The sequence below is a fragment of the Arachis hypogaea genome, chromosome 9 (assembly GCF_003086295.3).
Source record: "Arachis hypogaea cultivar Tifrunner chromosome 9, arahy.Tifrunner.gnm2.J5K5, whole genome shotgun sequence".
NCBI lineage: Eukaryota > Viridiplantae > Streptophyta > Magnoliopsida > Fabales > Fabaceae > Arachis > Arachis hypogaea.
In genome coordinates this window covers 26,862,781-26,934,869 of record NC_092044.1, presented here as the reverse complement: position 1 = coordinate 26,934,869, position 72,089 = coordinate 26,862,781, and the positions used below count along the sequence as shown (strand labels likewise).

General features: G+C 31.2%; 2 protein-coding genes and 1 non-coding gene across 3 annotated transcripts; 1 reads left to right on the top strand and 2 right to left on the bottom strand.

The window, feature by feature from the left end:
• Positions 1–12,577: 12,577 nt before the first annotated feature.
• Positions 12,578–18,608, bottom strand: LOC112710753 (tlg2p-like protein a). The gene is made up of 8 exons (XM_025763151.3): positions 18,147–18,608; positions 17,249–17,531; positions 15,060–15,149; positions 13,917–13,994; positions 13,648–13,725; positions 13,499–13,564; positions 13,335–13,415; positions 12,578–13,209 (listed from the first exon to the last, which is right to left on the bottom strand). The coding sequence occupies exons 1-8, from the start codon at positions 18,356–18,358 to the stop codon at positions 13,102–13,104; spliced, it is 996 nt and encodes a 331-aa protein (XP_025618936.1). The 5' UTR covers positions 18,359–18,608; the 3' UTR covers positions 12,578–13,101.
• Positions 18,609–30,845: 12,237 nt separating this feature from the next.
• LOC112713665 (small nucleolar RNA R71) lies at positions 30,846–30,949 on the bottom strand. Its single transcript, XR_003158636.1, has one exon. It is a non-coding gene; the product is annotated as a small nucleolar RNA R71 (small nucleolar RNA).
• A 24,585-nt stretch (positions 30,950–55,534) lies between these two features.
• LOC112709043 (uncharacterized) lies at positions 55,535–64,545 on the top strand. The gene is made up of 6 exons (XM_029289000.1): positions 55,535–56,132; positions 56,437–57,537; positions 57,671–58,150; positions 61,329–61,428; positions 61,927–62,048; positions 64,430–64,545. The coding sequence occupies exons 1-6, from the start codon at positions 55,535–55,537 to the stop codon at positions 64,543–64,545; spliced, it is 2,517 nt and encodes an 838-aa protein (XP_029144833.1).
• Positions 64,546–72,089: the final 7,544 nt, after the last annotated feature.

Below are 72,089 nucleotides of genomic sequence, written 5' to 3'. Positions count from 1 at the left end.
AAAACTACTGAAAATGTGATGAATGTATAAAAGAGCCTTGACTTGGGAATGAGAATTAAGGAATCCTATCATTGTCATAACCACAACTATGGCATTTATGATGAGTTAATCTCACTTCGTCAACCCTAACATCGAGGAGTAAGTCAAACAACCATAATTGACCTTAATCCAAAAGTCCTAGCTAACTTACTAATTAACTTAGTGAAAAGCTAGCGTTAGTGGAAACAAGAGTCAACTAACAACCCAAGAACTACCACTAAATGTCGGACATTATGACTCTAGTATACTAGGGGACTCATTTCCCAAGCTAAGGAATAAAAATCTACCCAAAATTCTCAAGTGGCATTTTCACAAACACTTGATGGGCAAAATAACAAAACATGACAAATTACAAAAGATAATAAAAACTATAACCAAACTATGCGCAATATCAACAATAGAAACTCAATCAAGCATATAGAAATCATAAAACATCAAATTCATCCACCAAAAACTCAAGAAATAAAAATTGCATATATTAACAAAGTAACTTAAACTAGAAGAAGATGTAGCAAAAGTAGTGTAATTAAAGAGGAAATTGAAGAGTACTTACAATAAGACAAGTAAATATCCAAGATCAAAATTAGGAATGGAAATTTCTACTATAAATCCTAATAAAAACCCTAAGAGAGAAATGGAAGAAAACTACCCTAAACTACTCCTACTCCTAACAATGTTGTAATATGTGTGATGCATGGAAACTTGTCTCTCAACAAATTTCCCTTCGGCAAGTATACCGAATTGTCGTCAAGTAAAAACTCACAATAGAGTGAGGTCGAATTCCACAGGGATTAATGGATTAAGCAATCAATGGTTAATTGATTATCCTAGTTAGACGAATCATATTGGAGCGATAAGCAACAAGGAAATATAAATTGTATGATTGTAAAGGAAAATTATAAAGTGCAGAAAAGTAAATTGACAAGAATGTAAATGTAAGAACTAAAAATAAAATGAACATTGGGATCAAGAGATATTGAATTATCCGGATCAAGTTCATTCTCATCTCTTCCTCAATCAATGCATTCATTGATCTCCTTGGCAATCTTAAGTGATTGGATCCCAATTCCTTGACAACCCAATCTCTCTAAGCTTGAACAATTGTCCAATTTCTTGATTTAATTGCTAATGGGAAGAGATGAAGTTTGGTCACTGATTATACCACACACATTCATAGATCAACAAAGTATTGGTAGGATTACATGTCACAATATCCATCCAACCCCCAACCTAATCCAATGTGAGAAAGAATTTCTAGCATGGTGTCTGTGATTTCTCTTCCAAGCCTATCACAAAAACCCAAGTACATTCAATTTCTCTTCCAAGATAATTGAATGCTTGAATGAAGACCGAAAGCTTTCTAATAAGATTAAGAGAAAAGAAAGAAGAAGAAGAATGAAAACTAGTGTTGATCCATCAAATTACAACAAAGCTCCCTAACACAATGAAAAGAGTTAGTCATTCATTGCTCTACTCAAACAGAAAAGGAAGAAAGTGCAGAAAAATAAAGATGAAGATTAAAACTGAAATTGAAACTTCAAAGTTTATAAATGAAAAGTACAAACTGGAATTAAACTACTACTAAGAAAGGAAAAAGAAGAAAAAAGGAAGAAGAGTGTAGGAGGGGAGGGGTCCGAAGACCCACTCCCCTTGGAGTGTGCCAATTCACAGAAGTTCGAATTGATCTTCACTCTCTCCCACTTCCTTCAATTTCCCGTTATTCCTTTTTTCCTTGAATGTAGAAACTAAGGCCTTTATATAGGCTCTCCTAAATTACAACCCAAATGAAATTGAAAGTAAATTACAATGAAATGAAAATTAACTATTCTAGATGCTTCTTGTGGACTTGATTGATTGACAATTGTGGGCTTGCTTGCTTGAACTTTGAAGTGGGCTTGAGAGAGAAGTGAATCAAATTGAGATCTAGGATGACTTGGTGTTGTTGCTGCCATTAGCCACACTAACGCTACAAGTGTGGCGTTAGTGCTGAAGTTAGTGTGGCTAACGTCACACTTGCTACCCAGTTGGTGTTTTGGCTTAAAAGATGCCTATTGTTTGTGCTCCAAATTCATGCTCACTATAGAGTATTATATATCATTGGAAAGCTCTGAATGTTAGCTTTCTAATGCAACTAGAATCACCTCAATTAGACCTCTGTAACTCAAGTTATGCTCTTTTGAAGGGGATAGGGTCGCTGGCATAGTCGCTGGCATTATTGGCAACGTTAGCCACACTAACGTCAGCGTTCAGGGGATTAATATTGCAAGGTTCTGAAGGTTAAACTTAATGTCCATCCCATACTATTATATATTGTTGGAAATCCTGGATGTCTACTTTCCAACACTTTTAAAAACGCATCATTTGGTGTTTTACAGCTCGAGTTACACTTCTTGGAAGGGGCAAAGGTCAGCTGGCCTTACTACAGATTGATACCATGTTCATTTTTACACTTTTGAGACAGGTTTTCTCCCTCAAATTTAGTGTCCACCATGTAGTACCATATATGCTTGGAAAGCTCTGGATTTCTATTTTCCAATGCCACTGGAATCACTTCATTTGGAGCTTTGTGGCTCACATTATTCTTGTTTGAAGAAGGCATGGTCAGACTGCCAGGTGAGATTTTGCCCACGTTAGTGGCACTAACGTGGCCACTAATGTAGGCCTTCTTTGCTTCGCTAAAGTTAGTGGCGTTAACGTTGCCACTAACTTCACAAATGCCTCCTTCTTCCACTTAATGTCCATGTTAGTGGCACTAACGGGGCCACTAACGTGGGTGTTCTTGACCTTTTCCAACGTTAGTGACAAAGTTAGTGTCACTAACGTTGGCTCCCTTTTTGCTCCACGTTAATGCCCACGTTAGTGGTACTAACGGGGCTGCTAACGTAGGTCTCATTGCCCTTCGCTAAAGTTAGTGGCATTAACATTGCCACTAATTTTCCAAGCTTTCCTTCCTTCTTCGTTAATGGCCACGTTAATGGTACTAACGTAGCCACTAACGTGGCTCTTCTCTGCTTCTTTTGACTTGAAATCAAACAAACAAAGTGCATCAAAGTAACATACAAGATGATCTTTATATACTAAGTGTGCTAATAATACTCAAAATCAAAACTTTACTAAGTGTGATCTATTTTATCATATTTACCCTGTATATTAGCTAAAATTCACCTATGTTTGAGATTTTTCTTAATGCAGAGATATTTCATGCTATTAATCATTTATTAACAAAATTTGTATGAAAACTAACTAAAAACCTACTGAAATAACTACCAAAAACAGGCAATGATGCACCCGCTTGGATCTCCTTCCTTGGTCCTTGGTTTCCAATATCCATGTTGTTCCATGGTTTTTCTCACCCTCTCTTCATTGCGCTCTACTTTTTCAATTTGAGGTTTCTCTATGGTGCTCATCACTCGCTCCATTGGCAGTATTTGTGGATTTAGTTATGGCATTGCTGCACACAAGCAGGTGAGTTGGCTTGAGTGTTGACATCATATTCAACTCTACTTCTGTGCCGAGCCTCCCTAAATGCCATGTACTCCACGAAGTCTCTTTGTTGTCGTGCTTGTTGCTTTGAAATCTTGTTGACAGCCTCTTAGAGTTGTACTTGTTGCTCCCTTTATTGATCTACCATTATCTGTTGAAATTTCCTTAGTTATTGAGCTTGTTGTTCTTGGAATTGCATGCATTGTCTAGAAATGTCTTCCAAGGCACCTTGAAATTGGCTCAAGTCAAAAGGATGAGATGTTGCTTGCTCTGCTTCTTTTTCTTTTCTCCTTGGTCGCCTTCTTTGTCCCAGTTTGTACACAACTCTTTCCATTCTTCTTTCAGTTATGGGTTTGGCCACTGACACCCAAGTTGTGTCTTCATCTTCAAATAGCACTCTAGCTCTTTCACATAGGCGATATATAGTGCTTGGATAGCCTAGCAAAGAGTTAGGGAAGTTATCTTTTTGCCAACTTTTAGATGAGTTGTCTTTGTACCATTATTGCTCTGTCAGCTGTGACTTCAGAGTTGTTGGATGTAAGGAGGATTGACTTCCTTACAATCTCAAACCACCCTCTTGCCTCGAGTATGAAGTCGGTTCTTTTTAATTGGTTTGGATTTTCATATGAGTCCTTCATCCATTCAGTACCCAACACGAATGTCATTAATCACTTCTTCATACCTTGGGTTTTCATTTGTTCTTTCTTCATAGCTAGGCTTGAATAATGATCGTGGCCTTATTTTGAGCACCCTTCTGATTGCATTCGGGCTAAAATTCACTTTTGTTCCTCTTACATAGCTCTTGTAAAGAGGATTCTCCTTATTCTCTCTCACACCATTAGCATAAAACTCTTGTACAAGTGTGAGAATTACAAAAGGAGGTTGATCCTAGAGGAGCTCTCATCTTCTTCTTTGAATCTCCTTCCTTATGGAAGGATATGTGTTTTTCTCAAGTTTAAAAGCTATTTCAGGGATTGCATTTTTGTGGACCATCCAGCCACTAAATTGAAGCTCATGAAAATAAAATTTGAATTTCTTGCTATCAAATTAATGTTGTTCCATTGGCTACTTTCCTTTTCTTTCTCTTGAAGAGGATTTCAAAGCCATTTGGAAGTAGACTATTATATATCATTGGAAAGCCCTAGATGTTAGCTTTCTATTGCCACTAGAACCGCATCATTTAGACCTTTATAGCTCAAGTTATCCTTGCTGGAGTATAAAGAGGTCAGGATTGAAATTTCTCTTTGAACTTCCCTGGCTTGTTTCCAACTTTTGCTTCCTTGGAAGATTGCTTCCTCTTACTTGCCACCTTCCTTGCTTCTCCCAAAGGCTTCTTTGATTGGACATCTCTTCCTTTGTTCTTATCTAAAATCTTTCAACAACTCTCTAAATAAATCAAATACAAGGCAACTTCACAAAATTTTGATTAAAGCACAAAAATCTCAATTAAAATAAGAAAGTCATTAACTTTGTTTAAAGAAAGAAATTCCAAAAAACATTGATTGAAAGCATAAAAATCTTAATAAAAACAAAAAATCACTAACTTTATTTAAAGAAATAATAACTAAAAATAACTAAGATACTCATGCTTCAATTGATTCAAAATAAAATAGGATGCCTCATGATAATAATGATATTAAAAAGATGGTGATAACAAAGAATGCCTGGTCTATCATCACATAGAATATTCTATTTTTTTCTTCCTCTTTATCTATATAATATGTCTATATATATTTTATCATGTAAACATGCATGTGACATGAGTCCAACTGGGGATTGTTTAAAGGAAAAGAAAAATCAAGATCCACAATAAGATATACATCCTATTGACTTAATTCTGGATAACAAGAGTCTTCCCCTATAATTTCTCTTCTCTTAGGTACATATGGATGCTGACATTAATGCTGTAAACATTAATTGTAGCATAGATTATCAAATTCACACTATCAACTTTTGTGTTAGGTGTCATATTGGATCACACCTCTGTAATTAATAGTGAGATATGACCGAATCATGTGAAAAAATCATATAATAGAATTTGTTCCTGTTAGATATAGAAGTAATGAAGGACATAAAAGTTGAAGCAAATCTATTTCTGCCAAATATGAGTTGGGGTATCTCCATGAACAACCTTAACTGCTCATATTTCTACCAAATCCATTCTCAGAAAAAAAAAGTGTGAATTGTGCCCTGGTGCGGTATTTTACAACTCACAAACTAATTGGTAAGTGCATCGGGTCGTACCAAGTAATATCTTACGTAAGTAAGGGTCGATCCCACGAGGATTGATGGATCAAGCAATAATAGCGTTTGATATGATTAATTAGGCAAGCAGAAAATGGTTTTGAGATATTCTAAGAGCATTAAACAGTACTTTAAAAATTTCAGAAAGTAAGCAGCAATGAGTTGGGAATAAAATATTTGAGAAAGCAGTTAACGTTTCAGAATTATCTAATTTTTGGATTAACTTTTATTACTAATTAATTTAATCATGCAAGATTTAATTTCATGGCAAATTATATGTGACTAGACCCTAATTCCTTAGACCTTTTTAGTCTCCTCTAAAATTCATTAATTGCCAATTCCTTGGTCAATTAATTCCAATTAGAAGGTGATGATCAATTTCTAGTTTATATGCCAAAAGCATCCTAATTATCCACAAATAAGGGGATTATATGTCACGTATCCCGTTAAATACAAACAATTAGAAATTCAGTATAATGTTTTCAAGCTGTTTTTCAAGTAAAAAGTTTTTCCAAGATTTATAAGAACTCAATTAGAACATGGGTCATACTTCCGTTCCACCCATATTCATAAAATAAAGAACGAAAACAATTATTGAAATATAAATCAAGACATGAATTAAATTAAAAAGATCAAACGAATCAATCCATGAAAATAGACAGAGCTCCTAACCTTAACAATGAAGGATTAGTTGCTCATGATTCAGAGAAGAAAAATAAGGGTTCTGGTAACAATGTGTTGTCCTGTCTAAATGTACAGAGTTCCTATTTATAACTAATCCTAATAAATTTAAAATCTAATTATCTAAAACTAAAAATAATATCTTTTCCTAAAAGATAAGATTTGAATTTAAATTCGAATTAATTAACCAATCTTCAGCTGATGGGTGGGGATCACTTGATTTGTCCATTCTGCAGCTTCTAATCTGTGTTTTATGGGCTGAAAACGGAGTCAAAACGCGGCCCAAAATCCACGCCAGCGATTTCTGTAAATTCTGCAGATCGCGCACGTCACGCGTACGCGTCGCTGGTCTTCTTCGCAAGTCACGCGGACGCGTCGCTAAGCAAATCTTCAATTCATGCGTACGCGTCAGTCACACGTACGCGTCGCCATGGATGCTTCCAGATCACGCGCACACGTCAGGCACGCGTGCGCGTCGCTCCTCGCATCTATCTCCTTTGATTCTTGTACTGCAGAAACTCCGTCAAATTCTGCCGAATGCTACCTGAAATAAATAAAATTGTCCAAAACTCAAAATAGCATCCATAGTGGCTAAAATATAATTAATTCTTAATTAAACTCAACAATTTAAGTACAAATTCACTAGAAAAAGATAGACAAGATGCTCACGTATCATCCAAAAAAAAAAAAAAAAAAAACCTCCCTAGACTCATAAGATAGTGTATGTTCAAACACCAACCAAACCGTTTTTTCCAATAGATGAGGCGTACTACGTAAATTACATAACACCATTTTGTCCCTTTTTTTTATCTTTTTCTTCTTAAACTACTCACATTCGTTAGACATAAACCCTCCCCATAAAGTGTTTACCTTTAGATCAATAAAGTATTTTAATTGAAAGGTACGAACCTCCTAGCTTACCACTTCAGCGGGATCCTCAACTTTAGAGGGTACGAACTCCGAATTCAAACTATTTAGAAGCCATCACCAAAGTATATCAATACAAACATTTGTCCTCAAGTTATGTAGCCATCAATTCACTTCAAAAAAGATTCTACACCTATTTTGCAGTGAAAATGGATTTAAGCTATGTGCAATAATCCAATACCCACCCCAATATCTCCCAATCTTCAGCTATTTTCAAATTTATGATGTTCATTATTTTTTGAGGAATGCTAGGAGGCTAACAAGTTTTGTAATTTGTAGTAATCAATTAATCATTATTTATATTTTTAATGGTGTAAGATTTTAGCCAATAATGTGAGATTACTCACTTTTCTTTTGTTGATTAAGTGCTAGTCTAATTTCAATAAAAGTGTTGACCCTAAACTTTCTCTTATTTTTTTCCTAGCCACTTTTGTTGATATAATCAACTATTTGATAAGGCATATGAAGACATTGTCATGCAGAGCTAAGCACAATTAAATAAAGGTTTAATTATTCTATTGTTCCATATAGTTTTGTAAAATTTTTAATTAGGCCCCTATACTTTTTTTTTTAAATTGAGTCCTTGCACCAATTTTTTTTAATTGAGTTTGTACACTTTTTTGTCTTTTTATTTGAGTCCCTGCACCAATTTTTTTATTTTTAGTTGGGTCCCTATAGAATTAAGCCAATATCAAGATGGACCTAATTGAAAAAAAAAATTGGTGTAAGAACTCAATTAAAAAAAAAAGTATAGAGACCTAATTAAAAATTTTGCAAAACTATAGGGCCAACACACAGTAATTAAATGTGAAATAAAACTCAAATAACACAAAAGCCAAAATGTTTTTCTATGAACACGTGAATTAGGAACATGGCGTTCAGGATTCACAAGATTCCGGAAAGTGTTGATCTTGCCTCCCCGAAGATCTCGAAGTGCAATCTCCATAATCCGATCATTTACTCTACTAAACCCAGTAGTCTCAAGATCAAAAACAATGACCGTGACCAAGTCAGAGAAGTCTTTACTCTCCACAATTTCTTGTTTCTTGTTTCTTGTCAGGAAACTAAATTTTCTGATGTAGATCCGGCTGAGTTTTCATTACATCTATAGCAATTGTTAAATGATTGTCACTCAACACTTCACGGTTATTGCTTTTTACATTACCAATCACATTGGCTTGCTTGATTCCTCTTGTTTTTGTAGTTACAAGTCTTTGATTCCAATTGACTCTTCCCTCTAGTAGCCTGAGACTAGAATTGATAACAGGAAAAATGGGAAATGCTCCACAACAATTAGCTAAGATGTGTACTCTGCATCTGTGCACTTGCACCAATAAAAACATCATGATTCTTGTACTCATCTCAATTCATCGAGTACAACAAAATAATACTAAGCAGCAAGCAAGCAACCCTTAATCCTCATCCCACGAGCCAGAGGCTAGCCTTAAAACAAATATAAAACAGCTAAAATAAAAAGAGCATAAACCCCATTTAGGAAGGGAAAATAAACTTGTATCTGTTTTATCTACTTCAAATCATGTACACATATGAAGTTTAAATTATTTACGTTTTAAAAAAGCCCAGGAACACTTCTTAAACTAGACACAAACGCTTTAAATAGCAGGTCTGGCATTGTATCATGTCCTTTATATGAAAAATCGCGTAATTCTATCAAATTTTCACTCCAGTATATAATTGGTGAAAAGGGCGCATTTGATTTTCCTAACAGACAAATAGCAGGTTCATTTATAAAAATTGCGACTTGAGACGTAGCTTAAAAACATAAAACAGAAAATGGCACAAAGAAAGTAAGCCCTTTTATATCTTTTTCTGTTTTAATATTATCAATCAATTTGAAATAAGTTAAACTCTTGTCCAAGCAATAACTATAATTAGAATCTTAGCATGGTAAGTAAATAAGTAAAGTCCTCATTCCATTTTCACATTGCAGTTGATTATATGGCTATATGTAACTAACCCTTAAGTCAGTAACCACTAGTGGGGAATTTCATGGTTTCTTATTTTTTTTTTTGGAAATTGGAATAATCGAACAATTAGAAAACCGAAACGCTTCTTGTTGATCAACACAACATTGATCATTGAAATCAATGCTGCATTATGAGTCATGAAATTGCCTTAGAAAACAAGAAAACAATTAAGATTTTATTCATTTTTTAAAATTTTGCGGGCTACTAGGCCAAGTATATATGAGTTGCGGGCATGTTTGAAACGATGAAGATAAAAAAAATAGTAAAAATATCTAAAAAAATTATTATATAGTGCAACCTGAATATTATCATGCTGTCACTCCACAAATTTTTAACACGACATTCAATGTAATGTATAAGATCAAAACTCAGAATGACATTATTGGAAGTAGTCATTTAGACAGCTCATGCAAATATCAACTATCTCTAATTGGTAAATCAAGAACCAAAATTATAAGTTTTTAATATAGCCTTCACGCTATTAAATTGCCATGCTAAACTAAGCAGTCAGCAGGGATCCAAAAATGATTTATGATGCAATTAGCATTTAGAAATGTGTCTGTGTAGATTTACAATTATTTAATGTACACTTAACTACTTAAGTGTCATTTGTTGAGCTTAAATGAAAATAACAATTAACATTTAATTCGTGGCCTTTTTATAAACTTTACTTAAAATAATTCTACAATATTTAAGAAGATAAAAGAAAATCAAACTAAATGATACAAAAATAAATTAGAGGAATTGAACGTGTTCTTAAAGGCCATATATTTACACTCAAAACATCATACATTTCTTAGAGCTACAATTTCTACTTCTTACTTCTTATTTACACAAAGCAATTTGGCATGGAAACGTATAAAGAGAAGCACAGGCTTTTTTAACTCGATGCCCTTTTGATCATTGTGATGAAGCATGTCTTTTATTTGTTATTTGAAAACTTTCCACCTACATAACTATGCATAAATTAAAACATCAAATTATGAGAATGAAAGTTATTGATATTGAAATAAAAGATAAGTAACTTAAGGATGGTTGGCAGCCTGGAAGAACAGTAACATCAACATTTATAGAAATAAGTGATAAATAATATCGAATTCGTTTTGAGACAAGCATCCAAACCATAAAAAGGGTGAAATATTATCTTCTAAACGGTGCCATTAGTCATAATAAGTTAATAGCCACTGGCTAAGCATTAGTTTGTCTTGAAAAAGGAGTTCTAATCTACCTAAAAAGAGAGACCGGGAAGTGTGGTGTGGCGGCAGTAGAAGGAGTAGTGGTGGTGCTGAGTGCAGGCAGCAACAGCAACGGTGGTAGCTACAGAAATGTGACAAGAACATGAATATTATTGAAAAAGTCCTAGCAGAGACATTTCTTTCATCTCTGAAATTATGATTAAAATGAAACCTGAGTAGTTCGCAGGGGCAGAGACGAAGCACAACAACGCAGAGTGACCAGAAAGTGTGGGATGACGCTAGTAGGAGTGGTGGCAGTGCTGAGCACATGCAGCGACAACGACAGTGGTAGCTATAAAGATGTGACAAAAACACGAAGATTAGGAAAAAAGTCCAAAAAGAGACATCTCTTTCATTTTTGAAATTATGATTAAAAGGAAAGAGAAAAACTGTAACAAGCAAAACCAGAGGGGCAAAATTTTAATTATCAGTTTTTTCAAAAATAAAAAACGGGGTTCAATTAGTAAATATTTTTAGTTGGGTTAATGGTACTCCCACAAAAAACGAGGAGTAAGCTATAAAGCACAGACACTTTTTTTATTTGTCGTATCTTCGTGTCAGACACATTTTAAACACGACACACGTCGACACTCGTCTGACACGCGTGTCTTCTCTGTCTAACCGTGTCTTAATAAAAAGTAAAAATTTCTTCTTCAGACACGCTTGAACACACCTAAATACCATTACGTGTCAATGTATCCAGTCTTATTCTGAATATGTATTATTGAAATGAGTTTAAAAATAGTATATATTATTAATTATTAAAACAAAATATATTTTAAATACTTTATATAATTAAAAAAACTATTAAAAATAATTAAAAAATTAATTTATATTTTAATATTAATAAGTACTAAAATATTATTACAATTTATCTAAAAAATATTTTATATTATATATATATACCGTATCTACATATCTTGTAAAAATTTTAAATTTGCGTGTCCACGTATCTCGTGTCGTGTGTCTGTATCAATGTCCATGCATAGGGAATAAAGAATCCATGAGGCGGCAAAATTCTGCATCTCTGATAAAAAAACAAAGGAAAGTTGTATCCATTAAAAGGTAAATATTCAAATGATGACATCTTTACACAAAAATAGCATTGTGAACCATTAGATAAATTGATATATTTCACTAAAATATATTTGATTAATCATCTAAAGATTCACAATATCATCTATGAAGTCATCATGTGAGTATTCCCTCATTAAAATGTACTCCGATTTATGAAAATTTTGAAACTAAGATTATTTAAAATTTCAAATTATTTTTTATGACTTTAACTATTTCAATTCCACTCTCAATTTCCAATCTTTCACCACCGCCATATCTCATCACATAGGAACCGATTTATGAAAATTTTGAAACTAAGATTATTTAAAATTTCAAATTATTTTTTATGACTTTAACTATTTCAATTCCACTCTCAATTTCCAATCTTTCACCACCGCCATATCTCATCACATAGTTTGTCTTTGGGGGTATTTTGCATCTAAACCCTAAAATCTCCACATTCTGCGAGAAGAGCAAAAGAATTGCTTCCCAATTTGCGCTGGAAGCAGCATACCCATGGAGCACACAACACGATGAAAGCAATGGCAAAAGCAGAAGAAATCAACACCTAAAAGGTTGCTGCCGCGGCTAAGAGTTCTGCAAATCTTCGAAGAGAGTTTCATAGATCTTAACCTCCCTGTCCCTTGAAAATGATGATGCCTGCCAAATCGTAAATGCGGCAATTTTGAATGCAGATTTTGTTAACCCGGCTAGGTTAGATCTCTGGCATACTCATTTGTTGGCTACATACAGCACTACAGCAGATCATGTGATAATTATTTTTAATATTTGTTCATCTTATGTTCCAATATGCCAAAAATGCCTGATAAATGAAAAATGTTGTGTTCATACAGATGTAGGACCCTAGATGTCTCTTTCACATCAATATAGGCGCACATGTTGCATTCATACCCGAAATCATCATTTCCAACTAGAACCTCACAGAATTCCCATCCATTTTATTTCTAGAAATATATTCATATAAAAAAAATTATAACCCCTTTCAATGCAAGATGCATGAGAGGAACAAGAAGACAGTTTCCTAGGAAAATTGGCAGAATATGAAAAAAAAAATGCATGAGAAGGAACTCGGCACCCGCTGCCGGAGGCAAAAGAATGTTCAGTAGAAGATCATTTTGCTACACTATACATTTTCTGCTACATATGTATCCTTTTCCTATTGTATCACACAAATATCTAATTACTTAAAAGCCTCTTAACACACCTCCACCGTTGTCTCCAATCTGGCTTAACAAGTTGCAAAAGAATCAATTTCAGATCTCTTCATCCAGAACACGTGCCTTGGCTACTTTGAAACTCCTTGGTCCTCTCTTAAGACAAGCTGCATTACTAACTACATCCAAGCTAGTAATAGGTAGAATCAGTAGAAAGGTCGCACCCATGAAAGGTGACCACAATATTGAAATAATATTAAATACCGCTATCAATCACAAGATAATTTCCTTAAGGATTAATAGAACCAACATAACAAGGCACATGATGAGCAGCACCGTCGCACACATCACCATGCCCCCCTTTTTCTGGTTTCTCTCTGCCTGCAAGTACCATAAACCAAATAGTTATTGTACGGAAACTGAGATGAAAATTGTGGAAAGCACTAAAGAGAGAGCATGAAACACATAGTCTAGCTAAAACAGTAGGAAAGGAAGAGATGTAGGACCTTCTGAAGCTGTTTAAGGCCATCTTCAACTGTAGTGGCTACATTCTGAATGTTGTAGTCTATTCTATCAACAATCGTACCCTATACATACAGAATGTCAATTTCTCAAGGGCTTATGAATAAGAAAGTTTTCAATTCCCAATTAAAGGATGGTATCTGCTGACCTGGTCAATGACTAGGACTGATAAATCCTTCATAATTTGAGCAAGCTCGTTTACAGATTCTACAACCTATCAATACAAGAATATATTACTTAGCTCATGAAGAACCAACACAACATTAGTAAACACCATTAATAGCAAGTTTTGCCTACCTGCTGAATTTCTTTTTCTCTTTCCACTGTGAATGCTTCAGTTTTCTTCAGCTTGGCCATTTGATGTTCATTAAATATCTAAACACACATAACTTGATTGTATCAGCAAAAAAATCGTTAAAATTTATTAAAGCACAGCCAGTACTGGCTATATGGATAACAATTGAGGATCCCCTCCCCCTTTTTTTTCTCCCAGAACAAAAAAAAGAACCCAAAAAAAAAGAGAGGGAAAGAGAAGAAATCCAAAATGAAAAGCAAAAAAGAATTACCATATTATCCAGGTCATCATCTTCATATGTGGATTTACTTCCATTCATGTTGATCTCTAAATCAACCCCGTCTGGACCCTGCAACATCATACAATGACAGTACCAAACTTCAAGACAGAATTTCCACAAGTTATTTAGTACTATTTATGGCATTAGTAATTGAGATATCTTCCGGATATTTACTGCTTACTTCAATATAATATTCCTCCAAAACTAAGGACAATCAAATTGTTGATTGGCATACAGGAAGATAAGAAATCACTTGTCAATAGGCAAAAAATAAAAAATAAAAAAGGGATCAAGGTAGATCTGGTTGTCAGTTGTCACTAGTTTGAATTTGATCATTATTGATTTTCAGGATATAAGCCCTTATTTATTCCTATTGCTGGCTGACATAAAGGATGATTGAGAAACCACTTGCTAATAGCAAAATAAGAAGGGATCAAAGTAGATTTTGGTTCTATCTGTCAATATTTGACTTTAATCCACATTATTTTATTTTATATTTTTTCCAGGACATAAGTATATTTTCCTATCTTTGAGACTGGCTTTCTTCAGGTAAGGACCCAAAATGTTAATAGAATTGAAGTATCAAACTATATGAGTTAATCCTTCATGAAAAATAGAGAATAAAGTGAAACATTTGATTCCTTAAGAAAATAATAAATGGTTTCAAATTATATGATAGTTATGCATGTGCTTATATCTTAATTGTTTAGATGTTCTACAGTGCAAGTGTGCAACCAGCACTTTAGAGGAGCCAAATCCTTACTTTTGATGAATATTGAATAAGAACTAAAATCTAACAAATGAAAAATAAAAAAAAATATAGGTACCAGTACTTAATAGTAAGGATAAAAATTCAAATTAGTCACAGCAGCAAAGATTAAAGCCCAAAAATGATAGAGACTAAACCTATTCAATGAAGAACAATTGAAATGGTAAGACATGAGAGATGCAGATTAAAATAACAAAAAAATATATATTGTTTATGAACAGAATACAATAAAATATAATTTTTGACTATATTAGCTTTCTATTTACTAAATTGATGCTAAATTGTTCAGACATAAACTCTACTGTATTATCTTTCACTTCTTTGTTACCAAAAAGAAAAATATTTAAATAAATAAATTCTCTAACCTCCTTTTGTTGCCTTAGGCGCTTCAAATATGTTGATTGTTTCTTGCGGAGCTCTACAGACAAGTTCTGAAGGTCGGTAGCAAGAGAACGCTGCAATCCATGAACAGAGTATAAAAAAAAAATAATACACAACTACCAATAAGAAGGTTATGGAATAACAGACAGAAACATGTGTAAAACGTGTTGACACATAAAGATTAAACAATAGAATGTCAAGGCACCCATATGAGACTCAATTTCATGGAGAAATGACCAGCTAGCTTTTGGGCTAAGAAAAATAGAAAATGAATAAGTATGAATAATGAACACCTGTCTCTTCCTCCTCATACCAGTACAGAAAATCAAGAAATGTTCGAAAATATTTCACCATCAATAGCAAAAGGGTAAAATAAACATGGATGCTAAAGAATTGGAAACTGTTTTCTGTTTAACGGGAAAATCTTCTAATTTGTAAAGAGAAATAAAATGATGATTAGAACGGAGGTTGAGAAAAGAGACACAAGTAACAGAGAACCAATTTGGATTTATGCCAGGCAGATCTACCACTGAAGCGATATACCTATTAAGAAGGATGATGGAGAGGTATCGTAGTAATAAAAGGGATCTACACATGGTGTTTATTGATTTGGAAAAAGCGTATGATAGGGTACCAAGGGAGGTCTTATGGAAGATTTTAGAAAAGAGGAGAGTAAGGATCGCATATATTCGGGCAATTAAAGACATGTATGATGGGGCCACAACTAGTGTGAAGACTCAAGGTGGTGTGACAGAGGAATTCCCTATTGGTATAGGATTACACCAGGGATCATCCTTAAGTCCATACCTTTTCACATTAGTCTTGGAAGTACTCACAGAGCACATCCAAGAGCCTGTGCCATGGTGCATGCTTTTTGCCGATGATATCGTTCTTATGGGAGAGTCAAGGGAAGACTTAAATAAGAAGTTGGAGTTATGGAGAGAAGCGCTAGAAGTGTATGGTCTGCGCATAAGCCGTAGCAAGACGGAATATATGGAATGTAAGTTCAGTTTGAGAAGGGAAAACTCAAATATAGAGGTGAAAATTGGAGAGAACATCCTACGAAAAGTTACAAGTTTTAAGTATCTTGGGTGCATCATACAGGATAATGGAGAGATTGAACATGATGTAAATCATAGGATCCAAGCAGGTTGGTCAAAATGGCGGAGTGCATCTGGTTTTATATGCGACAAAAAAGTGCCTTTAAAACTTAAAGGTAAATTCTATCGCACCGCTATAAGACCGGCTATGCTGTATGGTACGGAGTGTTGGGCGGCTAAAGGGGAGCACGAACATAAGCTGAGTGTGGCAGAGATGAAGATGTTGAGATGGATGAGTGGTCATACGCGATTGGATAAAATAAGGAATGAAGATATAAGGGAGAAAGTTGGAGTAGCACCCATTGTGGAAAAGATGGTTGAATCGCGTCTCAGGTGGTTTGGACATGTGAGAAGAAGACCGATAGAACATCCAGTCAGGAGGGTGGATGAGATGGAAGATGGACAAAGGGCGAAAGGCAGAGGAAGACCTAAGAAGACCATCCATGAGGTGGTCAAACGAGATCTACATGTAAACGGTCTCTCTGTAGACATGATACATGACAGAGCACAATGGCGTCGCTTGATTCATGTAGCCGACCCCACTTAGTGGGACAAGGCTTTGTTGTTGTTGTTGTTGTTGTTGTGTGTGCTTTCCCCAACAATGTAACTCAAAGACATACCCAGAATTATTTTATGAAGCAGAGGAAATCAGTGCGAAATTTGGTGACATGCACAAAATATTAAGGGCAGGGGGGAATTAGTAGTTAGTTATCATATGCCTTGTCCAGAAACCCTCATTGGCAAGTGCTCTTAATAAGACCTCCTGATTCTAAAATGTAGTATGCACACTCTTAACTTGATTGCAAGAATAATGTCAGCTAAACTGAAATGACTATCAGCTAGCTCATAGTTAACATATAAGATTTATTTGTTTAATAAAATGTCATTAACTAAGCCTCACTCTAGAACCAAAATACCATACAAGTCATGCCAGAGAAGAAATCGTTTAATGTTTCATTTATTGAGAAGCTCAGAGATTTTGAGTTGAATAATACACATTTATTCTTATATACCAAGAAAGAACATCCATCTTTCGAAATGGATATTATATGATAATTATTCAGTCGTGGTACCTGCACATTCTTCCTCACGTTGGAATCCTCAGATGGCCCACCAGCAGAAAGTCTCTGCAGTCTCTTCTCTGATCTCTTTATCAAGTCAGTTATCTCATATGTTAGGGACTCGATAGCACGTTGTTCTTCCTTACCGTCACCAAATGATGGCATTAAAGCCTTTGCATGAGCCTTGGCCAACTCTGCCATTTTTGTTCTGGCGCGCTGCACATTTGCTGATATTTCTTCAGACACATCCACCCATGCTGGCGGTAATCCAACTGTAACCAGATTTAGATCCTTACTGCATTCACAAGAACAATGAACAACCCACCATTTCAAAGTCTTTTTAATAGCTTCAAGCAACGCAAGCATTTGAAACACAAAAGCAAAGAGTTGAACTATGCATAATGTCCTAAACAAGTGCCAAATCTATAAGAAAAACACCCCCTATTTCCACCATGATCCGCATTCCCTACCAAAAACAACTACAACAAAGCCCTTTATCCACTGAGTGAGGTTAACTAGGTAGATCCATAGATGGCATTACATCCAATAATAAGCCAGGTACAATATATAGATATAGATAAGCATTTAAATTCTAAACGACGAAGAAAATGAGTATATTAACTAATATTCAAGAAAATGTACTACAGACAATTCATCTGTTAAAATTCTAGACACACTCATATTCACTGAAATAACATATATTTCCTTCACTTCACTGATATTTGAGTTTTCATCAATTTAGAGCAATTCTTAAAACTCCGGTGTAGAGTGTAAACAGATACACACCTTTTTATCATAATCCGAGATCGAAAATAAAAAGAAAAAGAAAAAAAATAATTCGCAAACGTTTCCACTTTCGTTCAATCCAAATCCAAAAAGCATTAACATAGAAAAATCTGCGCGAAATCACCTTGAGCTACCGGGATCGTCGGTGCTTAGAGGGGCGTAAGAACGATTAGGGTTGAGGAGCGACGAGCTGACCAATTCGATGACGGGTCCGGCGGCACCCCCTCTGCCACCGGCGGAGGAGGTGGAGGGGAGGGAAGAGGAGGAAGGAGCGCGAACGCTCTTCAATGCGTCGCGGTGCTTTCTGAAGAGAAGAGTGCGATTCCTCGTCGCCATTTTTGGGAACAAACAATGAAGGAAGGATCTGAAAGATGAAAATCAATGGAGATTTGGGGATTTTGGAAAATTAAATCGAATGAAATGCTTCGTCGTAACTCGTCACTCGTGAGAGGAGAGGGATCGCCGATCACGTGATCTAGCTTTCACGCTGACTCTCACTGTCACGTGCTCTCCGGATCACTGCTAAACATTTTCTTTTTCTCTCAGTTTTGAGTCTTTAAAAATGACTTTAATTTCCATTAATTAAATTGCCTCATCCTTAAACGCTTCTTTGCTAAGTATAGAGTGCTGCATATTTTATTAATTATTAAATCTAAATTATTTATTTATTTTATTTTATTTAAAAGGTCTGAATTTAAAAAATTAATTTGTTAATTAAGTTAACTATTTTTTTATAAATTTTAGATTTTTTTATAAGTTTTAGACTTTTAGATATTGGACTAAAGTCCAAAATAAAAAAAAATAAGTATATAAATATTAAAAACAACATGTTTATACAACAAAAAAAATTATTGTTCTTTAGAATAAAAATAAATAATACATGAAAAATAAGTTAAAAATTTATGTATTAAATTCAGAAAAAAAATATATTAGAATCTTAAAAAAATAATATTAAATATATATTATGTATATAATATTAAAATTTAAATAAATTTTGTTTTGTGTAAAATAAAATTATAATATTAAATATAAACATAATAATAAAAAATTTTGTGTTATATAAATTTAATATATATATATATATAATTTTATTTTGTGTAAAACAAAATTATAACATTAAATATGAAATAAATGATAAAAGATTTTGTATTATATAAATTTAAATTAAAAAACATATATATAACGTAAGAAGCAAACAAATATATAATAATTTTATTTTGTGCGAAACAAAAATTCATATAAATTAACAATTTTTTATTGAAATATGTTACTTTACTATATTTAAAATATATTGTTTGAAATAATTATATTATTTTAGTTAATATATATTATTTAAAAGAATATTTAAAATTTATTATTTTGTATTAAAAATATATTATTAGTTTTCCTTAAAATAACATTTTTTTTGTTCAAATACTATGACAAAAAAAATTACCTTACTGCGATTATTTAATAAATATTATATCTTTATCTTGATCTTTATCTTTATAGTAATACAAATGGGGAGCTTATATACTTACGTGGCGCTCATACGTTGAGTCTGGGAGTTTATTTGCTTAAGTGTCAATTTTTAGATTTATATTTATATTTATTTATCTTTATAGTAATACAAATGGGGAGCTCATTTGCTGACGTGGCGCACATACGTTGAGTCTGGGAGTTTATTTGCTTACGTGTCGTCACTAGAAATTTTTAGATTTATATTTATAAATTATAAATTATTATTTGCTCAGATTGTTATTTTCAAATTTTAAGTTTGGATTGTTTTACTTAGGTTGTTATTTTTAAAATTTTAAATTGTTTTATTTGTTTGGATTATTTTACTTACGTTGTTATTTTTTAAATTTTAAATTATTTTATTTAAGTTGTTATTTTTTTAATTTTATTTAGATCGTTCTTTTTTATATTTTAACACTATTTTTTAAAAATCTGTTAATTCTTTTTAACATAATTTTTTAAAATTTTGTTGATTTTTTTAAATTGTAGCTACATAAATTCTTTTAAAGAAATTTAGAATTTTAAAAAAATTTACATTAATTATTCTTCGGTTGTTACATACTAATATTACAATAAATAAATATTTATGGTAGTTTAGAATTTTTAAATTATTATTTATTTAAGTTGTTATTTTTAATTTTAAATTTATGTTGTTTTACTTAGTTTGTTATTTTTTAAATTTTAAATTAAAGTCAACCAAATTTTAAAAAATTTAGTTATGATGTAACTATAAAATGATAAGTTATGAGAGATGTAAAGCACTACAATTTAAAGTACATCAATCCCTTTCTTTACATATATCCAAAATCTTCCTACTTATTCCAATGGTTGATATTCACAAAATTGCTGACATCAATCCTACAATCGACAATTTGTGTGTACATATACGAGTGATATGGTTATGGACACTATCAAGTTACGGAAATTCTCCATTGCCATACTCAATTGAGATGGTTTGACTCGATGAAGACGCGAGTTTTCTACTAATATCCTTTTATCCATGACTCTAAGGTGATTTATTTATTTATTTAAATTAAAGTCTATGTACATTGGATTAGATATTAAATAAGTCTATATTTAACTTTTTCTTATGTTATTTTCTTTTTTAAGCATGTATCGAATAAAGCTTGGTGTCATTGATGATTCTGACTGTGCATGTTATGTAGTCTTTGACAAGGAGGTAAAACAAGTTTTGGAAGAGAGCTGTGTAGAGATACTTGATTCACTCCTATTGGTAAAATCTAACCAATATTTATTTCTAAAAGCATTAGTGAAGATATTTTTATTGGTACTTTTTATATTATTTATTATTAATATATTATGTAATATCCTGCAGAAAGGAGATCTATCAGATACACCTACACTTTTACTCAACCTAATTGATAAGATCTTTTTCTTCATCGTTGAAGTTCAAATATATGATATTTCATATTTTTCACCTTCTTATAAAGTTAAGAAGATGATTAATAATGTGGATCTCATAAATAAATTCAAAGAGGCTCACCCTATTCAATATTGTGAGTATATATAAGTGTACTTCTATTAAAAATTAATTTATTTTTTGCTTTCTTGGTCATTAGTAGTATCTAATTTATAAATAATAATTAATTATAATTTTAAGATGTTAACTACACCGGTGGTTTGTTTCCAATTTCAAAGACATCCTCAATCATTAAAGGGGAGAAAGTAGAAGGTTCTAAGGTATTTGTTCAAAAAATATTTTTTTTGTTTGTTCTCTCAAAATTAGATCTTAATTTTATTCAAAAAAATATTAGTGAGATAAAATCAAAGGTTAGAAAGAAGTCTTTAATTTAACGTGGTTTTTTGTACAGAATTTGTTGTTTGAATTCTCCATTGAAGTTGCGGCCAATGATGAATCTGAATTGTTGGAAAGTGCTATTACACCAACTAAGTGACTATCCTCGGAGTCGGAAGATTCGAAGGTGGAAGGAGATACCTCAACTTGCAAGAAGATCAAGATTGAAAAAGAAACTTGAGAATTTGAATGCACATGTTTTGGAATCTCTTTTAGAATCTATCTAATAGAATAATGCCAAGCATATGTTTGTTTTGGTAGAAACATTATCTTTTCTTGAGTTGTTATTTTTCTTTTGGTTCTTTTCGATTTTTATGTTTGGAATTTAAAATTTTTTTAAATATAAATTGAAGTTATTTGGTTATTACTTGTGGTTTTATTTTTAATTTGATTCTCACCGTTGATATTCTGATAATTTTTAATTTAATATTTAATGTCATAAAGTTCTAAATTTTTTTTTGAATTATTATTGATACAATTAAGTTAGTTATTAATTTTTAATGTGTACTTATTTAAAAAAAATCTAATTATAATTTTTAATTAAAGTATTATGTTTATAATTTTAAATTTAAATTCAAATATACTTTTTTTTGAATTTTTACGTAAGCAATTGGGTTTGAGAATATTTTTTAAAAATTTATATAATTTATAAGTTACTATGCTAATTACAAAGGATTATAATAAAATAAATAGAATTATCAGTCTTATTAAGATGTGAAATTATTTATACTATTTAAAAAAATATAATACTGTTTAAATTTTAGAAAAAGTATAATAAAGTTAATACTATTTATGATGAAATTAAAAAAATTATTTTTAAATTAACAAATTTCTATATTCCTAATGGACAACAGACGTTTGATTAGAAAATTTTATTTAAAAATTTAAAATTTATACTAGCTAATTAAAAAATTCTATTTGAAAAATTTTAAATTTGAATTTCTAATACTAATTTCTAATTAAGTAAGTTTTTAACCATTTCAATTTTTAAATTTTAAATTTTTTTACTTGCCACATTTTTAAATTTTTATTATTATCTTTTTAAATTGTCCCTCCACAGTGGAAATACTTTCATCTTTTTTCTCTTTTTAAGTATTTTTTTCTAAATTTACGTAATTTATAAGGTTATTAATTTTTAGATTGTATTTAATTTTATTTATTTTTATCGATAAATAATAGTATTGATACTATTTATGACGAAACTAATAAAAATTATTTTTAAATTAACAACTTCCTATATTCTTAATAAATAACAAACGTTTAATTAAAAAAGTTTATTTACAAATTTTAAATTTGCACTGGCTAATTAGAAAATTCTATTTCAAAATTTGAAATTTAAAACTCTGATACTAATTCCTAATTAAGTGACTTCTTAACCATTTTGATTTTTAAATTTAAATTTTTTTATTTGTCACATTTATAATTTTTTTTCTATTTACTTCGTTTACATTGTTATTTTTTAGATTATAACAATAGAGGTACTTTTATCTTTTTCTCTCTTTTTACTTTTAAGTTGTTCATTTTCAATCTCTTTAACTATAAGTTGAATTTATTGATCGTGAGATTAAACTTATATTTATTTGAAAAAATATACTTTTGTAAGAAAATATATATTATTTTCTGTAAAATATGTTTACGTAATTAAATAAATGAGAATAAAAAAGAAATTAAAGCAGCCATTGAAAATAAAATCTGTGCGATTTTACATAGACATAAGAAGACACTAATTTCATATTCTATTTGGTAAGTTAGACATGAGAAAAAATTGTAAAAAAATTAGTGTCTCAAGTTAAAAATTAGTGTTTCAGCATTTTAGAGAGACACAAAATACATGTTTTTAATGGGTGTTTGTGTACGACTATGTCTTTTATCATTTTTGTCTCAGTAAACAAACACCATACATGTACTCCTGTGTCTATGTTTTGATGAACATGTATACCGAAAATAGACGCTGTCATATGTATACTATTTTATTTTTTTAATAATATAAAAAATTTGATAATAAAAATATATTATGTATAATGTATATATATTTTTAATTGGTTAAAAAATTTATTTATTTGATATTTTTAGGTATATATTGAAAGATGCAAGAAGTCCAAAGAGAACTAAGATTATATTGAAAAGAAAATTGATATTAAAAGACAAAGAAAATACAAAGCAAATCACAATTCAAGGTAGATTTCATATAAAAAAATAAATTAATTATTTTATCATTTTTGTTTTTAGGTTAGAATAATATATTTTTTATTTGGTATTTTTAAGTATGTCAGTTCTATATATTTAGTTTTTATTGGGTATACAAAATAACTAACATGTCATGAGTATTTTGGCCGAATAAAAGTCCATAAAATACAATATTTTCTATATATTATTTAGCTATTGACAAGTAATAAATTATTAATTTACATTATCTTCGTAATATGTTACTATATTTATTTATGACAAAATTACAGGAAACTCGAGTGATAGTTCCAATGGTGTGCATTTTCAATCGGTGTTGTCGAACATTACAAATAGAATTAATACAGATTTATTTTTGAATGATTTTTTTTGGAACTTGCTTATGGGAATGTACATGCACTTTATGTATTTTGATTTTCCTACTATTTATTTAATTATAAACTTTAACAGAAAACATGTTCAAAACTAATATCTCGAGTTATCTTATTAGGTAATAACCCAACACCACATTGATCAAGGTTTCTAACTACTAATCTACACTCTGTAGGAAAAAAAACGATGTTCCAATAGATGTGATATTAGTAATTCGGGTATCACACATGAAGCATATGATAGTCCATGTCATCAGACAAGTCAACAACATCTTCAACAAACATCAAATAATATCTACCAGTTACTATGTTAATATGTTTTTATTACTTAAAGACCAAACATTTAACTTTTTAACTGGTCTATTAAAAACAATCATTGGTATATGCTAAATAATTATTATAGATTCATTGGAGTACACAAATCAAATTAGATTGCAAATGGATGTAAGACTGAATAGGAAGACTATGCTACTTCAAAAGAGACATGGTAAGATAAGAATGACAGATTGTAATTATCACAAAGTTAAAATTTTACTTCTTTTATCTTTAATACTACCTTCATAATATATATTCATAATTCAGCTGATTCAAACATTTAACATATATACATTTTTCTTTTTTTATAATATAAAGTACTTGATGTATTATCTCTAATGATTACAGGAGCAAGTACATTTAATTCAAATTTAGATACTAAAGAATTAGAAGAAGTGTGCATAGCTAAAAAAAAGACACCTGATACAAAGAGAAACATTTTTGAAGGAATTGACTACAAATCTTTCAAAAAATTTTCAAGAAGTTGAGGATATTACTGAAAATATGACTATTTTAGATGATTCTGTGCAAATTTAATACCCAGCCATATTCGATGTTGCTGAGAATACAGGTAATTTAAGAAGTAGCAATATCAGCACTTTATTATTTACTATTGTTACGCTTTTTATAAACAAAAAATTATCGTTTAGTGTTCAAGTTTTAAAATTCAAACTAAGATATGGTTATATATTATAATTTTTGTATTTGAACACTGATTTATTGTAAAACTTAAATCTTGAGGTTGGCACAATGAAATTGTATTATATGATCTCATCTTTTTAATCCATAAATTGCATTCTTCGGTAATCTTTTATAAATATTATTTTTATACTTAACATGGTGAAAGAAAGGTATATTTTTATATAAAGTATTTGTTGCAGACATAACTAAAACAATTTATTATCTTGGTGATTATTAGATGTGATAGATATTGGTGAACCATAATTTTTTGTCGGCATTGCGACGCCATGATGTGGTATGAGGAGAGATCAGAGAAGTCCAAAACAGGATCCAATTTTGAGTTCTCAATATGTTGTATGCGAGGGAAGGTACAACTGCCGTTTTGAAGCACTTGATCGGACGCTCAGGAATCTTATGTCAGTTACCGATCAACATAAGACACATCAACCATTTGGTGGTAAGATTGTTGTTCTAGGAGGTGATTTCAAACAGATACTTCTGGTGATTCCAAAAGAAAGTAGACACGATATATTAGCATCCGCTATTAACTCATCCCATCTGTGGTCATTTTGTAAGGTTCTGAAACTGCATACGAATATGAGGCCTCTAATGTCTTTTTCGGATCAAGATGAAGGTGAAATGAAGATATTTGCTAATTGGATACTTGATGTTGGAAATGGAAATATTGGCTCTGCTGTTGGTGATGAATCAGAAGTTGAAATTCAAGATGATCTATTGATTACAACTACTGATGATCCTCTCTCTCATTTGGTAGACTTTGCATATCCAAATTTGTTGCAAAACATGTCAGATTACAGGTATTTTCAGAGTAGAGCAATTCTTGCACCCACACTTAAGAGTGTCGAGAAGGTAAACGATTTTGTCTTAACAATCTTTCCAGAGATGGAAAAGGAGTATTTGAGCTCTGACACAACATGTCAAGCTGATGAGAATGAAGATGTAAAACAAGAGTGGTTCACACCAGAGTTTCTAAATGACATCAAATGTTCGGGACTACTCAATCACAAGTTGACTTTGAAGCCAGGAGTCGCTGTAATGCTACTACGAAACATAGACCAGACTTCAGGTTTATGCAACGGGACAAGATTAATAGTTAACAAACTTGGCAGCAATGTAATTGGAGCGACGGTAGTGACCAGTAGAAATATTGGAGATAAAGTGTACATTCCAAGAATGAACATGATCCCTTCAGATTCAGGATTGCCATTTAAGTTCCAACGGAGACAATTTTCATTAACAGTATGCTTTGCAATGATCATTAACATGAGTCAGGGTCAATCATTATCACATGTACGACTTTATTTGCCAAATCAATGTTCACCCATGGACAGCTTTATGTTGCTTTGTCAAGTGTTAAGAGTTGCAGTGGCCTCAGGATTTTAATTCTAAATGAAGACGGCAATCCAAAGTCATCAACAACAAATGTCGTGTTCAAAGAGGTTTTTAATAATATTTAGGTAAGAATAATATTATTTTCGTTTTAATAGCATGTTATGATTTACACTTTTGTACAAATCTTTACTATAGATATAACTAATTGATCTATAACTCTTTTTTCAAATTTGAAATGAAATATGTAACAAGGAGCACAACATCCAATGATTTTCTAATGAAGTTAGTAAGATACTAGGTTGTCGATAAATTTTTATTAACTTTTTGATATAAAATTTAGGATAAAATTAACATGCTATTATTACAGTTATATATGTTCTTATTTTTTTATCTCCCTCCTTATGGTTCAAGAATATTATAAACTTCGAACTCTTCTATTCATATTTTACTTTGAATAAAGATAAAACAACATATTTAACACGTTTATTATATAACGATGATGATAGTGTTATACTAAATTTAAAAAATATATGATAAATAAAATATTATTTTTAATTTAACTTATCAAATTTAATTATAAGTCCGTGCATCGCACGGGTTTAACACTAGTCTTTATAGTAATACAAATGGGGAGCTCATTTGCTGACGTGGCGCTCGTACGTTGAGTCTGAGAGTTTATTTACTTACGTGTCGTCACTAGAAATTTTTAGATTTATATTTATAAATTATAAATTATTATTTGCTCAAGTTGTTATTTTCAAATTTTAAGTTTGGGTTGTTTTACTTAGGTTGTTATTTTTTAAATTTTAAATTGTTTTATTTGTTTGGATTATTGATGAGCGGATAATTTATACGCTTTTTGGCATTGTTTTTATATAGTTTTTAGTAAGTTTGAGCTACTTTTAGGGATGTTTTCATTAGTTTTTATGTTAAATTCATAATTCTGGACTTTACTATGAGTTTGTGTGTTTTTCTGTGATTTCAGGTAAATTCTGGCTGAAATTGAGGGACTTGAGCAAAACTCTGAAGAAGGCTGACAAAAGGACTGCTGATGCTGTTGGAATCTGACCTCCCTGCACTCGAAATGGATTTTCTGGAGCTACAGAACTACAATTGGCGCGCTCTCAACGGCGTTGGAAAGTAGACATCCAGAGCTTTCCAGCAATATATAATAGTCCATGCTTTATTCGAAGATTGACGACGTAACTTGGCGTTGAACGCCAAGTACATGCTGCTGTCTGGAGTTAAACGCCAGAAACACGTCATGATCCGGAGTTGAACGCCCAAAACACGTCATAACTTGGAGTTCAACTCCAAGAGAAGCCTTAGCTCGTGGATTGATCAAGCTCAGCCCAAACACACACCAAGTGGGCCCCGGAAGTGAATTTATGCATCAGTTACTTACTCATGTAAACCCTAGGAGCTAGTTTATTATAAATAGAACATTTATCTATTGTATTAGAGAATCTTTTGACAGTTTAAGGTCTTTGATCATTCGATCACTTGATCATGGAGAGGGCTGGCCATTCGGCCATGCCTGAACCTCTTTTACTTATGTATTTTCAACGGTGGAGTTTCTGCACACCATAGATTAAGGGTGTGGAGCTCTGCTGTACCTCAAGTATTAATGCAATCCTATTTTCTTTTATTCAAATCTCTCTTATTCTTATTCCAAGATATTCATTCGTACCCAAGAACATGATGAATGTGATGATAAGTAACCCTCATTATCATTCTCACTTATGAACGCACGTGATTGACAACCACTTCCGTTCTACATGCAACAGAGCTTGAATGTGTATCTCTTAGATTCCCCAACAGAATCTCGTGGTATAAGCTAGATAGATGGCGGCATTTATGAGGATCCGGAAAGTCTAACCTTGTCTGTGGTATTCCGAGTAGGATCCTGGGAATCCGGAAAGTCTAACCTTGTCTGTGGTATTCCGAGTAGGATTCCGATAATGAATGACTGTGACGTACTTCAAACTCGCAAGTGCTGGGCGTTAGTGACAAACGCAAAAGAATCAAGGGATTCTATTCCAGTAGGAGCGGGAACCAACCAGTGATTAGCCGTGCTGTGACAGAGTGCGTGAGCGTAGTTTTCACTGCGAGGATGGGATGTAGCCATCAACCATGGGTGATGCCTCCAAACGATTAGCCATGCGAGTGACAGCCGCAGAGGATCATTTTCCCGAGAGGATTGAAAGTAGCCACCGCTGATGGTGAACCCCTATACACAGCTTGCCATGGAAAGGAGTAAGAAGGATTGAATTGAAGCAGTAGGAAAGCAGGCGTCCTTGGGCCATACAGTATCTCCATATGCTTATCTGAAATTCTCACCAATGAATTTACATAAGTATTCTTATCCCTTTTATTTATTTTATTTATCCAATTTAATTCCATTTGACTCTATGATTCCAATCACTAACTGAGATCTACAAGGTGACCATAGCTTGCTTCATACCAACAATCTCTGTGGGATCGACCCTTACTCACGTAAGGTTTATTACTTGGACGACCCAGTACACTTGCTGGTTAGTTGAACGGAGTTGTGTCCACTCGTGCCAAATACCTAAACTCCACAATTTTGCAATGAATGCAAATCAAAGAATAGTGATCACAATTTCGTCCACCAAGTTTTTGGCGCCGTTGCCGGGGATTGTTCGAGTATGGACAACTGACGGTTCATCTTGTTACTCAGATTAGGTAATTTTCTTTTCAAAAATCTTTTTCAAAAATTTTTCTTTTATTTTTCGTTTTTCCAAAAATATTTTCGAAAACAAAAAATTAATAAAAATACAAAAAATTAGAAAATCATAAAAATCAAAAATATTTTGTGTTTCTTGTTTGAGTCTTGTGTTAATTTTTAAGTTTGGTGTCAATTGCATGCTTTTAAAATTTTTCTTGCATTTTTCGAAAATCCCATGCATTCATAGTGTTCTTCATGATCTTCAAGTTGTTCTTGACAAGTCTTCTTGTTTGATCTTGATGATTTCATGTTTTGTGTCTTTTGTTGTTTTTCATATGCATTTTTACATTCATATTTTTCATGCATTAAAGATTTCTAAGTTTGGTGTCTTGCATGTTTTCTTTGCATCAAAAATTTTTTTCAAAATTATGTTCTTGATGTTCATCATGATCTTCAAAGTGTTCTTGGTGTTCATCTTGACATTCATAGCATTCTTGCATGCATCTTGTGTCTTGATCTAAAATTTTCATGTTTTGGGTCATTTTTGTGTTTTTCTTTAAAAATTCAAAAATAAAAAAAAATATCTTTTCCTTATTTTCCTCCAAAATTTCGAAATTTTGGGTTGACTTGGTCAAAAATTTTTAAAATTAGTTGTTTCTTACAAGTCAAGTCAAAATTTCAATTTTAAAAATCTTATCTTTTCAAAATCTTTTTCAAAAATCACATCTTTTTCATTTTTTTATATAATTTTCGAAAATTTTAAAAATCTTTTTCAAAATATTTTCAAAATCTTTTTCTTATCTTTATATCAAATTTTCGAAAATTAAGCTAACAATTAATGTGATTGGTTCAAAAATTTGAAGTTTGTTAGTTTCTTGTTAAGAAAGGTTCAATCTTTAAGTTCTAGAATCTTATCTAGTAGTTTCTTGTTAGTTAAGTCAATTTTAAAATTAAATCTTTTTATCTTTTATCTTATCTTTTTCAAAATTTTATCTTTTTCAAAATTTGATTTCAAAATATCTTATCTAACTTCTTATCTTCTTATCTTTTTCAAAATTTGATTTCAAATCTTTTTCAATCAACTAACTAACTTTTGTTTGTTTCTTAACTTTTTCAAAACCATCTAACTACTTCTCCCTCTCTAATTTTCAAAAATTACTAACCCCTTTTTCAAAATTATTTTCGAAATTCTCCCTCTCCTTTCTTATTCTATTTAATTATTTAATTACTAACACTTCTCTTCACCTCTCTTCATCCAAAAATCCGAATCCTTCCTTCTTCTTTCTCATACCTCTTTCTTCTTCTACTAACATAAAAGAATCTCTATACTATGACATAGAGGATTCCTCTTTCTTTTCTTGTTTTCTTCTCTTTCATATGAGCAGGAACAGGGAAAAAGGCACTCTTGTTGAAGTTGATCCAGAACCTGAAAGGACTCTGAAGAGAAAATTAAGAGAAGCTAAATTACAACAATCCAGAAACAACCTTTCAGAAATTTTCGAACAAGAGAAGGAGATGGCAGCCAAAAATAATAATAATAATAATGCAAGGAGAATGCTTGGTGACTTCACAAAGCCAACATCCAAGTTTGATGGAAGAAGCATCTCCATTCCTGCCATTGGAGCCAATAACTTTGAGCTTAAGCCTCAACTAGTTGCATTAATGCAACAAAACTGCAAGTTTTATGGACTTCCATCTGAAGATCCTTATCAGTTTTTAACTGAGTTCTTGCAGATCTGTGAGACTGTAAAGACAAATGGAGTTGATCCTGAAGTCTACAGACTCATGCTTTTCCCTTTTGCTATAAGAGACAGAGCTAGAATATGGTTGGATTCACAACCTAAGGATAGCCTGGACTCCTGGGATAAGCTGGTCACTGCTTTCTTAGATAAATTCTTTCCTCCTCAAAAGCTGAGCAAGCTGAGAGTGGATGTTCAAACCTTCAAGCAAAAAGATGGTGAATCCCTCTATGAAGCTTGGGAAAGATACAAGCAGTTGACCAAAAGATGTCCATCTGACATGTTTTCAGAATGGACCCTATTAGATATATTCTATTATGGTCTCTCTGAATTTTCGAAAATGTCATTGGACCATTCTGCAGGTGGATCTATTCACCTGAAGAAAATGCCTGAAGAGGCTCAAGAACTCATTGACATGGTTGCAAACAACCAGTTCATGTACACCTCTGAGAGGAATTCCGTGAATAATGGGATACCTCAGAAGAAAGGAGTTCTTGAAATTGATGCTCTGAATGCCATATTAGCTCAGAACAAAATGTTGACTCAACAGGTTAACATAATCTCTCAAAATCTGAATGGATTGCAACATGCATCCAACAGTACTAGAGAGGTAGCTTCTGAAGAAGCTTATGATCCTGAGAACCCTGCCATGGCAGAGGTTAATTACATGGGTGAACCTTATGGAAACACCTATAACCCATCATGGAGAAATCATCCAAATTTCTCCTGGAAGGATCAACAAAAGCCTCAACAAGGCTTTAACAATGGTGGACGCAATAGGCTGAGTAATAGTAAGCCATATCCATCATCTTCTCAGCAATAGACAGAGAATTCAGAACAAAACACTTCTAATTTAGCCAATATTGTCTCTGATCTGTCAAAGGCCACTTTCAGTTTCATGAATGAAACAAGATCCTCCATTAGAAATTTGGAGGCACAAGTGGGCCAGCTGAGTAAGAAAATTATTGAAACCCCTCCCAGTATTCTCCCAAGCAATACAGAAGAGAATCCAAAAGGAGAGTGCAAGGCCATTGATTTAATCAAAGTGGCCGAATGCACTAGGGAGGAGAAGGACGAAAATCCTAGTGAGGAAGACCTCCTGGGATGTCCTTCAGGCAAGAAGAAGTTTCCTATTAAGGATCCAAAGGAATCTGAGGCTCATCTAGAGACCATAGAGATTCCATTAAATCTCCTTCTGCCATTCATGAGCTCTGAAGACTATTCTTCCTCTGAAGAGGATGAAGATGTGACTAGAGAGCAAGTTGCTCAATATTTAGGAGCTATCATGAAGCTGAATGCCAAGCTGTTTGGTAATGAGACTTGGGAAAGTGAACCTCCCTTGCTCATTAGTGAACTAGATACTTGGATTCAGAAAACTCTACCTCAAAAGAAACAAGATCCTGGCAAGTTCCTAATACCTTGTACCATAGGCACCATGAGCTTTGAAAAAGCTCTATGTGATCTGGGGTCAGGGATAAATCTTATGCCACTCTCTGTAATGGAGAAACTAGGGATCATTGAGGTAAAACCTGCCTTGTTCTCATTACAACTGGCAGACAAGTCTTTGAGACAAGCTTATGGAATAGTAGAGGACGTGTTAGTAAAGGTTGAAGGCCTTTACATCCCTGCTGATTTCATAATCCTAGACACTAGGAAGGAAGAGGATGATTGCATCATCCTTGGAAGACCTTTCCTAGCCACAGCAGAAGCTGTGATAGATGTCAACAGAGGCGAGTTAGTCCTTCAATTGAATGGGGACTACCTTGTGTTTAAGGCACATGGCCATCCCTCTGTGACAAAAGAGAGTAAGCATGAAGAGCTTCTCTCAGTTCAGAGTCAAGAAGAGCCCACACAGTCAAACTCTAAGTTTGGTGTTGTGAGGCCACAACCAAACTCTAAGTTTGGTGTTAAGATCCCATATCCAAACTCTAAGTTTGGTGTGGACAACTATATAACATTGACCTGATCACCTTGTGGCTCCATGAGAGCCACTGTCAAGCTATTGACATTAAAGAAGCGCTTGTTGGGAGGCAACCCAATTTTATTTATCTAATTTTATTTTATTTTGTTTTATTTTTATTTTTGTGTTTAATTAGGTACATGATCATGAGGAGTCACGAAAAAATAAAAAAAAATTAAAAACAGAGTCAAAAACAGAAGAAAAATTTTTTTACCCTGGAGGACGCACAGGCTGGCGTTCAACGCCAGTAAGGTGCATCTGGCCGGCGTTCAGCGCCAGAACAGAGCACCATTCTGGCACTGAACGCCAGAAACAAGCAACATTCTGGCGCTGAATGCCAGGAATGTGCCCAGAGAGGAAAAACTGGCGCTGAACACCAGAAACAAGCATGAAACTGGCGTTCAACGCCAGAAACATGCTTTACATGGGCGTTGAACGCCCAGAACGTGCACTAATGGGCGTTTAAACGCCAAAATGGTGTGCCAAGGCATTTTACATGCCTATTTGGTGCAGGGATGGAATTCCTTGACACCTCAGGATCTGTGGACCTCACAGGATCCCCACCTACCTCGCCCTCTCTCTTTCCACTCATGGTCATCCCTTCTGTTTTCATTCACCACCTACATCTATCCACTCTTCCCCATACACCCCACCTACCTTTACAATTCAACTTCTCTTTCCCACCCAATCCCACCCATATAGCCGAATCCATCTCCCCTCACTCACCTCCATTTTCTTCTTCTTCTTCTTCCTCTCTTCTTTCTTCTCTTGCTCGAGGGCGAGCAATATTTTAAGTTTTGTGTGGTAAAAGCATAGCTTTTTTGCTTTTCCATTACCATTAATGGCACCTAAGGCCAGAGAAACCTCAAAAGGAAGACAAAAAGCTTCCACCTCTGAGTCATGGGAGATGGAAAGACTAATATAAGCCGTCTTAGCTCAGTGGTAGAACATGTGACTGCAAATCAAGAGATCCCTGAGATACCTCAGGGGATAAGTTTTCCTCCACACAATTATTGGAAGCAACTAAGGGTGGAACATCATGAGCACTCCATCATTCTCCAAGAAATAAGAGAAGATCAAAGAGCAATGAGGGAGGAGCAACAAAGGCAAGGAAGGGACATAGAAGAGCTTAAGGACATTGTTGGTCCTTCAAGAAGAAGACGCCACTAAAGGTGGATTCATTCCTTGTTCTTTATATTTTTCTGTTTTCGGTTTTTGATGTTATGTTTATCTATGTTTTGTGTCTCTACTTCATGATCATTAGTATGTAACCATGCCTTAAAGTTATGAATAAAATCCATTAGTCTTTCACCTCTCTTAAATGAAAAATGTTTTAATTCAAAAGAACAAGAAGTACATAGATTTCGAATTTATCATTGAATTTAATTTAATTATATTGATGTGGTGATAATACTTTTTGTTTTCTGAATGAATGATTGAACAGTGCATATGTCTTTTGATATTGTTGTTTATGAGTGTTAAAATTGTTGGCTCTTGAAAGAATGATGAACAAAGAGAAATGTTATTGATGATCTGAAAAAATTCATGAAATTGATTCTTGAAGCAAGAAAAAGCAGTGAAAAAGGAAGCTTGCGAAAAAAAAGTGGCGAAAAAAAAATAGAAAGAAAAAGAAGGAGCAGTAGAAAAAGCCAATAGCCCTTAAAACCAAAAGGCAAGGGTAAAAAGGATCCAAGGCTTTGAGCATCAATGGATAGGAGGGCCCAAGGAAATAAAATCCAGGCCTAAGCGGCTAAATCAAGCTGTCCCTAACCATGTGCTTGTGTCATGAAGGTCCAAGTGAAAAGCTTGAGACTGAGTGGTTAAAGTCGTGATCCAAAGCAAAAGAGTGTGCTTAAGAGCTCTGGACACCACTAATTGGGGACTCTAGCAAAGCTGAGTCACAATCTGAAAAGGTTCACCCAGTCATGTGTCTGTGGCATTTGTGTATCCGGTGGTAATACTGGAAAACAAAGTGCTTAGGGCCACGGCCAAGACTCATAAGTAGCTGTGTTCAAGAATCAACATGCTTAACTAGGAAAGTCAATAACACTATCCGAAATTCTGAGTTCCCAGAGACGCCAATCACTCTGAACTTCAAAGGAAAAAGTGAGATGCCAAAACTATTCAGAAGCAAAAAGCTACAAGTCCCGCTCATCTAATTAAATTAATATTCATTGATATTCTGGAATTTATAGTATATTCTCTTCTTTTATCCTATTTGATTTTCAGTTGCTTGGGGACAAGCAACAATTTAAGTTTGGTGTTGTGATGAGCGGATAATTTATACGCTTTTTGGCATTGTTTTTATATAGTTTTTAGTAAGTTTGAGCTACTTTTAGGGATGTTTTCATTAGTTTTTATGTTAAATTCACAATTCTGGACTTTACTATGAGTTTGTGTGTTTTTCTGTGATTTCAGGTAAATTCTGGCTGAAATTGAGGGACTTGAGCAAAACTCTGAAGAAGGCTGACAAAAGGACTGCTGATGCTGTTGGAATCTGACCTCCCTGCACTCGAAATGGATTTTCTGGAGCTACAGAACTACAATTGGCGCGCTCTCAACGGCGTTGGAAAGTAGACATCCAGAACTTTCCAGCAATATATAATAGTCCATGCTTTATTCGAAGATTGACGACGTAACTTGGCGTTGAACGCCAAGTACATGCTGCTGTCTGGAGTTAAACGCCAGAAACACGTCATGATCCGGAGTTGAACGCCCAAAACACGTCATAACTTGGAGTTCAACTCCAAGAGAAGCCTTAGCTCGTGGATTGATCAAGCTCAGCCCAAACATACACCAAGTGGGCCCCGGAAGTGAATTTATGCATCAGTTACTTACTCATGTAAACCCTAGGAGCTAGTTTATTATAAATAGAACATTTATCTATTGTATTAGAGAATCTTTTGACAGTTTAAGGTCTTTGATCATTCGGTCACTTGATCATGGAGAGGGCTGGCCATTCGGCCATGCCTGAACCTCTTTTACTTATGTATTTTCAACGGTGGAGTTTCTGCACACCATAGATTAAGGGTGTGGAGCTTTGCTGTACCTCAAGTATTAATGCAATTCTATTTTCTTTTATTCAAATCTCTCTTATTCTTATTCCAAGATATTCATTCGTACCCAAGAACATGATGAATGTGATGATAAGTAACCCTCATTATCATTCTCACTTATGAACGCACGTGATTGACAACCACTTCCGTTCTACATGCAACAGAGCTTGAATGTGTATCTCTTAGATTCCCCAACAGAATCTCGTGGTATAAGCTAGATAGATGGCGGCATTTATGAGGATCCGGAAAGTCTAACCTTGTCTGTGGTATTCCGAGTAGGATCCTGGGAATTCGGAAAGTCTAACCTTGTCTGTGGTATTCCGAGTAGGATTCCGGTAATGAATGACTGTGACGTACTTCAAACTCGCAAGTGCTGGGCGTTAGTGACAAACGCAAAAGAATCAAGGGATTCTATTCCAGTAGGAGCGGGAACCAACCAGTGATTAGCCGTGCTGTGACAGAGTGCGTGAGCGTAGTTTTCACTGCGAGGATGGGATGTAGCCATCAACCATGGGTGATGCCTCCAGACGATTAGCCATGCGAGTGACAGCCGCAGAGGATCATTTTCCCGAGAGGATTGAAAGTAGCCACCGCTGATGGTGAACCCCTATACACAGCTTGCCATGGAAAGGAGTAAGAAGGATTGAATTGAAGCAGTAGGAAAGCAGGCGTCCTTGGGCCATACAGTATCTCCATATGCTTATCTGAAATTATCACCAATGAATTTACATAAGTATTCTTATCCCTTTTATTTATTTTATTTATCCAATTTAATTCCATTTGACTCTATGATTCCAATCACTAACTGAGATCTACAAGGTGACCATAGCTTGCTTCATACCAACAATCTCTGTGGGATCGACCTTTACTCACGTAAGGTTTATTACTTGGACGACCCAGTACACTTGCTGGTTAGTTGAACGGAGTTGTGTCCACTCGTGCCAAATACCTAAACTCCACAATTTTGCAATGAATGCAAATCAAAGAATAGTGATCACAATTTCGTCCACCAATTATTTTACTTAGATTTGTTATTTTTTAAATTTTAAATTATTTTATTTAAGTTGTTATTTTTTAAATTTTATTTAGATTGTTCTTTTTTATATTTTAACACTATTTTTTAAAAATTTGTTAATTCTTTTTAGCATAATTTTTTAAAATTTTGTTGATTTTTTAAAAATTGCAGCTACATAAATTCTTTTAAAGAAATTTAGAGTTTTAAAAAAATTTACGTTAATTATTCTTCGGTTGTTAAATACTAATATTACAATAAATAAATATTTATGTTAGTTTAGAATTTTTAAATTATTATTTATTTAAGTTGTTATTTTTAAATTTTAAATTTGGGTTGTTTTACTTAGTTTGTTATTTTTTAAATTTTAAATTAAAGTCAACCAAATTTTAAAAAATTTAGTTATGATGCAACTATAAAATTATAAGTTATGAGAGATGTAAAGCACCACAATTTAAAGTGCATCAATCCCTTTCTTTACATATATCCAAAATCTCCCTACTTATTCCAATGGCTGATATTCACAAAATTGTTGACAACAATCCTACAATCAACAATTTGTGTGTACGTATACGAGCGATATGGTTATGGACACTATCAAGTTACGGAAATTCTCCATTCTCATACTCAATTGAGATTGTTTGACTCGATGAAGACGCGAGTTTTCTACTAATATCCTTTTATCCATGACTCCAAGGTTATTTATTTATTTATTTAAATTAAAGTCTATGTATATTGGATTAGATATTAAATGAGTCTATATTTAATTTTTTCTTATGTTATTTTCTTTTTTAAGCAATATCGAATAAAGTTTCGTGTCATTGATGATTCTGACTGTGCATGTTATGCAGTCTTTGACAAGGAGCCAAATTGTGAGTATATATAAGTGTACTTCTATTAAAAGTTAATTTATTTTTTGCTTTCTTGGTCATTAGTAGTATCTAATTTATAAATAATAATTAATTATAATTTTAGGATGTTGACTACACCGGTGGTTTGTTTCCAATTTCAAAGACATCCTCAATCATTGAAGGGGAGAAAGTAGAAGGTACTAAGGTATTTGTTCAAAAAATATTTTTTTTTGTTTGTTCTCTCAAAATTATATCTTAATTTTATTCAAAAAATATTAGTGAGATAAAATCAAAGGTTAGAAAGAAGTCTTTAATTTAACGTGATTTTTTGTTAAGAATTTGATGCTTGAATTCTCCATTGAAGTTGTGGCCAATGATGAATCTGAATTGTTGGAAAGTGCTATTACACCAACTAAGTGACTATCCTCGGAGTCGAAAGATTCGAAGGTGGAAGGAGATACCTCAACTTGCAAGAAGATCAATATTAAGAAAGAAACTTGAGAATTTGGATGCACATGTTTTGGAATCTCTTTTAGAGTCTATCTAATAGAATAATGCCAATCATATGTTTGTTTTGGTGGAAACATTGTCTTTTCTTGAGTTGTTATTTTTTTTTGGTTCTTTTCGATTTTTATGTTTGGAATTTAGAATTTTTTTTTAAATATAAATTGAAGTTATTTGGTTATTACTTGTGGTTTTATTTTTAATTTGATTCTCACCGTTGATATTCTGATAATTTTGAATTTAATATTTAATATCATAAAATTATTGTTGATATAATTAAGTTAATTATTAATTTTTAATGTGTACTTATTTAAAAAAATCTAATTATAATTTTTAATTAAAGTATTATGTTTATAATTTTAAATTTAAATTCAAATATACTTTTTTTTAAATTTTACGTAAGCAATTGGGTTTGAGAATATTTTTTAAAAATTTATATAATTTATAAGTTACTATGCTAATTACAAAAGATTATAATAAAATAAATAAAATTATCAGTCTTATTAAGATGTGAAATTATTTATACTATTTAAAAAAATGTAATACTGTTTAAATTTTAGAAAAAGTATAATAAAGTTAATACTGTTTATGATGAAACTAAAAAATTATTTTTAAATTAACAAATTTCTATATTTTTAATGGACAACGGATGTTTCATTAGAAAATTTTATTTAAAAATTTAAAATTTATACTAGCTAATTAAAAAATTCTATTTTAAAAATTTTAAATTTGAATTTCTAATACTAATTTCTAATTAAGTAAGTTTTTAACCATTTCAATTTTTAAATTTAAATTTTTTTACTTGCCACATTTATAAATTTTTATTATTATCTTTTTAGATTGTCTCTCCACAGTAGAAATACTTTCATCTTTTTTTCTTTTTTTTAAGTATTTTTTTCTAAATTTACGTAATTTATAAGGTTATTAATTTTTAGATTGTATTTAATTTTATTTATTTTTATCGATAAATAATAAAATTGATACTATTTATGACGAAACTAATAAAAATTATTTTTAAATTAACAAATTTCTATATTCTTAATGAATAACAAACGTTTAAGTAAAAAAGTTTATTTAAAAATTTTAAATTTGCACTAGCTAATTAGAAAATTCTATTTAAAAATTTGAAATTTAAAACTCTAATACTAATTCCTAATTAAGTGGCTTCTTAACCGTTTTGATTTTTAAATTTAAATTTTTTTATTTGTCACATTTATAATTTTGTTTCTATTTACTTCGTTTTCATTGTTATTTTTTAGATTATAATAATAGAGGTACTTTTATCTTTTTCTCTCTTTTTACTTATAAGTTGTTCATTTTCAATCTCTTTAACTATAAGTTGAATTTATTGATCGTGAGATTAAACTTATATTTATTTGAAAAAAGATATTTTTAAAAAAAATATATTATTTTCTGTAAAATATGTTTACGTAACTAAATAAATGAGAATAAAAAAGAAATTAAAGCAGCCATTGAAAATAAAATCTGTACGATTTTACATAGATATAAGAAGACACTAATTTTATATTCTATTTGGTAAGTTAGACATAAGAAAAAATTGTAAAAAAATTAGTGTCTCAAGTTAAAAATTAGTGTTTCAGCATTTTAGAGAGACACAAAATACATGTTTTTAATGGGTGTTTGTGTACGACTATGTCTTTCATCATTTTTGTCTCAGTAAACAAACACCATACATGTACTCCTGTGTACTCCTGTGTCTATGTTTTGATGGACATGTATACCAAAATCAGACACTATCATATGTGTACTACTTTATTTTTTTTAATAATATAAAAAATTTGATAATAAAAATGTATTATGTATAATGTATATATATTTTTAATTGGTTAAAAAATTTATTTATTTGATATTTTTAGGTATATATTAAAAGATGCAAGAAGTCCAAAGAGAAGTAAGATTATATTGAAGAGAAAATTGATATTAAAAGATAAAGAAAATACAAAGTAAAGCACAATTCAAGGTAGATTTCATATAAAAAAATAAATTAATTATTTTATTATTTTTGTTTTTAGGTTAGAATAATATATTTTTTATTTGGTATCTTTAAGTATGTCAGTTCTATATATTTAGTTTTTATTGGGTATACAAAATAACAACATGTCATGAGTATTTTGGCCGAATGAAAGCCCATAAAATACAATATTTTCTATGTATTATTTAGCTATTGACAAGTAATAAATTATTAATTTACATTGTCTTCGTAATATGTTACTATATTTGTTTATGAAAAAATTACAGGAAATTCGAGTGATAGTTCCAATGGTGTGCATTTTCAATCGGTGTTGTCGAACATTACAAATAGCATTAATACAGATTTATTTTTGGATGATTTTTTTTGGAACTTGCTTATGGGAATGTACATGCACTTTATGTATTTTGATTTTCCTACTATTTATTCAATTATAAACTTTAACAGAAAATATGTTCAAAACTAATATCTCGAGTTATCTTATTAGGTAATAATCCAACACCACATTGATCAAGGTCTCCAACTACTAATCTACACACTCACCCATGGACAACTTTATGTTGCTTTGTCAAGAGTTAAGAGTCGCAGTGGCCTCAGGGTTTTAATTCTAAATGAAGACGGCAATCCAAAGTCATCAACAACAAATGTCGTGTTCAAAGAGGTTTTTAATAATATTTAGGTAAGAATAATATTATTTTCATTTTAATAGCATGTTATGATTTACACTTTTGTACAAATCTTTACTATAGATATAACTAATTTATCTATAACTCTTTTTTCAAATTTGAAATGAAATGTGTAACAAGAAGCACAACATCCAATTATTTTCTAATGAAGTTAGTAAGATACTAGGTCGTCAATAAATTTTTATTAGTTTTTTGATATAAAATTTAGGGTAAAATTAACATGCTATTATTACAGTTATATATGTTCTTATTTTTTTATCTCCTTCCTTATGGTTCAAGAATATTATAAACTTCGAACTCTTCTATTCATATTTTATTTTGAATAAAGATAAAATAACATATTTAACACGTTTATTATATAACGATAATGATAGTGTTATACTAAATTTAAAAAATATATGATTATAAAATATTATTTTTAATTTAACTTATCAAATTTAAATATAAGTCCGGGCATTGCACGGGTTTAACACTAGTAGTAATACAAATGGAGAGCTCATATGCTGACGTGGCGCTCATACATTGAGTTTGGGAATTTATTTGCTTAGGTGTCGTCACTAAAAATTTTTAGATTTATATATATAAATTATAAATTATTATTTGCTTAGGTTGTTATTTTCAAATTTTAAATTATTTGTTTGGGTTGTTATACTTAGGTTGTTATTTTTTAAATTTTAAATTATTTTATTTAGGTTGTTATTTTTTAATTTTTAACACTATTTTTTTTTAAATTTGTTGATTCTTTTTAGCATTATTTTTAAAATTTTTGTAGTTTCTTTCAAAATTGCACCAACATACGGTAAATTTAAATATATTTACGTTAATTTAGAATTTTTAAAATTATTAATATATTTATTTATTTTATCTACAAATTTAATTTAAATTTAAATTAAAGTCAATTAAATTTAAAAAATCTTTATCTTTATAGTAATACAAATGGAGAGCTCATTTGCTGACGTGGCGCTCATACGTTGAGTCTGGGAGTTTATTTGCTTATGTGTCGTTACTAGAAATTTTTAGATTTATATTTATAAATTATAAATTATTATTTGCTCAGGTTATTATTTTCAAATTTTAAGTTTGGGTTGTTTTACTTAGGTTGTTATTTTTAAAATTTTAAATTGTTTTATTTGTTTGGATTATTTTACTTATGTTGTTATTTTTTAAATTTTAAATTATTTTATTTAAGTTGTTATTTTTAAACTTTATTTAGATTGTTCTTTTTTATATTTTAACACTATTTTTTAAAAATCTGTTAATTCTTTTTAGCATAATTTTTAAAAATTTTGTTGATTTTTTTTAAATTGTAGCTACATAAATTCTTTTAAAGAAATTTAGAGTTTTAAAAAAATTTACGTTAATTATTCTTCGGTTGTTACATACTAATATTACAATAAATAAATATTTATGTTAGTTTAGAATTTTTAAATTGTTATTTATTTAAGTTGTTATTTTTAAATTTTAAATTTGGGTTGTTTTACTTAGTTTGTTATTTTTTAAATTTTAAATTAAAGTCAACCAAATTTTAAAAAGCTTAGTTATGATGCAACTATAAAAGGATAAGTTATGAGAGATGTAAAGCACCACAATTTAAAGTACATCAATCCCTTTCTTTACATATATCCAAAATCTCCCTACTTATTTCAATGGCTGATATTCACAAAATTGCTGACATTAATCCTACAATCGACAATTTGTGTGTACGTATACGAGTGATATGGTTATGGACACTATCAAGTTACAGAAATTCTCCATTGCCATACTCAATTGAGATGGTTTGACTCGATAAAGACGCGAGTTTTCTACTAATATCCTTTTATCCATGACTCCAAGGTTATTTATTTATTTATTTAAATTAAAGTCTATGTACATTAGATTAGATATTAAATAAGTCTATATTTAACTTTTTCTTATGTTATTTTCTTTTTTAAGCAGGTATCAAATAAAGCTTGGTGTTATTGATGATTCGACTGTGCATATTATGTAGTCTTTGACAAGGAGGCAAAACAAGTTTTGGAAGAGAGCTATGTAGAGATACTTGATTCACTCCTATTGGTAAGATCTAACCAATATTTATTTCTAAAAGCATTAGTGAAGATATTTGTATTGGTACTTTTTATATTATTTATTATTAATATATTATGTAATATCCTGCAGAAAGGAGATCTATCAGATACACCTACACTTTTACTCAACCTAATTGATAAGATCTTTCTCTTCATCTTGAAGTTCAAATATCTGATATTTCATATTTTTCACCTTCTTATAAAGTTAAGAAGATGACTAATAATGTAGATCTCATAAATAAATTCAAAGAGGCTCACCCTATCAAATGGTGAGTATATATAAGTGTACTTCTATTAAAAATTATTTTATTTTTTGTTTTCTTGGTCATTAGTAGTATCTAATTTATAAATAATAATTAATTATAATTTTAGGATGTTGACTACACCGGTGGTTTGTTTCCAATTTCAAAGACATCCACAATCATTGAAGGGGAGAAAGTAAAAGGTACTAAGGTATTTGTTCAAAAAAAAAATTTTTGTTTGTTCTCTCAAAATTAGATCTTAATTTTATTCAAAAAATATTAGTGAGATAAAATCAAAGGTTAGAAAGAAGTTTTTAATTTAACATGATTTTTTATACAGAATTTGTTGCTTGAATTCTCCAATGAAGTTACGGCCAATGATGAATCTGAATTGTTGAAAAGTGGTATTACACCAACTAAGTGACTATCCTCGGAGTCGGAAGATTCAAAGGTGGAAGGAGATACCTCAACTTGCAAGAATCAAGATTGAGAAAGAAACTTGAGAATTTGGATGCACATGTTTTGGAATCTCTTTTAGAATCTATCTAATAGAATAATGCCAAGCATATGTTTGTTTTGGTGGAAACATTGTCTTTTCTTGAGTTGTTATTTTTCTTTTGGTTCTTTTCAATTTTTATGTTTGGAATTTAGAATTTTTTTAAATATAAATTGAAATTATTTGGTTATTACTTGTGGTTTTATTTTTAATTTGATTCTTACCGTTGATATTCTGATAATTTTTAATTTAATATTTAATGTCATAAAGTTATACATTTCTTCTCTGAATTATTATTGATACAATTAAGTTAGTTATTAATTTTTAATGTGTACTTATTTAAAAAAAATCTAATTATAATTTTTAATTAAAGTATTATGTTTATAATTTTAAATTTAAATTCAAATATAGTTTTTTTTTTGAATTTTTACGTAAGCAATTGGGTTTGAAAATATTTTTTAAAAATTTATATAATTTATAAGTTACTATACTAATTACAAAGGATTATAATAAAATAAATAGAATTATCAGTCTTATTTAGATGTGAAATTATTTATACTATTTAAAAAAATGTAATACTGTTTAAATTTTAGAAAAAATATAATAAAGTTAATACTGTTTATGATAAAACTAAAAAAATTATTTTTAAATTAACAAATTTCTATATTGCTAATGGACAACGGACGTTTGATTAAAAAATTTATTTAAAAATTTAAAATTTATACTAGCTAATTAGAAAATTCTATTTTAAAAATTTTAAATTTGAATTTCTAATACTAATTTCTAATTAAGTAAGTTTTTAAACATTTCAATTTTTAAATTTAAATTTTTTTACTTGCCACATTTATAAATTTTTATTATTATCTTTTAGATTGTCTCTCCACAGTAGTACTTTCATCTTTTTCTCTGTTTTCAAGTATTTTTTCTAAATTTATGTAATTTATAAGGTTAATAATTTTTAGATTGTATTTAATTTTATTTATTTTTATCGATAAATAATAAAATTGATACTATTTATGACGAAACTAATAAAAATTATTTTTAAATTAACAAATTCCTATATTCTTAATGAATAACAAACGTTTAATTAAAAAGTTTATTTAAAAATTTTAAATTTGCACTAGCTAATTAGGAAATTCTATTTAAAAATTTGAAATTTAAAACTCTAATACTAATTCCTAATTAAGTGGCTTCTTAACCGTTTTGATTTTTAAATTTAAATTTTTTTATTTGTCACATTTATAATTTTTTTTCTATTTACTTTGTTTACATTGTTATTTTTTAGATTATAACAATAGAGGTACTTTTATCTTTTTCTCTCTTTTTACTTATAAGTTGTTTATTTTCAATTTCTTTAACTATAAGTTGAATTTATTGATCGTGAGATTAAACTTATATTTATTTGAAAAAAGATACTTTTGTAAAAAAATATATATTATTTTCTGTAAAATATGTTTACGTAACTAAATAAATGAGAATAAAAAAGAAATTAAAGCAGCCATTGAAAATAAAATCTGTGCGATTTTACATAGATATAAGAAGACACTAATTTCATATTCTATTTGGTAAGTTAGACATGAGAAAAAATTGTAAAACAATTAGTGTCTCAAGTTAAAAATTAGTGTTTAAGCATTTTAGAGAGACACAAAATACATGTTTTTAATGGGTGTTTGTGTACGACTATGTCTTACATTATTTTTGTCTCAGTAAACAAATACCATACATGTACTCCTGTGTATTCCTGTGTCTATATTTTGATGGACATGTATACCAAAAACAGACACTGTCATATGTGTACTACTTTATTTTTTTTAATAAACATAGTAAGATAAGCATGATAGATTGTAATTATCACAAAGCTAAAATTTTACTTCTTTTATCTTCAATACTACCTTTATAATATATATTCATAATTCAGCTGATTTAAACATTTAACATATATTCATTTTTCTTTTTTATAATATAAGGTACTTGATGTATTATCTCTAATGATTATAGGAGCAAGTACATTTAATTCAAATTTAGATACTAAAGAATTAGAAGAAGTGTGCATAGCTGAAAAAAAAAAGACACCTGATACAAAGAGAAATATTTTTGAAGGAATTGACTACAAATCTTTCAAAAAATTTTCAAGAAGTTGAGGATATTACTGAAAATACGACTATTTTAGATGATTCTGTGCAAATTTAATACCCAACCATATTCGATGTTGCTGAGAATACAGGTAATTTAAGAAGTAGCAATATCAGCACTTTATTATTTACTATTGTTATGCTTTTTATAAACAAAAAATTATCGTTTAGTGTTCAAGTTTTAAAATTCAAACTAAGATATGGTTATATATTATAATTTTTGTATTTGAACATTGATTTATTGTAAAACTTAAATCTTGAGGTTGGCACAATGAAATTGTATTATATGATCTCATCCTTTTAATCCATAAATTGCATTCTTCGGTAATCTTTTATAAATATTATTTTTATACTTAACATGGTGAAAGAAAGGTATATTTTTATATAAAGTATTTGTTGCAGATATAACTAAAACAATTTATTATCTTGGTGATTATTAGATGTGATAGATATTGGTGATCCAGAATTTTTTGTCGGCATTGCGACGCCATGATGTGGTATGAGGAGAGATCAGAGAAGTCCAAAACAGGATCCAATTTTGAGTTCTCAATATGTTGTATGCGAGGGAAGGTACAACTGCCGTTTTGAAGCACTTGATCGGACGCTCAGGAATCTTATGTCAGTTACCGATCAACATAAGACACATCAAACATTTGGTGGTAAGATTGTTGTTCTAAGAGGTGATTTCAGACAGATACTTCCAGTGATTCCGAAAGAAAGTAGATACGATATATTAGCATCCGCTATTAACTCATCCCATCTGTGGTCATTTTGTAAGGTTCTGAAACTGCATACGAATATGAGGCTTCTAATGTCTTCTTCGGATCAAGATGAAGGTAAAATGAAGATATTTGCTAATTGGATACTTGATGTTGGAAATGGAAATATTGACTCTGTTGTTGGTGATGAATTAGAAGTTGAAATTCCAGATGATCTATTGATTACAACTACTGATGATCCTCTCTCTCATTTGGTAGACTTTGCATATCCAAATTTGTTATAAAACATGTCATATTACAGGTATTTTCAGAGTAGGGCAATTCTTGCACCCACGCTTGAGAGTGTCGAGAAGGTAAACGATTTTGTCTTGACAATCTTTCCAGGGATGGAAAAGGAGTATTTGAGCTCTGACACAACATGTCAAGCTGATGAGAATGAAGATGTACAACAAGAGTGGTTCACATCAGAGTTCCTAAATGACATCAAATGTTCGGGACTACCCAATCACAAGTTGACTTTGAAGCCAAGAGTCGCTGTAATGCTACTGCGAAACATAGACCAGACTTCAGGTTTATGCAACGGGACAAGATTAATAGTTAACGAACTTGGCAGCAATGTAATTGGAACGACGGTAGTGACCGGTAGAAATATTGGAGATAAAGTGTACATTCCAAGAATGAACTTGATCCCTTCAGATTCAGGATTGCCATTTAAGTTCCAACGGAGACAATTTCCATTGACAGTATGCTTTGCAATGACCATTAACAAGAGGCAGGGTCAATCATTATCACATGTAGGGCTTTATTTGCCAAAATCTGTGTTCACTCGTGGACAAATTTATGTTGCTTTGTCAAGAGTTAAGAGTCGTAGTAGCCTCAGGGTTTTAATTCTAGACGAAGACGGCAATCCAAAGTCATCAACAACAAATGTCGTGTTCAAAGAGGTTTTTAATAATATTTAGGTAAGAATAATATTATTTTTATTTTAATAGCATGTTATAATTTATCCTTTTGTACAAATATTTACTACAGATATAACTAATTTATCTATAACTCTTTTTTCATATTTGAAATGAAATGTGTAACAAGGAGCACAACATCATATGCCAATTGCTTTTCTAATGAAGTTAGTAAGATACTATGTTATTGATCGATAAATTTTTATTAGCTTTTTATACAAAATTTAGTGTAAAATTAACATGCTATTATTATAGTTATATATGTTCTTATTTTTTTATCTCCCAACTTATGGTTCAAGAATATTATAAACTTCGAACTCTTCTATTCATATTTTACTTTGAATAAAGATAAAATAACATATTTAACACGTTTATTATATAACGATGATGATAGTGTTATACTAAATTTAAAAAATATATGATTATAAAATATTATTTTTAATTTAATTTATCAAATTTAAATATAAGCCCGTGCATCGCACGGGTTTAACACTAGTAGTAATACAAATGGGGAGCCAATTTGCTGACGTGGCGCTCATACGTTAAGTCTGGGAGTTTATTTGCTTACGTGTCATCACTAGAAATTTTTAGATTTATATTTATAAATTATAAATTATTATTTGCTTAAGTTGTTATTTTCAAATTTTAAGTTTGGGTTGTTTTACATAAGTTGTTATTTTTTAAATTTTAAATTATTTTATTTGTTTGGGTTATTTTACTTAGGTTGTTATTTTTTAAATTTCAAATTATTTTATTTAAGTTGTTATTTTTTAAATTTTATTTAGATTTTACTTAGGTTGTTCTTTTTTATATTATAACACTATTTTTTAAATATCTGTTAATTCTTTTTAGCATTATTTTTTAAAATTTTAAATTTTTTTTTAAATTGCAGCTTCATAAATTTTTTTAAAGAAATTTGGAGTTTTAAAAAAATATACGTTAATTATTCTTCGATTATTACGTACTAATATTATTATATTATTATATTATTATAAAAATTTACGTTATGTTGGAATTTTTAAATTATTATTTGTTTAAGTTGTTATTTTCAAATTTTAAGTTTAGGTTGTTTTATTTAGTTTGTTATTTTTTAAATTTTAAATTAAAGTCAACCAAATTTAAAAAATATTAGTTATGATGCAACTATAAAAGTATAAGTTACGAGAGATGTAAAGCACCACAATTTAAAGTACATCAATCCCTTTCTTTACATATATCCAAAATGTCTCTATTTATTCTAATGGCTGGTATTCACAAAATTGCTGACATCAATCCTACAATCGATAATTTGTGTGTACATATACGAGTGATATGGTTATGGACACTACCAAGTTACGAAAATTCTCCATTGCCATACTCAATTGAGATGGTTTGGCTCGATGAAGACGTGAGTTTTCTACTAATATTTTTTTATTTTATTTAAAATTTATATTATTTATATTTTAAATTTATTTGTTTATTCCCATCTAATCATTTTTTTGTTCATTAATTCTAGGGAGGAAAAATACACGCCTCAGTTAAGAAGGCTTTTGTGTCTCGATTCGTGAATTTGCTGGAGGAAGGAATATCTTACCAAATAAGATATTTTGGTGTTGGACTCAATAAGGGTTACTTCAAGACTACACATCATGAATACGTGGTTAATTTAAACCAACATACTGATGTGCACAGACTTCCAGAATCGTCGAGTATCCCACGACATGGATTTAAGTTTGTGAGTTTTGACACTCTCAATGCTCCTGGGTATGATTGCACCTATTTAGTTGGTAAGTTTATTATTTTAGAAAAAGTATAATTATTTATTTTATTGATAATTTATTCTGCGTTTTTTTTTTACAAATTTATTGACAATAATTTTTTTTATTTTAAATCATTTAAGATGTTGTTGGATATCTTACTGGAATTGGGAATGAGAAGACTCTTGAAAAGGATGAAAAATCTACCAAATATACTGTTATCGAATTAGAGATTGATGATGGGTAATTATCTATTTATTTTTATAAATATAAAAATTTTGCTAATCTCATCTTTTTGGCAACTATGCACATGAATTAAATACTTTTCTAGGATCTGGCAATAAGAATGGAGCTGTTGTCGTCTTACAGTTTGTTAGAGTGAAGTTATTTAACGGTAATATTTATCCCTATTTTTTTAACAATATATTTTTATATATGAGCTTTTACTTATTGTTTATGTGAATTTTTACTCATTTTGTATTAAAATAAATTTTTTAGAAAAGATTGTTTTACAAAATTCCATGTATGGCACAAAGATGTTCTTCAATCTTGAAGATACAGCTGTCATCCAATTTAAAAATAGGTGGGTATTTTCTTTTTAATTCTTTAGTTTCATACTATGTGTGTGTTATCTAACATAGTTTTTTTTCTTACTTTATTTATCTAGCTTTGTAAGATTTGAAGAATCTAGAGGTAATATCAGCGGAATTCCAAATGAGGCTGCATTCTTAAAAATTTATCAAGGCAAAACCATCGAACAGTTAAAAGAATTCGATACTGTAATTTTCTTTTTTAAAAAAATTTGAGAAAAAAATAATTGAAATTCGTTGTACATAGATTATTTTTGTTTATTCATCTTATTTATTTAAAAAATTCACCAAATTTAGGGAATTTAAATCATTATTTTTTTTTCAGAATTCTATTTGTGTTGTCTTGGCTACTATAAGTCATATTATGAATACTCCAGATTGGTGATATGGCCAATGTGAATGCAACAGGTCCACATATGCTTTTACAAAAACTTTCAAATGTTCAAGTTGTGGTCGTCTCCTTTTATCCATAACTCCAAGGTTATTTATTTATTTATTTTTAAATTAAAGTATATGCACATTGGATTAGATATTGAATAAGTCTATATTTAACTTTTTTTATGTTATTTTCTTTTTTAAGCAGGTATCGAATAAAGCTTGGTGTCATTGATGATTCTGACTGTGCATGTTTTGTAGTCTTTGACAAGGAGGCAAAACAAGTTTTGGGAAAGAGCTGTGTAGAGATACTTGATCCACTCCTATTGGTAAGATCTAATCAATATTTATTTCTAAAAATATTAGTGAAGATATTTTTATTGGTAATTTTTATATTATTTATTATTAATATATTATGTAATACCCTGCAGAAAGGAGATTTATCGGATACACCTACACTTTTGCTCAACCTAATTGATAAGACCTTTCTCTTCATCATTGAAGTTCAAATATCTGATAATCCACATTTTTCACCTTCTTATAAAGTTAAGAAGATGACTGATAATGTGGACCTCATAAATAAATTTAAAGAGGCTCACCCTATTCAAATTGTGAGTATAATTATAAGTGTACTTTCTATTAAAAATTAATTTATTTTTTGCTTCCTTGGTCATTAGTAGTATCTAATTTATAATTAATAATTAATTATAATTTTAGGATGTTGACTACACCGGTGGTTTGCTTCATATTCAAAGACATCCTCAATCATTGAAGGAGAGAAAGTAGAAGGTACTAAGGTATTTGTTCAAAAAATAATTTTTATTTTGTTTGTTATCTCAAAATTAGATCTTAATTTTATTCAAAAAATATTAGTGAGATAAAATCAAAGGTTAGAAAGAAGTCTTTAATTTAACGTGGCATTTTGTACAGAATTTGTTGCTTGAATTCTCCAATGAAGTTGCTGCTAATGATGAATCCGAATTGTTGGAAAATGCTATTACACCAACTAAGCGATTATCCTCGGAGTCGGAAGAATCGAAGGTAGAAGGAGATACCTCAAATTCTAAGAAGATCAAGATTGAGAAAGAAACTTGAGAATTTGGATGCACATGTTTTGGAATCCTTTTAGAGTCTATCTAATAGAATAATGTCAAGCATATGTTTGTTTTGGTGGAAACATTGTCTTTTCTTGAGTTGTTATTTTTCTTTTGATTCTTTTCTATTTTTATGTTAGGAATTTAGAATTTTTTTAAATATAAATTGAAGTTATTTGGTTATTACTTGTGGTTTTATTTTTAATTTGATTTTCACCGTTGATATTCTAATAATATCTAATTTAATATTTAATATCATAAAGTTATAAATTTCTTCTTTAAATTATTGTTGATACAATTAAGTTAGTTATTAATTTTTAATGTGTATTTATTTTAAAAAAAATCTAATTATAATTTTTAATTAAAGTATTATGTTTAAAATTTTAAATTTAAATTCAAATATACTTTTTTTTTGAATTTTTACGTAAGCAATTTGAGAATATTTTTTAAGAATTTATATAATTTATAAGCTATTATGCTAATTACAAAAGGAGTATAATAAAGTAAATAGAATTAACAGTCTTATTAAGATGTGAGGTTATTTATACCATTTAAAAAAATGTAATACTGTTTAAATTTTAGAAAAGGTATAATAAAGTTAATACTGTTTATGATGACACTAAAAAAATTATTTTTAAATTAACAAATTTCTATATTCTTAATAGACAACGAACGTTTGATTAGAAAATTTTATTTAAAAATATAAAATTTATACTATCTAATTAGAAAATTCTATTTAAAAATTTAAAATTTGAATTTCTAATACTAATTTCTAATTAAGTAAGTTCTTAACCATTTCGATTTTTAAATTTAAATTTTTTTACTTGCCATATTTATAAATTTTTATTATTATCTTTTAGATTATTTCTCCACAATAGAAGTACTTTCATCTTTTTCTCTCTTTTTAAATATTTTTTTCTAAATTTACGATATTTATAAGGTTATTAATTTTTAGATTATATTTAATTTTATTATTTTTATCGATAAATAATAGAATTGATACTATTTATGACGAAACTAATAAAAATTATTTGTAAATTAACAAATTTCTATATTCTTAATAAACAACAAACGTTTAATTAAGAAAGTTTATTTAAAAATTTTTAATTTGCACTAGCTAATTAGGAAACTCTATTTAAAAATTTGAAATTTAAAATTCTAATACTAATTCCTAATTAAGTGACTTCTTAATCGTTTTCATTTTTAAATTAAAATTTTTTTTATTTGTCACATTTATAAATTTTCTCTGTTTACTTCGTTTACGTTGTTATTTTTTAGATTATCTCAGCACAATAATAGAGGTACTTTCATATTTTTCTCTCATTTTACTTATAAGTTATTCATTTTCAATCTCTTTATTTAAGGAAATGAAAAAAAATATTTTAACTGTAAGTTGAATTTATTGATCGTGAGATTAAACTTATATTTATTTGAAAAAAGATACTTTTGAAAAAAAATATATATTATTTTCCATAAAATATGTTTACGTAACTAAATAAATGAGAATAAAAAGAAATTAAAGCAACCAATGAAAATAAAACCTATGCGATTTTACATAGACATAAGAAGACACTAATTTCATATTCAACATTTTAGAGAAACACAAAATACATGTTTTTAATGGGTGTTTGTGTATGACTATGTCTTTCATCATTTTTGTCTCAGTATTCAAGCACCATATATGTACTCCTGTGTACTCCCGTGTCTATGTTTTGATCGATATGTATACCAAAAACAAACGCCGTCATATGTATACTCCTGTGTACTTTATTTTTTTTAATAATATAAAAAAATTGATAATAAAAATGTATTAGGTATAATGTATATATATTTTTAATTAGTTAAAAAAATTATTTATTTGGTATTTCCAGGTATATATTGAAAGATGCAAGAAGTCTAAAGAGAAGCAAGATTGAAGAAAAAATTGATATTAAAAGACAAAAAAAATACAAAGCGGACCACAATTCAAGGTAGACTTCATACAAAAAATAACTAACATGTCATGAGTATATTGGCCGAATGAAAGCCCATAAAATACAATATTTTCTATATATTATTTAGCTATTGACAAGTAATAAATTATTAATTTACATTATTTTTGTAATATGTTACTAAATTTGTTTATGAAAAAATTACAGGAAATTCGAGTGATGGTTCCAATGATGTGCATTTTCAATCAGTGTTGTCGAACATTACAAATGGACTCAATACAGGTTGATTTTTGGATGATTTTTTTTGGAACTTACTTATGTGAATGTACATGCACTTTATGTATTTTGATATTCCTACTATTTATTCAATTATAAACTTTAACAGAAAATATGTTCAAAAAACTAATATCTCTGAGTTATCTTATTAGATAATAACCCAACACCATATCGATCAAGGTCTCCAACTACTAATCTACACTCTGTAGGTGAAAAGGAACGATGTTCCAATATTAGTGATATTAGTAATTCAGGTATCACACGCGAAGCATATGATAGCCCATGTCATCAGACAAGTCAACAACAGTTTCAACAAACATCAAACAATATCCACCAATTGCAAAGTCAGCGTATGTTAATATATGCTTTTATTACTTAAAGACCAAACATTTAACTTTTCAATTGGTCTATTAAAAACAATGTTTGATATATGCTAAATAATTATTATAGATTCATTGGAGTACTCAAATCGAATTAGATTGCAAAGGGATGTAAGACTGAATAGAAAGACTATGCTACTTCAAAAGAGACATGGTAAGATAAGCATGATAGATTGTAATTATCACAAAGCTAAAATTCTTCTTCTTTTATCTTTAATACTACTTTCATAATATATATTCATAACTCAGCTTATTCAAACATTTAATATATATTCATTTTTCTTTTTTTAATAATATAAAGTGCTTGATTTACTATCTCTAATGATTACAGGAGCAAGTACATCTAATTCAAATTTAGATACTAAAGAATTAGAAGAAGTGTGCATAGCTAAAAAAGAAAGATACCTGAAACAAAGAAAAACATTCTTGAAGGAATTGGCTATAAATCTTTCAAAATTTTTTGAAGATGTTGAGGATATTACTGAAAACACGACTATATTAGATGATTCTGTGCAAATTGAATACCCAGCCATATTCGATGTTGCTGAGAATACATGTAATCTAAGAAGTAGCAATATCAGCAGTTTATTATTTACTATTGTTATGCTTCTTATAAACAAAAAATTATCGTTTAGTGTTCAAGTTTTTAAAATTCAAACTAAGATATGGTTATATATTATAATTTTTATATTTGAACATTGATATATTGTTATTCTTATTGTTTGATTAGTGTGCATGTAAAACTTAAACCTTGAGGTTGGCACAAAAAAATTGTATTATATGATCTCATCTTTTTAATCTATAAATTGCAATCTTCGGTAATCTTTCATAAATATTATTTTTATACTTAACATAGTGAAAGAAAGATATATTTTTATATAAAATATTTTTTTCAGATATAACTGAAACATAATTTATTATCTTGGTGATTATTAGATGTGATAGATATTGGTGACCCAGAATTTTTTTGTCGGCATTGCGACGCCATGATGTGGTATGAGGAGATATCAGAAAAGTCTAAAACAGGATCCAATATTGAGTTCTCAATATGTTGTATGCGAGGGAAGGTACAACTGCCGTTTTTGCAACGTCCACCTCAGCTCTTGCAAGGTTTAATATCTGGAGCAGACCAGAGAAGCAAACACTTTAAGGATAATATAAGAACTTATAATAGCATGTTTTGCTTCACGTCCCTCGGAGGTAAAATAGAGACCTCTATCAATGATGGGACAGGTCCTCCCCAGTTCATTGTGAGTGGACAAAACTACCACAGAATTGGAAGCTTGGTGCCAATTGAGGGACAAAGACCAAAATTTGCGCAGTTATATATTTATGATACAGAAAATGAGGTCTCAAACAGGATAGAGATTTTCAGGTTTGTATCATGCATTCCAAACTGATTAAAAATTTATTTAGGTAGTTCGTACTTTGATTTTGGTTAATTATGAATACTAATATTTTTCAATTGATGTTTTATATAGTTCAAGAACAAACAACAACAACATTGACCAGTCCTTAGTTCTAGATCTCAAGGACATGATCGATCAACATAATGTTCTTGCTCACACATTTAGGATAGTGAGAAACTACCTAAATCAAGGAGATATCGCAAATATAAGACTACGATTGTACCGAAAAAGATCAAAGGATGCAAGAGTCTACAATTTACCATCTTCTAACGAGGTCGCAGCTCTAATAGTAGGAGATTTTGATTCTGGAGATGCAGGACGTGATATTATAGTTCAATTAAAATCTGTACATCTGCAAAGGATTCATGAGACACACACCGCATTTATTCCTCTTTAGTACCCTATGATGTTTCCTTACGGTGAAGATGGCTACCAAGAAGACATTCCTTTGCGAGAATCTTATAGGGCTGATGAAAATAGAAAGAGACAGCGTGTGAGTTTAAGGGAGTTCATAGCATTTAGAATACAAGAGAGAAAGGTCGAGTATGCAACCATTGTCAATGGTGGAAGATTATTTCAGCAGTTCTTGGTTGATTGCTTTTCTATGATTGAAGCACGAAGGTTGACCTACTACCGAAACAACCAAACCAAGGTGAAGAGTGATATATACAAATGGATTCAAGATGCAGTTGTTAGGGGTGAGACACGTGCTTCTAAAGCAGGTAAGCGTATCATCCTACCTGCGTCCTTCACTGGTGGTATGAGATACATGTTTAATAATTGTCAAGATGCTATGACAATTTGTAAGAAATATGGATATCCAGACCTTTTCATCACAATGACATGTAACTCAAGTTGGCAAGAGATTGGCAGGGTTAACAATCCAAGGAACTTAAAGATTGAAGACCGGCCGAATATATCATGTAGAGTATTCAAAATTAAGCTTGACATGATAATCTCGGATCTTAAGCAAGGAATTCCATTTGGAGTGCTAGATGCAGGTATTGCTCATCATCCAACCTTATTTTTAGAGAAATATTCCTTTAGATTGTTATAAAATAAATGGCAAAATATTTTCTTACTTAACGTATTGTTGATTTTTTATTATCACCCTTAATTTATCAAAGCACATACATAAAATAGATAGTTTAAATATAACATATAATTTTTTTTGTCTTTTTGGTATAAGGGATGTATACGGTGGAATTCCAAAAAGAGGCCTACCACATGCTCACATTCTTTTATGGTTAAGTGGAGACCATAAGATAACATCGACAACTCAAATTGATCAGTTAATATCTTCAGAGTTGCCAGATCCTGCTCAGCATCCAAAATTGTTTAGAGCTGTATCTACATATATGATTCATGGACCATGTGGTAGAGCATTCTCAAAATCTTCCTGCATGAAAGATGGGTACTGTACCAAATATTATCCCAAGACATTCAATAAAACCACAGTTATCGATGATAGTGGATACCCATCATATAGAAGACGAGACACAGGGGTGGTTACTGAGAAGAAGGGAGTCCATATGGATAATAGGAATGTGGTTCCATACAATGCATATCTACTGATGTCTTATCAAGCGCATGTTAATGTAGAGTACTGCAACAAGTCGAATGCTATCAAATATTTGTTCAAGTATGTGAATAAAGGTCCAGACAGGGTAGCAGTTGGAGTTACAAAGGAAGCTTTCAGTGGAGAGGATGCTCAGGTTATTGATGAGATCAAACAATTCTATGATTGCAGATATTTGTCTGCATGTGAGACTGTGTGGAGAACCTTAGTGTATGATATTCATCAAAGGTGGCCTTCAGTGATGAGATTAACCTTTCATTTGCCTGGAGAGGAAAATATCATCTTTAAAGATGATGACGATCTTGAAGAAATTGTGGAAGAAGAGGAAGGAAAATATACAATGTTCTTATCATGGATGGAGGCCAATAAAAAATTTGAAGCAGGTCAAACTTTGACGTATGCTGAATTTCCAAATCAATTTGTTTATGATAGAGAATCAAGGGTATGGCATCCACGCAAAAGAGGGTATTCTATCGGGAGTTTAAATTATGTTCCACCGGGTACAGGTGATATTTATTATATGAGAATTTTGTTAGCTGTTCAGAGAGGTTGCACAACATATGAGTCTATTAGGACAGTTAATGGAATTACATATTCTAGCTTCCAAGATGCTTGCTATTCCATGGGACTACTGTGCGATGATAGGGAATTCATTACAGCTATTAATGAGGTAGCTGAACTTGCATCTGGTCATCAATTGAGAAAATTATTTGCGATGCTACTGATATCTAATAGTATTAGCAACCCAGAGCGTGTTTGGAATGCAACTTGGACATTATTGGCTGATGGAATACTATATGAGAGGAGAAAAGCTTTGAAAAACCAAGGTATTTTACTATGTCTTTTTTTTATATCAAGATTGTATTCTCTTATTATCTTTATTTTTATTAAGAATATTAATAGTTTTATTTTAGAATTACTTATTAAATATTTTATAAAACTACTATGTGCTTTTTCTAGGACTAAACATGACTGATGACGAATTGAAAAACCTCTGCCTTATTGAGATTGAGAAGATACTTAACAGCAATGTGAGATCTTTAAGAGACTATCAATCAATGAATAAGCTAATAGAGGAGGAGTTAGCATATGACACAAATGAGTTGACTCATACAAACTTATATACAGAACAAAAGATGACTCATGAGCAAAGGTTAGTATTTGATGAGATACTCAATGCTGTTGTTACAGACTCTGGTGGTTTTTACTTCGTTTATGGGCATGGTGGGTGTGGTAAGACATTTATTTGGAATAGACTTTCTTCTGCTATTCGGTCTAGAGGAAAAATTGTTTTAAATGTCACATCCAGTGGAATTGCTTCTTTACTCCTACCTGGTGGCAGAACGGCTCATTCTAGATTTTCAATACCCATTACAATTACTGATGAATCTACTTGCAACATCAAGCATGGCAGTTTGAAGGCTGAGCTGCTCATCCAAAGTAGCTTAATAATTTGGGATGAAGCTCCAATGCTCAATAAAATGTGCTTTGAAGCACTTGATCGGACGCTCAGGGATCTTATGTCAGTTACCAATCAACATAAGACACATCAACCATTTGGTGGTAAGGTTGTTGTTCTAGGAGGTGATTTCAGACAGATACTTCCGGTGATTCCGAAAGGAAGTAGACACGATATATTGACATCCGCTATTAACTCATCCCATCTGTGGTCATTTTGTAAGGTTCTGAAACTGCATACGAATATGAGGCTTCTAATGTCTTCTTTGGATCAAGATGAAGGTGAAATAAAGAGATTTGCTAATTGGATACTTGATGTTGGAAATGGAAATATTGGCTCTGTTGTTGGTGATGAATCAGAAGTTGAAATTCCAAATGATCTATTGATTACAACTACTGATGACCCTCTCTCTCATTTGGTAGACTTTGCATATCCAAATTTGTTGCAAAACATGTCAGATTACAGGTATTTTCAGAGTAGGGTAATTCTTGCACCCACGCTTGAGAGTGTCGAGAAGGTAAACGATTTTGTCTTGACAATCTTTCCAGGGATGGAAAATGAGTATTTGAGCTCTGACACAACATGTCAAGCTGATGAGAATGAAGATGTACAACAAGAGTGGTTCACATCAGAGTTCCTAAATGACATCAAATGTTCGGGACTACCCAATCACAAGTTGACTTTGAAGCCAGGAGTCGTTGTAATGCTACTGCAAAACATAGACCAGACTTCAGGTTTATGCAACGGGACAAGATTAATAGTTAACAAACTTGGCAGCAATGTAATTGGAGCGACGGTAGTGACCGGTAGAAATATTGGAGATAAAGTGTACATTCCAAGAATGAACTTGATCCCTTCAGATTCAGGATTGCCATTTAAGTTCCAACGGAGACAATTTCCATTGACAGTATGCTTTGCAATGACCATTAACAAGAGTCAGGGTCAATCATTATCACATGTAGGGCTTTATTTGCCAAAATCAGTGTTCACCCATGGACAACTTTATGTTGCTTTGTCAAGAGTTAAGAGTCGCAGTGGCCTCAGGGTTTTAATTCTAGACGAAGACGGCAATCCAAAGTCATCAACAACAAATGTCGTGTTCAAAGAGGTTTTTAATAATATTTAGGTAAGAATAATATTATTTTTATTTTAATAGCATGTTATAATTTATACTTTTGTACAAATATTTACTATAGATATAACTAATTTATCTATAACTCTTTTTTCAGATTTGAAATGAAATGTGTAACAAGGAGCACAACATCCTATGCCAATTGCTTTTCTAATGAAGTTAGTAAGATACTAGGTTATCGATCAATAAATTTTTATTAGCTTTTTATACAAAATTTAGTGTAAATTAACATGCTATTATTACAGTTATATATGTTCTTATTTTTTTCATGTCTCCCTCCTTATGGTTTAAGAATATTATAAACTTCAAACTCTTCTATTTATATTTTACTTTGGTTAAAGATAAAACAACATATTTAACATGTTTATTATATAACGACGATGATAGTGTTATACTAAATTTAAAAAAATATATAGTTATAAAATATTATTTTTAATTTAACTTATCAAATTTAAATATAAGCCCGTGCATCGCACGGGTTTAACACTAGTTTTAGTTATGAGTTAACTATAAAAGTATAAGTTATGAGATATGTAAAGCACCACAATTCAAAGTACATCAAACCCTTTCTTTATATACATCCAAAATCTAAAATTTTCTACTTATTCCAATGGCTGGTATTCACAAAATTGCATAAATCAATCCTACAATCGACAATTTGTGTGTATGTATACGAGTGATACGAATACGGACACTACCAAGTTACGAAAATTCTTCATTGCCATATTCAATTTAGATGGTTTTGCTCGACGAAAATGTGAGTTTTCTACTAATAATTTTATATTTTATTTTAAATTTGTTTGCTTATCCCCAACTAATTGTTTTTTAATTTTTGTTTATCAATTATAGGGAGGAAAAATACACGCCTCGATTAAGAGGGCTCTTGTGTCTCGATTTGTGAATTTGCTGAAGGAAGGAATATCTTACCAAATAAGATATTTTGGTGTTGGACTCAATGAGGATAACTTTAAGACTACACATCATGAGTATGTGGCATGAGTCTCTAAACCCCATGGTTGGGGGTGAGGAGCTCTGCAGCGTCTCAATGAATTAATGCAAGTATTTCTGTTTTCTATTCAATCTCGCTTGTTTCTATTCTAAGATATTTGTTCGCACTTCAACATGATGAATGTGATGATCCATGACAATCATCACCATTTTCAACCTATGAACGAGTGACTGACAACCACTTCCGTTCTACCTGAGATTGAATGTATATCTCTTGGATTTCTGGTTCACGAATTTGACTGCCTCTCCTGACAACAGAGCGTTCAATCCGTGAGTCAAGAGTCTTCGTGGTATAAGCTAGAACCAATTGGCAGCATTTCTGAGATTTGAAAAGTCTAAACCTTGTCTGTGGTATTCCGAGTAGGATCTGGGAGGGGATGTCTGTGACGAGCTTCAAACTCACGAACGTTGGGCGTAGTGACAGACGCAAAAGGATCACTGGATCCTATTCCAACACAAGTGAGAACCAATAGATGATTAGCCATGTACATGGACCCTTTTCACTGAGAGGACGGCTGGTAGCCATTGACAACGGTGATCCACCAACATACAGCTTGCCATGGAAAGAGACATGCGTGCGTGAAGAAGAAGACAGTAGGAAAGCAGAAATTCAGAAGACAGAGCATCTCCAAAACTCCAACACATTCTCCATTACTGCATAACAAGTAATTATTTAATGTTCTTTTATTTTTCGTAATTAAAACTAAGAACCCTATTGATATCCTGACTAAGAATAATAAGATAACCATAGCTTACTTCAAGCCGGTAATCTCCCTGGGATCGACCTTACGTGCACAGACTTTCAGAATCGTTAAGTATCCCACGATATAGATTTAATTTTGTGAATTTTGACACTCTTAATGCTCCTGGGTACGATTACACCTACTTAGTAGGTAAGTTTATTGTTTTAGAAAAAGTATAATTTATTTATAAATTTATTTATTTTATTGATAATTTCGACTATGTTTTTTTTAACAAACTTATTGATAACAATTTTTTTTTATTTTAAATCATTTCAGATGTTATTAGATATCTTGCTGGAATTGGGAGTGAGAGGACTCTTGAAAAGGATGACAAATTTACCAAGTACACTATTATTGAATTAGAGATTAATAATGGGTAATCATATATTTATTTTTATAAATTTAAAAATTTTGATATTCTCACCTTTTTAAATTACAATTGTAACTTATTTTATTATGAATATTTGTATTAATATTATTAATAAGTAACAAACGTTTTTATTCAAAGGCAACCTTTTTGAAGAAAGGCAACATTTTTTTATTAATAGTATTTAAATTTTTTGAAAAATGAGTTCGGATTAATTTTAAAAGAAAGTGTTTAAATCTTTTTTTTAAAATGAATTTTAATAGAAAGCATTCTTTCCGTAGTTAGTTTTTTATGAGTTTAAAATAATTAATAAACTAATTATTAATTTTTTTAAATTGTGTTTCACATTTTAATTTTATTGTTAATTTTTAAATTTTAAAATATAATATATATATATATATATAATTTGATATTATTTTATTAGTGGTTACTTTTTTAGTTGTAATTATTTTTTGTTTATTTTGTTATAAAAAATATATTTAACATTAAATATTCTATTTGACATAGAAAAATAATGGAGTGTGCACTTTTTGACAACTATGCACATGAATTAAATGATTTTTTGGGATCCGGCAATAAAGATGGAGCTGTTGTCGTCTTAGAATTTGTTAGACTGAAGTTATATAACGGTAATATTTATCCATAATTATGTGAATTTTTATATGTAAATTTTTACTATTTTTTATTTGAGTTTTTACTCATTTTGTATTAAATTAAATTTTTCAGGAAAAATTGTTTTACAGAATTTCATGTATGGTACAAAGATGTTCTTCAATCTTGAAGAAGCAAATGTCATCTAATTTAAAAATAGGTGGGTATATATTTTTTTTAATTCTTTAGTTTAATATTAATTATGTGTGTTATCTAACATAGTTTTTTCGCTTTATTTATCTAGCTTTGTAAGATTTGAAGAACCTAGGAGTAGGGGTGTCCATGGATCGGATCCGATCCGCATATCCGTGGTGTTTATCCGAATCCGATCCGAAAATTGCGGATATAGATCCGATCCGCAAGGCTTTCGGATCGGATCCGCACACTAATCAGATCGGATTGTGGATTTTGTGTTGGTATCCGCATATCCGATCCGCATATCCGCGTATCCGCAAAATTAAAGAAATAAATAAATAAGTATTCTTTTTATGTTTTATTTCAATTAATAATTATCATATATGTTATATTATTTTAATTTATTATTTAAAAAAATTATGTTTAATATTATTTTAAGAGTAAACATATTTAAAAGAATAGAAAAAATGAATTTTATTGATATTTTTTTAATAAAAATAAGCCTTTAAAAATATTTTTGTGTTTTGCGGATATATCCGATATCCGATTCGATCCGATCCGCAAATGTGCGGATCGGATCCAACCTTAAAAGTTGCGGATATTGGATCCGACCGATGATTTTAATGCGGATCGGATCGAATTTTTGGCCATATCCAATCCGATCCGATCCGCGGACACCCCTACCTAGGAGTAATATCGGTGCAATTCCAAACGAGGCTGCATTCTTAAAAATTTATCAAGACAAAATCATTGAGCAGTTAAAAGTATTAGATACGATAATTTTTTTCTGTAAAAAAAGTTGAGGAAAAAATTAATTTAAATCTATTGTACATTGATTATTTTTGTTTATTCATCTTCTTTATTTAGATATATCTTTTAGATTTACAAACTCACCAAATTCAAGAAATTTAAATCATTAAGTTTTTTTCCAGAATGCTATTTGTGTTGTCTTAATTATTATAAGTCATATTATAGATGCTCTAGACTGGTGGTACGACCAATGTGAATGCAACAGGTCCACATATGCTTTTACAAAAACTTTCAAATATTCAAGTTGTGGCTGTCTCCTTTTATCCATAACTCCAAAGTTATTTATTTATTTTTTTTAATTTAAAGCCTAATCACAATGGATTAGATATTGAATAAGTCTATGTCTAACCTTTTTTAATACTATTTTTTTATTAAGTAAGTACCGAATAAAGTTTAGTGTCATTGATGACTCTGACTGTGCATGTTTCGTAGTCTTTGATAAGGAGGCAAAACAAGTTTTGGGAAAGAGTTGTGTAGAGATACTTGATCCACTATTGATAAGTTCTAACCAATATTTATTTCTAAAAACATTAGTGAAGATATTTTTTATGGTAATTTTTATATTATTTATTATTAATATATTATGTAATACCCTACAGAAAGGAGATCTATCGGATACACCTACACTTTTGCTCAACCTAATTGATAAGACCTTCCTCTTCATCATTGAAGTTCAAATATCTGATAATCCAGATTTTTCACCTTCTTATAAAGTTAAGATGACTGATAATGTGGACCTCATAAATAAATTCGAAAAGGCTCATCCTATTCAATTTGTGAGTACAGTTATAAGTGTACTTTCTATTAAAAATCAGTTTATTTTTCTCTTTCTTGGTCATTAGTAGTATCTAATTTATAAATAATAATTAATAACTAATTATAATTTTAGGATGTTGACTATACCGGTGGTTTGCTTAGCTTCCAACTTCAAAGGCATCCTCAATCATTGAAGGGAAAAAGTAGAAGGTGCTAAGATATTTGTTCAAAAAATAAATTTTTTGTTTGTTTGTTTTCTCAAAGTTAGATGTTTATTTTATTCAAAAAAATATTATTGAGATAAATATTTTTGAGATAAATATTATTGACAAGTAGAATTTTCTCTCTTTTTAAATATTTTTTTCTAAATTTACGTAATTTATAAGGTTATTAATTTTTAAATTGCATTTAATTTTATTTATTTTTATCGACAAATAATAGGATTGATACTATTTATGACAAAACTAATAAAAATTATTTTTAAATTAACAAATTCTTATATTTCTAATGAACAACTTAATGTTTAATTAGGAAATTTTATTTAAATATTTAAAATTTTCACTAGCTAATTAAGAAACTCTATTTAAAAATTTGAAATTTGAAATTCTAATACTAATTCCTATATTCTTAATCATGAAACTTCTAATGTCTTCTTCAGATCAAGATGAAGGTGAAACGAAGAGATTTACTAATTGGATACTTGATGTTAGAAATGGAAATATTGGTTCTGTTGTTGACGATGAATCAGAAATTGAAATTTCAGATAATCTATAGATTACAACTACTAATGACCCTCTCTCTCATTTAGTAGACTTTGCATATCCAAATTTGTTGTAAAACATATCAGATTACAGGTAATTTTAGAGTAGGGCAATTCTTGAACCCACGCTTGAGAGTGTTGAGAAGGAAAATGATTTTGTCTTGACAATCTTTCGAGGGATGGAAAAAGGAGTATTTGAGTTATGACACAACATGTCAAGCTGATAAGAATGAAGATGTACAACAAGAGTGGTTCACATCAGAGTTCCTAAATGACATCAAATATTCGGGACTATCCAATTACAAGTTGACTTTAAAGCCAAGAGTCGCTGTAATGCTACTGCGAAACATAGACCAGACTTCAGGTTTATACAACGGGACAAGATTAATAATTAACGAACTTGGCAGCAATATAATTGGAGCGACGGTAGTGACCGTTAGAAATATTGGAGATAAAGTGTACATTCCAAGAATGAATTTGATCCCTTCAGATTAAGGATTGCCATTTAAGTTCCAATGGAGACAATTTCCATTAACAGCATGCTTTGCAATGACCATTAACAAGAGTTAGGGTCAATCATCATCACATGTAAGATTTTACTTGCCAAAATTAGTGTTCACCCATGGACAACTTTATGTTGCTTTGTCAAGAGTTAATAGTCGCAGTGGTCTCAGGGTTTTAATTATAGACGAAGATGGAAATCCAAAGTCATCAACAACAAATATTGTGTTCATAGAAGTTTTTAATAATATTTAGGTAAGAATAATATTATTTTCATTTTAATAGCATATTATGATTTACACTTTTGTATAAATATTTACTGTAGATATAACTAATTTATCTATAACTCTATTTTCAAATTTGAGATGAAATGTGTAACAAAGAGCATAACATCATATGCCAATTACTTTTCTAATGAAGTTAGTAAGATACTAGGTTGTCGATAAATTTTTATTAGCCTTTTGATATAAAATTTAGTGTAAAATTGACATGCTATTATTACAGTTATATATGTTCTTATTTTTTTCATGTCTCCCTCTTTATAGTTCAAGAATATTATAAACTTCAAACTCTTCTATTTGCTTTTTACTTTGAATAAAGATAAAACAACATATTCAGTTCGTTTATTATATAATGACGATGATCATGTTATACTAGACCAAAAAAATTTATAATTATAAAATATTGTCAAATTTAAACATAAATTCGTGCATTGCACGAGTTTAACACTAAACTGTTAATAAAAGAAAGAAGTACTTTTTTTACCAAAAATAGAAAGACTCAAATCTGCGACCTTTTAGGAGAGTATAAGAAGACTATGTCATTTGAATTATAACTCGTTGGCAAAAAAAGAAATACTCTTAATTATATATTAAATAGAATAATTATTTATTAGGCACATTCTTATACAAATAAAAATTTCTCTTGGTTTTATATCTGTAATATTTTATACCAATTAGCTTTAAAGTTTAATTATTTTTTGAATAAATTAATAAAAAGTAATACAAATAATTGTTTAAATATAATTGTATTTTAATTTTTCATTATATTATGTACACGAGGATAATTTGAAATAAAAGATAATAGATTTGTTGTAACAACTATGTATTTTGTGCTTTGATTGCGTCGTCATCTGAGAATTATGGCACCTTCATGGAGACCGGAATTCTTCTACAGAAATCGATTTTGTGTTTGGAATTAGCCAACCAGCGGCGGTGGCAAACAGGCTTCTTCCTCTTCTATGGCAGCGATTTTTCGGGCTTTGAAGGTCATTCATGGTAGAGGTGGAAGGAAGTGAGTTCAAGAGCGTCCAAATCTGTGGCTAACCAGAACGACAGTGGAAGCACCGCCACTAAGAAAGAGATACCTAACAGGTACAAGATGCAAGACACAGACATACCCAAAGAAATCTGAAAATAACTCTAGACTTTTCTCTCAAGTGTATCACTCAGCCTCTTTCCACTCATTGGCTTTTACTTGAACTCTCTCAATATGCCTTTTCACTCAAGAAATTACAGAAAGATAAACATTGAAAAGTAAAATACAATCTGTACAAACATAAAGAGATTGACTCTTCAACAACCTCTTTGCTATGTGATAAACTAGATTTGCATGTCTCTGATTTAGTTCTTTTTTTTTTGGCAGAATGCTTCTTTGAAAGAAAGCACTGTCCAAATAGAGAAACTTGTTCAAGGAGCTTTTCACAGAACAAAACCTTAATAACACTGGTTATCTCTCCTTGCCTCTGAATGAACAAAAAATATTCTTTTATCTCCTTGCATGTTGCTGGGTTCTTCTTCCTAGGTCAACTTCTTGAGCCTTGTGCTTCACCAACCTAGCCGTTCACTTTTTTCCATTTATCCTCAAAATAAGAACTTTGGTTCTGACCATATTTTTCACTAAAAGCCTCAATACAGCAACCATAACAAGTTTTCCAATGGTAAACCAGATCTAAGCCATTGAAAAATAACTTGGTCCCCAAGACTCATTTTCAACCGTAGATACACAGCAGAGTCGAAAAGAAATCCACTTATCCATGAATTCCACTTTCGGACTAGCAGAGAGTTGGGAAGAGGAGAAGAAAATGAGATGCATGTAGAAGGAAATAAAATCACTTTTAGCTTCTGACCTCTTCTTGATACAGATTGATGTGGGTGATTAGACCTCTACCTTTTGCTTAATCTTTCTCTTTCTTGCTTCTTTGGTGATTAGCTTATGGAAGAAGCTCTCTCTCTTTCTCTCTCTCTCTATATATATATCACTCTTCTGTGCTTTCTGACCAAGATGAAAGGTGAACGTTGCTTTTGGTAAAACAAATGAGAGGGATTTGCTTGCTGAAATCAAATCGGGCTTAGATCGGGTTTTGATCATGTTCAGCCCGTTGATTTCTTGTCCAGATTCCTTTTGGGCTTTGTTTATATTATCAGCCCACCAGCCTTGTTTCTTATCTTCCATCCACTAGGGCTATTGCTTTAATAAGTTTTGGCCTACAACATTTGATTCTAAATGATCAGCAACATATAATTATAAACAATCAATATTTAATTATTTATTTTTCCCAATGAACTAATGTTTGTCATCACTAATTAATTTAGTTAATTTCTTAACTCAACAGACCTCCTCACAAAAATCCACATCCTATGGATCTGTAGGGTTGGTGGTCGAGGTCGAGGAAGCCATAAAGGTAGACATGCACAAGTTTCTAGCGAAGAATGACCCGACTCTGAAGATGTTGTTCTTCTGCAGCTCGGATGTAGTCTGGCACCACATGACATCAGGAGCCACCACGGATGCGCTCGAGGAGTTGTTGTCGTCTACCGTCTATCGTCTGTTGAGATTATTGTGTCGTGGCCTCCATGTTTTGGGTATATAAATCCTAATACATTCAATGCAAATATCAATATAGAAGTCGATATCTTACCAAAAAGTCCGTGGACCATTAATCAGCAAACCACTCCTTATTCTCTTTGAGCGTGTGAAATTGCTTGAAGACCTTTGGCATCGAAACAAAACGCTGCACAGAGTATGTCTACACATATTAGATAAGCATATATTACAATAGCTGACAATTAATTGAAGAAGCAAAGATAAAACAAGCTAACCATATGCAAAGTTATACCATCATGGCCTTTATCTTCATAATTGTGGTTGAACCCCTTGTGTATTTCAACACCCAGGCCAATGCCTTGTTGACCCTATTCGTGGCCTGATGACGTCTGAAGCCCTCATCCGTCTCCTAGTATGCATACAGAGCCTTCTTAATGTCGGGTTGAAGTTGTAGTCATGTGGTCCCTCTTCATCTGCATTTCCTCTTACTTCTGTTGAAGACGCTTTGCGATCCGATGGTGGAAGATCTTCTTGATCATCTAGTCTTGGGACTCATTGATAAACCCATATTTTGTGATATATTTTGTGCTTAGTTTGAGTGATTTATTCAATCCTTCACCCACTTATTCATATTAATTGCATGATTTTACTTTCCCTTCCTTATTATGTGATGTATGTGAAAAACATGTTTCCTATGCTTTAAAATTAATTATTTTAATTACCCTTTATTATCATTCGATGCCGTGATTTGTGCGTTGAGTAGTTTCAGATCTTCTAAGGCAGGAATGACTCAAAGGATGGAAAGCAAACATACAAAAATAGAAGGAAAGTGTAAAACGAAGCTTTGGAGAAACTGGCATCCACGCGATCGCATGGACAATGCGACCGCGTGCCAAGAGCGAAGAAGCAGCGATATGGCCGCATGACTGACGCGACCGCGCACCTAAAGAAGAACACCTATGACGCGGCCGCATGACTGACGCGACCGCGCGACAAGGAAAACTCCAATTGACGCGACCACGTAACCCACGCGGACGCGTGACAGAGGCCACGCACCAGAAATTGCAGAAAACGCTCATAGCGAATTCTGAAGCCCTTTTTGGCCCAAATCCAAGTCCAGAAGGCATAGACCAGAGGTTATGAAGTGGGGGAATGCATCCATTCAGGAGGAGTCTTGAATTTTTCAGTCACTTTCCATGATTTAGGTTTAGTTGGAGAGAGGTTCTCTCCTCTCTCTTTAGGATTAGGATTTAGATTTAGGATTTTATTTGCTTTGAGGATTATCTTTTTATCAGGTTCAATATTCCTTTTTCATTACTTGCTTTTCAATTTAATATGAATTCTTCTATGTTACAGATTACTCTTTCGAATTAATGTTATTTGAGATATTTCAGTTAATATTGCTTTCTTTTATTTATGTTATTGATTATTCCCAATCTGAAGACATTTTTATTCTAGTAAATTTAATTCCTTTTCCTTTTGGTCTTGGTTAAGAAATCAGTAACTCATGAGTTATCTTAGCTCAACATAATTGATAACTGTTATCTTTGCTAATTGAACTGAACTTCAATAATCCCAACCTTTTCTTAGGAAATAAATAGGATTCGAAGGTCAAACTAATTAGTCCCTTGACTTTCCTTTGCTTTAGCAAAGGTTAACTAAATGGAATTAAGATTCAACTTTCATTATTATTGATAAGAATAACTAAATCTGGACTTCCAATTTCTCATACCTTGCCAAAAGGGTTTGCTTTACAGTATTTATTTATTTTAATTGCCATTTAAATTATTTGCCATATTCATTCCTCATTCTCAAACCCCAATTTACAATCTCCATAACCAATAATAAGAACATACCTCCCTGCAATTCCTTGAGAAGACGACCCGAGGTTTAAATACTTTGGTTATCAATTTATTTAGGGGTTTGTTACTTGTGACAACCAAAACGTTTGCACGAAGAGATTTTTGTTGGTTCAGAAACTATATCTACAACGCAAATTTATAAAATTCTTTACTAGCAAAAATCCTAACGTCCCAATGGATTTTATTAACCCACACTACTAACCGGCAAGTGCACCGGGTCGTACCAAGTAATACTTTACGTGAGTAAGGGTCGATCCCACGAGGATTGATGGACTAAGCAACAATGGTTGAGTGATTAGCTTAGTTAGACAAGCAAAAATTGATTTTGATATTGAGATGTTTAAAAGGTTAAGTTGAAAACATCATAAGGCAGGTACGCAAGTAATTAAGTTAAAAATAAAATATGGAAAAACAGTTAAGGCTTCAGAGTTATCTATTTTTCCGAATTAACTTTTCTTACTAACTATTTTAATTATGTAGGATTTAATTTATGGCAAACTATATGTGACTAGACCCTAATTCCTTAGACTTTCCTAGTCTCTTCTAAAATTCATTAACTGCCAATTCTTTGGTCAATTAATTCCAATTAAAGAGTACATGATCAAATTCCAGTTTGCATGCCACAAAAACTCTAATTACCCAAAGAATAAAAGGATTATATGTCACGTATCCCGTTAAATCCAGATAATTAGAATTTAGGAGAATATGTTTTCAAGTTGTTGTTCAAGTATAGAGCTTTTCCAAGTTATACAAGAACTCAAATAGAAAGAGGGTCATACTTCTGTTCCACCCAAATTCATAAGATAAAGAACGAAAACAATTCTTAAATATAAATCCAAAACATAAATTAAAATAGAAAAAGTAATAAAATCAATCCATACAAATAGACAGAGCTCCTAACCTTAACAGTGGAGGATTAGTTGCTCATGGAATGTGAGATATAAATTTGTATAGAATTCCCTAATGGAATCCCCCTAATGTAATGTACCTAATAGAAGAGAAGTCTCCCCTTTTTATAACTAATCCTAATTAATTTAAAATCTAATTATCTAAAAATAAAAATAATATCTTTTCCTAAAAGATAAGATTTGAATTTAAATTCGAATTAATTAACAGATCTTCAGTTGATGGGTGGAGACCACTTGCTTTGTCCATTCTGCAGCTTCTAATCTGTGTTTTCTGGGCTGGAAAGTGGGTCAAAACAGCCCAGAAATCACCCCCAGTATTTTCTGTATTATTGCAGATCACGTATGTGACGCGTCTGCGTTGTCCACGCGCTCGCGTCATTTGTGCAGATTCTAGTCCACGCGTTTGCGTCAGGCACGCGATCGCGTCATTGCGATTTCTCCATTCCGCGCGGTCGCGTGAGCCATGCGTCCGCGTCGGTCTTCACTGGTCATCTCTTTGGTTTCTTCTTTTTCTCTGCAGAAACTTCATCAAATCCCTCCGAATGCTACCTAAAATAAATAAAATTGCACAAAACTCAAAATAGCATCCATAGTGGCTAAAATATAATTAATTCTTAATTAAACTCAACAAATTATATGTAAATTCACTAGGAAAAGATAGACAAGATGCTCACGCATCAGATGCCTTATAGCCATGCCGAGATTGTTCAGAAAGTGCATCCTGATATACTAGATCCACTGCATATAATGTCGTGGAGGGCGGTGACGACATTGATATATTTTGTTATGGTAGAGTGCCATCAGGTGGATAGGGTACTATCACAGCTTGGGGGAATACAGTGTCAACCTCGTGTGGCATTCAACATAGATTACTTGATGTCGAACGATGGTAGAGGTTGGTTTCCTAGTACTCTGTAATCTTGGCACCTCCATTGGGCTAACAGATTTCATCATGTACACTAGTTTGACATCATCTCGAATTTAGGCCCATCAGAGAGATATTTTGAGTGGTGGTATGAGCATAGAAGGAGATTTTTGTCACTAAAGCTACTCTTTGGTGACCGTAGAGCATTTAAGATTCTGGCAAAGGCGGCCCAAAGGGGTATAGGACAGGCACCTCCCATGGAGCAGGTGCATGATGTACCAGACAATCATCATCTGGAGTGGGGACGTCACATTGATACATAAGCGAGTGATCGTGAGTGGAGGTGGGTCGAGGAGGAGATTGCTGAGTTTGAGGGGAGGGCTTGACCTGTACGACGTATTAGATGGAGTTAAGGGTATAGGTGGGTGTGGAGGTGCCGATGGTGGTCGTGGTGTTGGAGTTACTATCCATGATAGAGGAGATGGTGATGGTAGAACAGGCAATAAAGGTGGTGGAGGAGGTGGCAATGGTGTATATTTTGTTGAAAGGTATAATACTATGGCAAAAGAGGACAGTCAGACGTATATGATCCCGAG

Excerpts from the sequence above, each read along its gene's own strand:
- LOC112710753 (XM_025763151.3), bottom strand. The coding sequence starts at position 18,358 with ATGGCGACGAGGAATCGCACTCTTCTCTTCAGAAAGCACCGCGACGCA. Across the intron at positions 13,726-13,916 it reads ATGATGACCTGGATAATATG|ATATTTAATGAACATCAAAT; the intron begins GTAATTCTTTTT and ends ATGTGTGTTTAG. Across the intron at positions 13,416-13,498 it reads CAGTCCTAGTCATTGACCAG|GGTACGATTGTTGATAGAAT; the intron begins GTCAGCAGATAC and ends CTGTATGTATAG.
- LOC112709043 (XM_029289000.1), top strand. The coding sequence starts at position 55,535 with ATGATGTTTCCTTACGGTGAAGATGGCTACCAAGAAGACATTCCTTTG. Across the intron at positions 57,538-57,670 it reads AAAAGCTTTGAAAAACCAAG|GACTAAACATGACTGATGAC; the intron begins GTATTTTACTAT and ends TGCTTTTTCTAG. Across the intron at positions 58,151-61,328 it reads GGCTGAGCTGCTCATCCAAA|ATGTTATTAGATATCTTGCT; the intron begins GTAGCTTAATAA and ends AAATCATTTCAG.